Source organism: Natrix helvetica, assembly GCF_964273705.1.
Source record: "Natrix helvetica genome assembly, chromosome: 4".
Taxonomy (NCBI): domain Eukaryota; kingdom Metazoa; phylum Chordata; class Lepidosauria; order Squamata; family Natricidae; genus Natrix; species Natrix helvetica.
Genome location: NC_138550.1, coordinates 129,077,691 through 129,149,779, shown reverse-complemented (window position 1 = coordinate 129,149,779; position 72,089 = coordinate 129,077,691). Strand labels below are relative to the sequence as shown.

The following is a 72,089-nucleotide window of genomic DNA, read 5'->3' as shown; positions in this document are numbered from 1 at the left end:
CTATAAATAAGTATTTATAAATAAGTATTTAAATTAATACCTACATTTATATTTAAAATTAAGTAGAAAATTTGTGGCTACTCCTACATATATATGTCTATGCTACAAACACATATCTAAGTTAAATTTTAGTAATATTAGGGATATAGTGAAGGATACAGTGAAATAACTATAATTTTAAGGTATAGCATTGCTGATATAAACGAACATTGAGATTTTTCCTCTCTGTCCCTCCTCTCTGTCTGTATAATCCCTCCTTCTACTATTTCTAGGTATTATTGAATAACCTATAGATATTATTTAAGTTTCTTACATTGCTTTAGGACTATTGTTTATATATTAATATAGCTAAGTTAAGGAATTATTAATTAAGAAATTAAAAAAGGGGGTAAAAAAAAAGGAAAGATATTGGATGCTAATCTGGGGCAACATATATAAGATACTAAAAGAACAAGATAAAACCTTAAGAGAAATGGCAAATATCACAACAACAGCATTAAGAACCGGGAAAAAGACAATTGTAAATCCAGTGACAAATCCAATGACAAAGGTATTGACTGCCTCTCCAGCACCCTGAGGGTCAACAGAAGAAATGACTACAACAGAAAAATCAAACTCTGGATTGAACACCGAAAATGTGCAGGCAGCACTGTAAACTATTCAAGAAACTATGATTAAACTTCAAGAAGCAGTTGCTAAAAACCATGGTGAAATGAAAACAGATATGAATGAAATGAAATCAGAGATGAATGAAATGAAAAATGAAGTTAAAAATGACATACAGAAATTAGACAACAAAATGGGAATTATACAACAAACACTGGAAAAAAATGAGCAGTCAATAAAAGCAGTAGAAAAAAGAACAGAACAAACTGAGAAGAAGTTAAACTTAGTTGAACGACAAATGAAAACATCAAACAAAAACTTAGAGGATGCTCTCATCCACATGGAAATGGACCATGCAGCATTTTACCTTCGATTTCAGAATGTAATGGTGACAAAAGAGGAAGATTTAAAAATGATAATGTCGGGATTAATAGCAGAGATACTAAAAAAAGATAAACAAGATATTTTAAATGAATTGGACGACATATATAGAGTAAGCACCAATTATGCCAGAAAACACCAACTACATAGGGAAGTACACATCAGATTCGTGAGGAAAAAAGTAAGAGATATAATTTATAAAATAACAAGAGGCGAGCCGATGATGTACAAAGGGAAAGAGATACAAATACTAAAACAAATTCCACGAAGAGTGAGGGAGCAAAGGAGAGAATACCAATTTCTGGCGACAAAATTAATTAAGCGAGACATACTATTTAGGTGGTTAGTACCTGAAGGGATGCTAGTAACCTGGCAGGAGAAAAGGATTAAAATTGACAATTTGGAGAAGGCACAGGAATTATATGAACAAATAATAGACTCGGAAGAGAAACAGAGTAGTAAAGAGGAGTTGGAATATAGAAGCCAGGAGGAAAGACAACAAAGGGTAATGGAAGGAAAACAGGGAGGAAAGAACAACAGAAAGAGGAGGAAGCAAGAATAAAAACAAGAAGCCAAAAAAGGAACTAGAGTTAACAAAAAAACAAAGACAGGTAAAGAATCAGGAGGATGGAAGAAGAAATCCAATTATTATCGGTAAATATTAATGGATTAAATTCGCCAACAAAAAGAAAACGTATCTGGGCAAAATTAACAAAACAAAAGTAGACATAATATGCTTACAGGAAACACACATTGAACAACAGGATACAAAATATCTGGAATGTCCAAACTTAGGAAAATTATATACAGCATCAGCAGAAGAAAAGAGAAAAGGGATAGCAATATACGTTAAAGATGGGATAAAGACAAATTTAATTTATGCAGACCCAAAGGGAAGAATATTAATGATAGAGATGTGGATAAATCAAAAATCAATGTTATTGGTAGCAATATATGCCCCAAACGAAAACCAGAAGAACTTTTATAAAAAATTACATGAAAAAATTATAGAAATTGGAGTGAGAAATATCTGCATAATAGAAGATTATAATGCCATAGTAGACAGCAAAAAAGATTACGTAAGTGACAAAAAAACTAAAAAAACCAAACACTACCAACAACCTGTTTTGAGATGATGGAGGAGTTAAACTTGATAGATATTTGGAGAAAAAGGGAACCAGAAAAAAAACAATTTACTTTTTACTCTAACCCAGACCAATCTTGGTCACGGATCAATATGGCATGGATGAATGGGGAAATTGGGGCAGAAATACATACAATTGAAATGCTACCAAATACTTGGGCAGACCACAATCCCATTAAAATAATTTGGAAAGGGAGAAAAAAAAACTAGACGAAGGTAGAGGTTAAATTTGCAAATATTAAAAGAAAAAGAATTTATTCAAAAATGTAGAAATGAATTGGAGCTATTTCTTAAGGAAAACACAAAAGAACAGACATCAATACAAAATTTATGGGACACTATGAAAGGTTACTCCCGTGGAATTATTATAGCATATTCAGCAAAAAGAAAAATGGGCACAACAGAAGATATTAGAGAAGGAAATTAAAAATTTAGAAATAGAACTACAAAATAAGCCAAAAAATGACAAAACTAGAAAGGATTGGATGTTAGCAAAACATAAATTAAATATATTAGTTCAGGAAGAAATGGTAAATGATCTAAAACTAACAAATCAAAACTTCTTTGAGCAAGCAAATAAACCAGGGAGGTGGCTGTCATACAGATTGAGAAAGGAAAGAGAAAAAGGACTAATATATCAACTTCAAGAGGAGACTGGTGAACTACAACATACAATGGAAGGGAAGAAAAAGATTGCATATAAGTATTTTGAGAAGCTATATAAAGGAGAACAAGTAGATGGAAAACAAATAAAAGAATATTTAAATAGAGAAGAAATTGCACCAATAACAGAAGATATGAAAGAAATGCTATCAAAAAAAATAACAAAAATGGAAACGAAATAAGCGATTCAGAAACAGAAAAATAATAAAACACCAGGCCCAGATGGATTCCCAGCAGAATGGTATAAAATAATAGATGATTTGAATGAATCAATAGAACCCTTGATGTTGGAAATGTACAACGAGGCATTGACGAAAGCAAAAATACCGCATTCATGGAGGGAAGCACACTTACATTAATATATAAAGAAGGTACAGATAAAAAAACAGATTCAAAATTACAGACCAATCTCATTGTTGAATGCCGACTATAAAATATTTGCAATAATAATAGCGGAGAGACTGAAAAGAATATTAAATGAATATATACATCCAGACCAAATTGGATTTCTCCCAACAAGACAAATCAGAAATAATACTAGAATAATAGCAAATATCCTAGAATATTATGAAGTGCATCCAGAGAAACAAATGACACTTGTCTTTCTGGATGCACAGAAGGCATTTGACAATCTAAATTGAGAATTTATGAAACAACAAATTAAAAATATGAACCTAGGAGACCAATTTGAAAGAGTAATAGAAACAATATACTCCACCCAAAGGGCAAATATAATATTAAACGGGGAAAGTTCAGAGTTCTTTAAAATAACAAAGGGAGTAAGGCAGGGTTGCCCATTATCACCTCTGCTCTTTATTCTGATGCTTGAAAGTCTCTTAATAAGAATTAGACAAAATTTGGAGATAAGAGGAACCAAAATTAAAAAAGAGGAGTATAAAATTCAGGCCTTTGCAGATGATCTGGTATTTTTTTAGAAGACCCACTAGAAACAGGAAATAGCCTAATGAGAGAAATAGGAAAATATGGAGATGTAGCAGGATTAAAGATCAATAGAGAAAAGACTAAAATGATAACTAAGAATCTGAAAGAAGAACAAAATAAAGAATTAGAAAGAATAATAGGACTGCAGGTGACAAAGAAAGTTAAATATCTTGGAATATGGCTAACTGCAAAATGCTCAGCTATAAAAGAAAATAATTAAACAAAACTAGTGCAACAAATAAAAAAAGATCTAGAAATTTGGGGGAAATTACAATTATCAATATTAGGGAAAATAGCAACGATAAAAATGAATGTACTACCAACAATTCTATACCTATTTCAAACAATCCCCATAAAATTAGAGAACATTTTTTTTTACCGAATTGAATAAGATTATATTAAAATTTATATGGCAAGGGAAGGAAGCCAGGATAAAATTGAAAGCATTACAGGATGAGAGAAGCGGAGGTGGTATGGGACTCCCTGAGTGGGAACTCTACTACAAAGCAGCAGCATTAACGTGGATTAGAGATTGGATAAATCTAAAAAATAAAAGAATACTAACAATAGAGGGCCACGATTTGCAAACAGGATGGCATTTTTTCTTATGGGAAGAGAGCAAAAAGAAACAAAAATATTTTCATAGATATTATATTAGAGATGCATTGATACAGGTCTGGAATAAAATTAAAGAAAAACATTATATGAAAATACCGACATGGCTTTCTACTATGGAAGCCATGGTACATCCCAATACGCTAGATCTATCAAAAATGGTTAGATATAGTGAAATTTTAGACAGTCAAGGGAATTTGAAAACAAATCAAGAACTAAAGGAGAATAATATAAATATAGATTGGTGGACATATCTCTAACTACAATCAAGATACAAAAAAGACGTAAAAGAATATGGAATATATACAGAATTTCAACAGATAAAATCTTAATTGGCCCCAAAAATAAATTCATAACGAAAATGTATAAATATTTACTAGAAGTAACATAAGAAGAAGAAAAAGTTAAAGGTTGTATGATAGCGTGGGCCAAAAAATTTGGCTATAACATAGATCTTGCAGATTGGGAAAGAATTAGGAACATAAATTACAAATTAACAAGATCAGCAACACTTAAAGAAAATACGTACAAAATGTTTTATTGTTGGCATCTACCACCAACAAGACTGGCCAAAATGTACCCAAATGTGAAACCGACCTGCTGGAAATGCAAAAAAGTACAAGGGACTTTTTATCATATATGGTGGACTTGCCCGGAAACACAAAAATATTGGACAAAAATCTGGAAATGGGTGCAAGAAATTACAGGAGAACAAATAAAATACAAACACGAAATCTTTCTGCTGGGAATAATCAAAGGGAAATATACAAAGAAAATTAAATATTTATTAACACATCTTTTAACTATAGCTAGAATAGCATTTGCCCAATGCTGGAAACAAAACAATACCCCCTCGGATGAATCAGTGTTAAAAAAAAATTTGGACTGCGCAGAGATGGATAAATTAACACTGAAATTAAAGGATAAGGAAGAATCGGAATATTATGAAATTTGGAACAATTGGTATAAATGGCTGCAAAACAAGAAAAATAATTAAGCCGAAAAACAATATATATAAATATTTATAGAACTGTGTATAAAAGTATGTAAATATAGAAGCGGAATGTTATATATATGTACAGATATGATGATATAACAATGTAAACAATGTTGATATAATGATTGTAATGTGTGGTAGAGGGAGAAAAATAATAAAAAATCTACTTCTTACATGTAAAAACAAACACTTTTTTTCCTACCATGATAATTTAGCCAAGAGTTTAAAGGAGAAAAATTGGACTTCCAATGTCAATGAATCAATGTCTTTTGAAAATAATTAAAACTAAACATATAGGGTATTTTTTTACCTGGTAGATTAAAAAGAATATGATCCACCACAGAATACATGTATTTCCCAGTAAGTCTATATATCTTATGGACAAAACAATAGATGTCGATTGCGAAAGCTCCATGGTAATAAACAAAGATCGCTGGTTCTTTTGGTATATTTTCTACTCCAGAAACCTCATAACCTGTTAATGGTGGAACAATGAAATGGCTTCAATATTGTTTCACAAAGGTCTCCTCTAGAAGAAAAGAAGATTGTATAAACCACTTTTTTTCTTAACTTTCTTAGCTTACTTGTGAAGCTAAATATTTAAAATCATATGTCACTTCTGGAACAACAGGCTGTCGCATTGGTCAATCAGAACATCAATATCAATCAGAATCTCCTGAGATTTGGGTATTATTATATTTGTGAGCCTACATATTCCTTCTAATTTCCTATACGACACTTAGATTCATACCAATTAAACTGATATAAAAGCTTATCTTTTATCTTAAATATCTCAATACAATCTTAGGATATTTTGGCCATTGTAAAACATTTTTAAAAGGCAATTTTGGTATTCTGCTTACTTTTATTAACAGACATATAAAATTATTATTAACAGACATGTAAAATATATGATGTCCGAATAATGGGATGGGCAGAGGACAAAGGCTTCCGAATACACCCAGGCTTGGTCCTTATCCCAATGGGGAGAACACTGGGATGTACTATTGTTTCCCAAGATTTGAGATCCATTTTATAGCCCTCTTTCTCCTCTCAGGAACATTCATATTTGCTTTCTGATGTTTTTGTACGACTAAACATGAAAGTTATACATATTTTTCTAATGTTATTTTTAGGAATATAATTATCCCAACATGTACGTGCCTAAATATTTCTGGTAGTCTATGGTTATATATAAAGTTTGTCTTTTTAATTAAAAAAAATATGCCTGAAATTACTCTGCTGACCAAAGGACTTAAGTCAACTCCTTCTTCATCCAGTTTTTCAACCACAGAAATAATGGAGTTTCTTGACTAGTTGCTGAAGCATTTTTACAAAAATGAATTATACATAACTTTATATCCTGTTTTCCATTCAAATTCTGTTAGATTCAGTTGCAGCTCCAAGATGGACATGACTGCTGGTTATGGTTCACCAGAAGAATGACGCCAAGAGTGATAGTAAGTTCCTCATTCCTGTCTAAAGAATGAATTAAGATGTACTTACTGTGCAGTATTTTTCCATGCCACTTAGCTGCCAGTGCCAAAAATTTCTTTGGCTTGTCCCATTCCTTGCTATCGATATCATCTGGCAGATTGCCAACTATTTTCCATACAAAAAGTATTGCATTGTATAGATAAATGAGAGAAAACGTAAGTACAATGGGATAATATAAAATTATCAGAATTACTATCAAAGTTAAGGGATATACGATAAAGCCTGCACATCCTTCCAAAATGCAAGTTGACCAGATGATAAATTCATTTCCTAAGGTATAACATATATTTTCCTCAGTCATGTTTGAAATCAGACTATGTAAATAGAAATCCATTCACAAATAAAGTATTTCTTCCTGGAAAAGAAAAATAAGCATAGAAGTAGACTTTATTCTGAGCTCTGGGAGAACCAGCAGAATATCAGCTCACATTGCATACAAGATAATGACACTTTCAATTAGCCTTTTGGAGAAGGTTGGGTTGAGAGATGGTTAAAAAAAACCAAGGCTTAGTACAATCAATCAGATTATTGATCCTTTTAATCAAACATTACCGGGATTGTTAAGAGATATTTTTTTTAACCAACCAAGAAAGAAAAGGTTTAAATAAGCAGCTAAAGATATCTATTTAGGAGGGATTCTTGATTCTAGAAACAACTCGTTGGTTATTGTGCACACAGGACAATTCTGGACACTTTTTCTTCCTCTGTGATATCCATGCTTTTCCTTAAACTTCAATGCCCTTTTTTGTTTTGTTTTACAATCTAAGAAATTCTCTGATCGGCTGACACAATGCATATTTTCTCTTTGTTTTCTGTAAGCTAACCTGCTGAAAGAACTTCTAGCAGAATAATAATAATAATAATAATAATAATAATAATAATAATAATAATAATAATAATAATAATAATAATAATGAGAAGGAGAAGGAGAAGGAGAAGGAGAAGGAGAAGGAGAAGGAGAAGGAGAAGGAGAAGGAGAAGGAGAAGAAGAAGAATAGAATATTCCATGTACTCTGACAACTGGTATCACTATCAGTCTCTCTTCTTGGCTTTGCCTGTAAATGTATGGAAAATAGCAGTAATATTTCAGATTTGCAGTTATTTGAGGACCATCTTCGTAAAAGCGATAAAATCTTGGAATAATATTCAGTTTTCTGCAAAATGATTCTAAGCGTTTCATCTGATGTCCTAAGTCAGTTAGAAGTGTTCATGAAAATGGGCAATTCAACTGAATTGCCTTCAGAACAAAGGTGCAAATGATATATTAATAACCCCACACCATCCACCTTTCTGCAATAAAAAATATTACTCTCAATTCAGTATCAAAACATTAATGGAGAAGTCCCAAGCTTATCCAGCCCTATCCCATTCAATAAAAGAAGATGATGTTCTCCTGCCTACCAGAATCATTACCTCTTTCAAACAGCTTGTTTGGAAAATCAGTTATCCTCTGATCTAAAACCTTTTTAAATGAACAAATATTATTTTCTCCTCTTTCGGAGGGTGGAGTCAGAACAAACGCAATTCAAATAAATCATGACCTAGAATTAATCATCTTTTTAGCCAATGCCAAATAACATTCATCTTTAACCGAAGAACAAGCACCTTAAGAAATTAGAATTAAAACTTCTCTATCTGTTCTCCTGGTGACTGTGTTTAATCAGCCTCAGGTGTCTCCTGGTTGGTATTCTGCTGAAGCTGACATTCCACTTTGTCCAGCAGAGGCAGATTTATATGAGTCCTGGGCCATGAGCCCCTTTGGGGGCCTATGATCTGATCTATCTAATCTGATGTAGGGAGGGCATTTTGTGGGTCCTATCCACAAAGGTATATCATCTGATGGGACCCAGAAGAAGAGCAGATTTCTCCAGCACTGAACATGAGAGAATATATGTGTCTGTTGTTCAACTGTGTTACATGGGTGTTCTTTGTCAGCACATTTCCATGCATGGTTCGCTTCTCTACACATTGTGCAATTGGGTTTGGAAAGTATTTGCATTGGCCCATCTGCAGCTCTATCCAACCTCCACTTATCCATCAGGCCCTTTCAGGTCTGTGGCAATGGCAGTTGTGCAACTCTAAATTAGCCTAGAGTCAGATTGCCTGAAATTTTGTGGCCCACTAGAAGGTCCTGAAGACGTGGGTTTTCCACCTGGCCTGGACTTTGGGAATGTGTATATAGAAGCTGGAAAGTGGCTGCATTGATAGGCAAACTCAATGCCGCATCCCAAAATTATATGGATTTAAAAACATGTTTCGTTTTAAAATGATATTGTTGTAGTCATTGTGGTAATGTTTGTTTAAAATTTTCTATGCCATTGAAAGTCACAAAGGTGAGATGGGCAGCTAAATAAACTTAGGAAATCCATAAGTAAATAAATAAGGATCAAGAAAAAGAAGATTGTTAGTATAAATAGAAAGAGTCTCTGCTGATGCCCTTTTATCCTTACAAGGGGAAAGAGGTAGAGACAATAGTTGACTGGCATGTCATGGAGAAGCATGGTTGAGTGGAGGAAATAGCTACATATTTGGACAGCTGATATTTTGTTCTATAGTGAAGATATCCTATCTCTGTGATGGCAAACCTATCACCCATGTGCAGCACGCGGAACCATTTACCCTGTCAGCTCCAGCGCGGCCTGACTTCAGCCTTCAGGCTTCATTTTCAGCCGTTTGTCGCCATGCGAAGGCTCCCTGAAGCCTCTGGAAATTGATAAACAACCCAACAAGCAAACAGGAAGTTCAGCAACTGTTCCCGAACCTTCGTTTTGCCCTTAGGGCTGTTTTTCATCCTCCAGAGGCTTCCCTGAAGCCTTCAGAAGTCTCCAGAGAGTAAAAAACAGCCCCATGGGCAACCTGGAAGTCCAGTCCCGAACGGGTCAAAAACGGGGAGAGGTGGGGGTCATGTACACATGCATGGCGGTCCTCACGCGCACATGCGTGGGGGCCTGTACATATAGAATTATGGGTATGGGCATACCCACACAGGACCCCTCTGAAATGTCCCCCCTCCCATTTTCCACGCGATGGCAAAAAGGTTAGCCATCCCTGTCCTGACTGATCTGATCTTTTACCAACTCATTTTGACAGTTACATTGTAGAACTCTAGAGAGGTTGGCATAACAATCAGCAGAAGTAGATGGGTTTCTTTACTGTGTAGGTAGACAGATGGGTTTTTCCATTTGCAGATAAACTGTGGGATTGTCCATTAGCTGGCAGTCCTTCTCTACCAATTATCTCCTCCCACTGGTGACAAATGTGCTTTCCTTCTTTAACCTCATTAACCACTCAATAACTTATCAACCTCATTCCCTGAATAAATTTCCTCTTTCCCCTCCATATGTCATTATTCAAATTGGCAAATTGCTACTAAGTGGAACTCAGAAGCTGCACAAATTCCTTTTCTCAGCAGCCGAGTTGAATAATCTGGCAGGAATCATAAAAATGACGACAAAGGCAAGATAACATTGTATGCTAGTAGTATTTTTTTGCTATTGCAAATTTGGGTGAAGAGTACCCTAATGTGCACAGTTCCTTTTGAGTGTTTTCCCAATATATTCAAAGATTGGATAGGGTAGTGGTTAGAATGCTGCCACTTATGCGGGTGAGTTTAAGACCTAATTAAAGGCCTTGAAAATGTCACCTTTCCATGATTCATATCCATTACAAAACTGGATATGAAGGATATGACAAAGATTGAAAAAGAGAAAAATACAGAAAACTCTAAACTTCCTTAGTTACTATCTACAGCTTAGCAATATTCATAGTCCTATAACCCGATATAAGTGGTCATAGGCAATCTCAAAATATGGCTTATCATCAAACTTCCAAGGCATTCCTTGGAAGCTTCACATCTACCTTATAAAGAGCACAGCTTAGACCACATTGGCCCAAGTGATATGAAAAGTGGCTCTGTCTGCTCTTATGACAATTTCCCAGGCATGCACAGTTCCATTTGCCTTTGTTTCTCTGTTGTGGCAAAAGGGGAAATGAGAAGAAAAGGAGATGGCTAATGAAACACCTTCAGAAAGTTTCAGGTGGGTGCAAGGTGTCCCAAACCAATCACACAGCTCCAGAAGGAAAACAGCAACAAGATTCAACTAATTCTAGCAGGAATAAACATTTATTCTGCAGGGACCAATCCAAAAATTCAGAGTTTCAGTGGGTGTTAAACTCCTGTAGCAACTGATAATGAATAAGGCAATATCTTCCCCTATTCAGAGTTTGAATGGAGTTAGGTTACAGAAAAGAAGCAGTGTTGAATATCAGGGTTTAGCGACTGTGGTCTAGACAACAAATGTCCTGACATTTCTATGGCAACTGTGACTACCATCTTCAGAAGTTGAAATTGGCTATGGTTGGTATCTACACAGGTAAGTTGGTCTGTTCAGATCAATCTAACCTAGTTGCCTGTGATCGCTTACCCAACACTCCGCAACAGTTACTGGATGTGAAAACCAACATAGGTTACACAATGTTGAAAAAGGAATATGTGTAACTTGTCCCTAAGTTCTTAGGAAATGTTTAGGTGTGTCCTTTCTATTACTTTGCTCTTCTTTCTGATAGTATTCATTTAATAGAAAGATAATTTTTTATGGTTGGATGAAATATTCATGTTCTTTTTCCACAATATTATGTTGAAAGTGAATTTTGTTATGAGCACTAAATAATGTTGATCCCTTTTCCCAAGGCTACATCTTGACAAGAGAGTTTGGGCGTGGCTTGAAGAATTGGCCTTTGTATCACTGTTTCTGTAATCAGCATGAAGCCACAGAACAGTAGTTATGCTGTAAGTAAGCCAAAGATTACACTACCATTAGACTCCTAACATTGTGTTCTACAAACAATTTCTAGATCCCAATACATACTTTTACATTTTGTATAATATAATAGGACATCATGGTGGGGCACGGCGTGTTCCAAATACCTACCATATTTTTCAGAGAATAAGATGCATATAGCTCAGCGTCACTCATGTTGGGGAAGCCAGTGGTGGCTCGAGTGCTCTGCCAGAAAAAACTGGGTCCCTAGCTCTGTTTCCAGGTGTGATGGCCTCTTCCAAATATCTGTCCTATTTTTCAGAATATAAGACACTACAGAGTATAAAACGCACCCAGATTTTGAAGAGGTAAATTAATCAAACATTTTTGCTCTACCTGGCCCTCAAGAGCACTCTATACGCCTCCAAACACTCTGCATACCCCCTTTTGTGTGAAAAAGGGTCATGCAGAGAGTTTGAGAGGCCTGCAAAGGGAGAGCAAAAATGTGACGCATGGAGGGGGTTTGAGAGGCGAAAAATGGGCCCGCTTTTTTGCAAAAAAAGGAGCATACAGAAAGTGCGAGATGCCTGTAGATCTCTTCTGGGAGCTGGAGAAGGCAATACATGAGCAAAAAATGTAATGTTTTTGCACAAAATGAGCAAAATCTAGTCCATTCTTTGTGAAAACGGGCCCGGTCGTGCAGAAAGTTTGGAACGGGGATGGTCTGTAGCCAGGGGGGGCTTGGGCAGCTGAACATCCCTCATGTCGGGGATGCCTGTGGTGGCCCATGTGCATTGCCAGAGAAAACAGGGTCCAAAGCTCGATTTCCAGCTGTGATGGTGTCCTGCAACCCTGTGCCAGCAAAAACAGAGCTTGGGGTGGTCCGCATGCATCCCTCAAAAGATTTTTTTTCACTGACAGAATCACTGCGGGCTGGTCTTTTACTGTTTCTAGGTTGGCTCCACAGGCCAGATCTAAGTATCCCGCTGCTGGCTCTAACACCACAATTCTAATTAATAATTGCTGAAACTTTGTAAATCTTTGCAAACTTTTTTGTAATTTTGGAGATAGGGTGCTTGTGGGTGGGGTGGGTATCGCCAGCTTTACATCACTCATGTCAGTGATGCCTGTGGTGTCCCAAGCAGTTTGCCAGAGAAATCGGGATCCTGAGTTCCGTTTTTGGCTGCGATGGCCTTCTGCAACCTTTTGCCAGCAAAAATGAAACTCAGCAGGGGAGAATACACTGCTCTCACAAGCTGTGTTTCCAGCTGTGATGGCCTCCTGCAACCCTCTGCCAGTAAAAATGGAGCTTATGGGGACCCCTAGCAGCCCTTTCAACCTCTGTTTTCACTGGCAGAAGCACTGTGGGCTGGTCCTTTGCTATTCCGAGGGTGGCTCCTTAGGTCAGATCTAAGCATCCTGTGGTCCGACTCCAGCTCCCGGGTCTTGAGTTTGACACCCCTGTTTGAATTAATCATTGCTGCAACTTTGTAAAACTTTGTCAAAAAGATTTAGTAATTTTAGACATTCTTAGCTACACAAACCAGGTTTTGGTATCAAGACTATATAGCTGAGATGCAAATTTTAAATCCTCTTAAATTTAAATAATAAGGCTGTGTATATTAAATATACATACATGACATACATACATAATCTACAAGATCATGGTTGTTATATCACTTTATGTTATATGTCTTGTCTAAGGGCATGCAATATGCTCCCAGGAAGTTTCTGGTGTTTGCCCCATAAAGTTTCCACTCTGGTCTATAGTTTCCTGGGACTGTTTCCTCTCCCCCCACTTTTTTTGAAGATGGAAACCACGTAAGCTCTTTTCCAGTCCTCTGGTAGTTTCTGTGTGCTCCAGGATTTTTGAAAGATGTGGTACAATGGTTCTAAAATCAGCTCCTTTAGAACTCTGGGATGTAATCCATGATGTTCCAGTGATTTGTATTCAGCAAGATACAACAGGTGTTCTCTCTTAATTTTTTTTTGTTTATTTAAGTTTTATTTCTTTATTTTTCTATTGTTCAAATTTTTTATTAGTTTTTAAAAATTTACAAGGAAAAGGGGTTATAGGGTTATAAAACATTTTGACAGCTACATCGTGCGGGGGGGAGAAGCCCCCCACCCAGGTCTTGCAACTTTTACAAACAAAGATAGAAAAATATCAACATTTACATAAGTATTAGCAGTTTTGAGTTGAACACAAAATCATCAGTATGTTTCAATCATTTGTTTTGTATCACTTTCATATAGTTTCTTGTTGCGTGAAGACTGATGCAAAGAACGAGTTAAACAGCTCTTCTTTCTCTCCACTGCCTGTTACTTCCTTGTAAGGAAGTAATTTACAGTATCTTGTCTTAGAGTCAGTTTGTAGCCAAGTGCAGTCTGCCCACCCATTTTTGGAATTAATTACTATTACTATGCCAGATATGCTGTGATTGTGAATTCTGCTTCTTAATTGCATACATTTTTATTTAAATCTACATATTCAGCTATTTCTGTATCTAATTGTTGTGAAATGTGTTATGTCTTCTAGGTATTAATTATCCGACCCACTTTAGGTTATTTGTAAATTTGATAAGCACTCTTCCTCTAAGTCAGGGGTGTAAAACTCAAGACCTGGGAGGAGGATCTGGCCCGCAGGGTTCTTAGATCTGCCCCACAGGACCACCCTGGAAATAGTGAAGGATGGCCTGCAGCACCTATGCCAGTGAAAATGGAATTTGGGAGGGCAGCGCAAAGTTCTGCAAGACACTGTTTTCACTGGCAGACAGTTGCAGGAGACCATTGGAGCCAAAAGGAAAGCTTACAAGGACCCGTTTTATCTGGCAGAGTTCTTGGGCCACCACAGATGTCCCCTGAGACAATTGACGTCAAGCTGGCCACACCCACCCCGGCCCCAAAAGGTCAAAACCAACCCTGATGCGGCCCTTAATGAAATTGAGATTTACATCCCAGATCTAAGTAATTAATACTTGAAAAAAGTACAGGAGTCTCAATTAAATCTTGTATGTTCGTGCTCAAAGTTTCAGTCAACTTTGATGAGTGATGGACAATTTTCAAGTTCCTAGTGCAGCCAGTTAGTCTCTATGCCACCTATATACTATGTTTCCAAAAATAAGACAGGGTATTATTTTCTTTTTACTCACAAAATATGGCTTGGGCTTTATTATGAGGGGAGGGTTTATTGTTTTGGGGTTGTCTGGCAGCTGCTATATTACAAGAGGGCTCCCAAAGAGCCGGGCACAACCTCATGGGCGAATGGCTGTGTTGCTCTGTCGCAGCAGTGCAATACAGTAGCCATGAAGCAGCCACACTCACGAGCAGCCACCCGGCAAACCTCCTTTGCATCCGGGCACAGCACCATTCACTGACCTAGGGGTATCGCCAAGCCAATGAGCGCCTGTTTGCTGCCGTCCGGCTCCCGTGGCTTGGCACCTTCAAAATGCCAGTGGGACACCTGTTGGCAGAGCGTACAACGATAGAGCGTATGTCCAGAGCAGCCACTGCCGGAAGACTTGGTTTGGAAGCACCGAAAAAGTTATGCGGCGGTGGCAGCAGAGGTGCTCTTCTTCTGCAGAGAGCTGGAGCAGGGCATGGTGAGGCTGGGAGTGCAGAGAGAGAGAGAGCGGTACAGTTGCTTGTGCAATCGCCCTCTCTGGCCATGCAGAGCACCATTCACTGGCATTTCAAAGGCGCCAAGCCATGGGACCCAGGCGGCAGCAAATAGGCACTTACGCGGCTTGGCGATGCCCCTCGGTCAGTGAATGACACTTTGCCTGTCTGAAAAGGGGGCTTGCCGTGTGGCTGGTTGTGAGCGTGGTCGCTTCATGGCTGTTGTGTTGCACTGGTATGACAGCGCAACACAGCCATTTGCCCCCTGAGGCTGTGCCCGAGCTGCCCGGCAACCCCCTCTTCAACTGGTCATAGTGCTGCTCACAGACCTAGCGGTATCCTGAAGGCACCAAGCAACGTGATCACCTTTGCATCTCCCCCCGGTTCCTGCGGCTTGGCAAGTTCGGGATACCACTAGGTTGGTGAGCGGCACTCTGCCTGGCCAGAGATGGGGGGGTTTGTCCAGGGGGCTTATTTGAGGGGGAGGGCTTATATTTTTGCCCACCAGAAAAATGTGGCATGTCCCTATTATCAGGACATGTTGTATTTTCGGAAAAACACAGTATTAGTAATCTGCTGGTCAGAATGAAGTACTCTTTCTGCTGCTTTGTACCAACATTAAGATATATTATCTTTACAAAATCCTTACAGTCTACTGTCTGAAAAAAATAAATAAGACAAGTCAGGTTTCTTGTAGTTATGTTGAATGATAAACATTTTCATGATTACAATATGTAGTCTAAAAATTCCAGAGTATGGAAGTCAGAGTGACTGGTTTATATTTCTTGCATTTTCCTTTCTTCCTTTTGAAGATCAGAATAACAGTAGATCTCATCCAGTCATTTGAAGTTCTCTGGGATTTCTTGTAAAACAGTGGTTCTCATGGTTAGGACACTGAATTGGAAGTTAGCAACCCTTCATTCGAGAGAAGGAACATGAAGGTGCCCTCAAATGGGTGCCCCTGGCCAACGGTGATCTCTTTAACTAACTTCTTCAACAAGTGTGACATGACAAGGATGATTCAAACAGAATTCATAAGAGTGTGGAGTGAACTTCATATAATGCTTTGATATTTTCAAATTACATTTATTCTGATGTTGGGGATTTAAACACATTGAAATTAACCAATATTCATTCCCATCACAATCTTTCCTCTTCATATATTTTAATAAAATACCTCAGAGAAAACTACACATATATTATCTAAACATATATATATATATATTCTACAAAGATGATTGTTGTTATATCACTGTTTATCTTTGTTATGTGTCTCAAAGCGTTGCCTAAGAGCATGCAATATGCTTCCTGGGATTTCCTGGTGTTTGTCCCGTAAAGCCTCTATTGCCCTTTGAGTCTGTTGGAGAGATGGAGTGGGGTGCGGTGGTGTGGGGTGCGGAAAAGAAAGAAAAAAGTGATTTCATTAGATTTATGCTTCAGGAATTATAGAGAGAACATTTCAGAACTAAAAATTATTGATTGTTCTATAGAAGATATTTAAGCATACTATGTATGTAAAATTCCAATTTATGACAAAGATCATTTTTCTATTCCTACTGATGCCATACTGTACATAATCAGATAAATCACATTTTTTCTTTGGGTTAAATCATATATGTCACAATATCTGGTTTTTCAGAACGTGCATAAGCAAAAGGAATTTTATGACTTTATAGGCTATGTGACCCTCTAAATATTGCAGCTGAGCTAACCTCTTGCATTCGGTGTCCAGCCCATTTCTTCTATAAGGAAAAGATGCTCCATTCCATCGATCAGAGAAATAAAGAGGCATGATATATGGAAAGGTGCACTAAGGGCTATAAATTCTATAAATGTGACTGAATTGAATCACTTTGTCATTCAACAATCTGGAGCCTCATATCATTAATGCAGTGATATTTACCAGCATTACAAACTGAACATGGAAGTCAGATGCATTATTATACTGAAATCATTTGATTATATGAAAATTCTGCCTACTGATCTTGACATGGTTGCAACCATTCAAAAGAAGTTAGTATGCAATTGGGGTTCTTCTGAACTACAGCATCTGCTCGAATAAGTGATTGACATTGTGCCTAAACAGTCTTCAACAGATATGAAAGCTATACCTATTCTTAGACTAGGTCCTCAGACAGTGACTCCTGCCTTTGTAATTTCCCAAAATGTGTTCATTTATTCTATGTGAAGCTGCCATTGAAGACAAACTAGAAGGTGTAGCTATTTACTGCAGTTCTTAGAGTTTTAGTTGTGATGGCAATTTGATGTATGTTTTCATACAGCTAGCCATGTTGAATAGTTTGAATAAGTGATGTTTAAACAGTGATGGATGGATGATGGATGGATGGATAATAGTCTTACACTCACAGTTAGGTATTTTATTCCCTTGTAATACTTACTTTTTCAGCTAATTTTTCAGCAGATATATTTGGATCATATGGAATTGGTTTTCCAATATGGGTTATAAGTTTAACTGGAAACATTCCATATAATGGAAAAGCGATCCATCGTGTTCGCTCATATAACCATCCCATTGTTCCTGGGGACAAGATTTAGAAAATTTCAGAAACGCATATTAGCATCAGTCTGCAAAGAGTTATGTATTAGTCTTTTTAGAATCCTATATTTAAATACTCGCATTTTAGTAGCAGTATTGGAACAGAGTAAAGTAAAGGTTTTCCAGTTGAAGTGGGGAATGTTTGGCTCCCATGTTTGAGCCCTACAATTTGCAAAGTTAAACTTAAATTTTAAAAGGGTTAGAAAATTAGAATCAGGTTTTCCAGTAAAGCTCTGATGATTGAGCTAAGTATCTTCAAAATTAAAGACAGTAGGCAAAGATGCAGATGCATAGATCTACAGCCTTATAAGTAATAATATTCCTGAGAATACCTAAAGGTTTACTTACTTATATTTCCATATGATACATATGCTTCTCTAATATTTTGTGTAAACACAGGAACAATTGGCTAGAAGAAAGAAAAGAAAGAAATAATGAGACTGTTTCAGTCCCTGTGCATGAAAGGAATGAAATGTATTGTTGGGACATGAACTGAATATATTAAAAAATCACTTTGAGAAAATAATATTCACAATCTATGTTGCTAAGATCATTGCAACTTTTGACTTCCTTTCAGATATTTTCTTCTGAGATTTTTAAACACTGCAGCAGTTGCACTATCTTACTAAATGTAGTTTGAACTCATCTTCTGACATGCTGAACTGTCCTTCATTCTTTCTTCAATCCTGAATCTCATTCATCTAATTGCACTCAGCATCTTTCTTATTAAATGTAGTTTGAACTCAACTTCTGGAATATTTTCAGTGGATTTGGTTGACGATTCCATTGCTCTGGCCTCAGGTTGATACCCCTCACTCTGCAGATGATTTAATCGAACAGCAACTCGTCCAAGTCTCTAAATTCACAATATGTCATGGCCTTTTGAAGCACTGCGAAATACTGGTTGATGGTCTCCCATTCTCTTTGGTTCTGCAAGTTGAATTCGTGCCACTTCATGAACTTAGATCAGTTATGGCAAACATTTTTGGGCTCCTGTGCCAAAAGCGGGGGCAGCGCAAGGGGGTGATACACGGGCGTGCCATACCAGGGGGGAAGGCGTGGCGATGGCGAAGATGGGCAGACCCAGGCTTCCCTCCCTCCCCCCCACCTGAGCAGGCTTCCTGTACAGCTCCAGGCCATGGTTCTGATGAGGAGCGGAGTTGGCTTGGAGAGTGACTTTGTGGTGTCAAACCCCTTGGGGCCACAATAACTCCGATAGGCTGAGAAGGTCATTGGACTACATGAAGCTATTGAATCTCATCATACAGGAGTCCCAGTGCTCTGTGGCTGGATCGTAGGGACCTAGTGGGGCATACCTCATCATTGTGACAGGCCAAGATAACTTTGAATTTGCCGCTCAAAATGGCGACTCGGCGCCCTATGTTGATTGCTCTGACTGGGATGCTGGATCGTGTAGTCAGCTCTTTTTGCTGCTTAGTTATCTTCCAATCCTATCCTCATCCCCAATGTTAGATACGGAAAATGGAGGAGATAGGACCCAGGCTTTAGTGACAAAAACAGCTCTTCATTCAGCAAACTATATACAGAATCAACACTGGCCTGCCTGACAGCTTGCCCTTTTATAGGGAGCTGTCAGTTGTCTCAGCAAATCAGCTTGAAGTATTGTCCCACCAAAATGGAGCAGCTTGGTGGAGCCTATTTTCATTTTCAGTATCTAACAGATATGGTAGATCAAAGACTTTCATCTCAGAATTTATAATCCAAGGGACAAGAAAATGTTGTTTTATTAATTACATATGGAGTGATCAATGGCTCCATCTTATAAAATTTGGTGTTAAATGAGGGATTAGAATGGAGTGATCTCACCACAATGGGACAGAACATCTCAGAAGAATATGAAAATCACTGAAGGCAAATTGCCAAAACTTTTCTTTCACTAGTTCATATGTGGAGGCAGAAATATGCCAATTCAAAGGAGTATACTTATTTTTCTGAAAGACATAGATTCTTCTCAGGAATATGAATGATTTGAATGTCAAAGAAATTGGCTACAAGGATTTCTAAAGTCCTGATATTTCCAAAGCCTTTTTGGTTCATAATCCTGCGAGTTTGGCTTTTAAAAGAAGATATGTATTCCTCAACCAATTAGGCCCTTGCAGTGGCAATTATCTACGGTACCAGTGAAAACTGAGTGTGTAGATGAGGGAGATCGGTAGCATGTGAATAACAAAAAGGAAAGACGAGAAAATAATAATATGAATAGGGAAACACTATATTAATGGAAAATGTCATCAATTTAAAGAAGCCATAAATATTATACGAAAGCGACAGATATAGATAATAGAAGTATGTGTAAAGAAACCAAATTTTTGGAGCATCACAGAGGACAATTTTGCCAATTCCTGGTCTGTCAAATCTGATTGGGGGTGTCATTTCATTTACAAATAGGTAAAGTATAAATATATGATATGAAATGGAAGCATAGCTTTTACAAATACATATTGCAATTAACAGCCACAGTAGTAAAAGGATGTAATGACAAGTAGCTCACCACTTTTGCATTTATAGCTGTATGAGCAAATCCTTTCCGTTTCCCCCATATTAGTTCGTAATGGTTATTTCCATAGTTCTGTTCTCGCAGTCCTCCTGGTGCAACTAGCAACTGGTGCCCTTGTTTCAGAATGTCTACACTCTGTTCTCTTGTAGGATGAACAAAGTAGTGGAGTGCAATCAACCGATTTAGTCCTGCAAAAGAAGATCTAAAAAAATTATTCACAGAAATCGAGTTAGAGGGAGGTCTTGGAGAACTATATTATACTGGTGAGCAGCAGCTGATGGCCATTAATTAGGAAGAGAAGAGAAGAACGAAATGGAAGAGGAGGCTGATGCAACAGCTGTACTGAAATCATTTAGAAGAACGTGGACAACTTTATAAAGACTGAAAGAAAGTAACTTAAAGAACTTAAAGAAAAAGTGGTGAATGAGCTGACTGCATTAATAATATAAATCTATATATAATATCTATAATAGCTGTAAATAAGTATTTATAAAAAAGTATTTAAATTAATATCTATCTATCATCTATCTATCTATCTATCTATCTATCTATCTATCTATCTATATAAATAAGTAAGTAGAAAAATTACATGAAAAAATTAGAGAAATTGGAGTGAGAAATATCTGCATAATAGGATATTACAATGCCATATTAGACAGCAAAAATGATTACGTAAACTTGATAGGTATTTGTAGAAAAAGGGAACCAGAAAAAAAAACAATTTACTTTTTACTCTAACTCACCCCAATCTTGGTCACGGATCGATATGGCATGGATGAATGGGGAAATTGGGGCAGAAATACATACAATTGAAATACTACCAAATACCTGGGCAGACCACAATCCCATTAAAATAATTTCGAAAGGGAGGAAAAAAACTAGACGAAGGTGGACATTAAATTTGCAAAGATTAAAAGAAAAAGAATTTATTCAAAAATGTAGAAATGAATTGGAGCTATTTCTTAAGGAAAACACAAAAGAACAGACTTCAATACAAAATTTATGGGACACTATGAAAACTTACTCTCGTGGAATTATTATAGCATATTCAGCAAAAAGAAAAATGGGCACAACAGAAGATATTAGAGAAGGAAATTAAAAATTTAGAAATAGAACTACAAAATAAGCCACAAAATGACAAAATTAGAAAGGACTGGATGTTAGCAAACCATATATTAAATATATTAGTTCAGGAAGAAATGGTAAAGGATCTAAAACTAACAAAACAAAACTTCTTTGAGCAAGCAAATAAACCAGGGAGGTGGCTGTCATACAGATTGAGAAAGGAAAGAGAAAAAAGACTAATATATCAACTTCAAGAGGAAACTGGTGAACTACAACATACAATGGAAGGGAAGAAAAAGATTGCATATAAGTATTTTGATAAGCTATATAAAGGAGAACAAGTAGATGGAAAACAAATAAAAGAATATTTAAATAGAGAAGAAATCGCACCAATAACAGAAGATATGAAAGAAATGCTGTCAAAAAAAAAAAAAAAAAATGGAAATGAAACAAGCGATTCAGAAACAGAAAAATAATAAAACACCAGGCCCAGATGAATTCCCAGCAGAATGGTATAAAATAATAGATGATTTGAACGAATCAATAGAACCCTTGATGTTGGAAATGTACAACGAGGCATTGACGAAAGCAAAAATACATTCATGGAGGGAAGCACACATTACATTAATATATAAAGAAGGTACAGATAAAAAACAGATTCAAAATTACAGACCAATCTCATTGTTGAATGCCGACTATAAAATATTTACAACAATAATAGCGGAGAGACTGAAAAGAATATTAAATGAGTATATACATCAAGACCAAAACGGATTTCTCCCAACAAGACAAATCAGAAATAATACTAGAATAATAGAAAATATCCTAGAATATTATGAAATGCATCCAGAGAAACAAGTGGCACTTGTCTTTCTGGATGCACAGAAGGCATTTGACAATCTAAATTGGGAATTTATGAAACAACAAATTAAAAATATGAACCTAGGAGACGAATATGAAAGATTAATAGAAACAATATACTCCACCCAAAGGGCAAAGACAATACTAAACGGGGAAAGTACGGAGTTCTTTAAAATAACAAAGGGAGTAAGGCAGGGTTGCACATTATCACTTCTGCTCTTTATTCTGATGCTTGAAAGTCTATTAAGAATTAGACAAAATTCGGAGATAAGAGGAACCAAAATTTAAAAAGTGGAGTATAAAATTCAGGCCTTTGCAGATGATGTGGTATTTATTTTAGAAGACCCACTAGAAACAGGAAATAGCCTAATGAGAGAAATAGGAAAATATGGAGATGTAGCAGGATTAAAGATCAATAGATAAAAGACTAAAATGATAACTAAAAATCTGAAAGAAGAACAAAATAAAGAATTAGAAAGAATAATAGGACTGCAGGTGACAAAGAAAGTTAAATATCTTGGAATATGGCTAACTGTAAAATGCTCAGCTATAAAAGAAAATAATTATACAAAACTAGTGCAACAAATAAAAAAAGATCCAGAAATTTGGGGGAAATTACAATTATCAATATTAGGGAAAATAGCAACGATAAAAATGAATGTACTACCAACAATTCTATACCTATTTCAAACAATCCCCATAAAATTAGAGAACATTTTTTTTTACCGAATTGAATAAGATTATATTAAAATTTATATGGCAAGGGAAGAAAGCCAGGATAAAATTGAAAGCATTACAGGATGTAAGAAGCAGAGGTGGTATGGGACTCTCTGACTGGGAACTCTACTACAAAGCAGCAGCATTAACGTGGATTAGAGATTGGATAAATCTAAAAAATAAAGGAATACTAACAATAGAGAGCCATGATTTGCAAACAGGATGGCATTTTTTCTTATGGGAAGAGTGCAAAAAGAAACAAAAATATTTTCATACATATCATATTAGAGATGCATTGATACATGTCTGGAATAAAATTAAAGAAAATCATTATATGAAAATACCGACATGGCTTTCTACTATGGAAGCCATGGTACATCCCAATACGCTAGATCTATCAAAAATGGTTAGATATAGTGAAATTTTAGACAGTCAAGGGTATTTGAAAACAAATCAAGAACTAAAGGAGAATAATATGAATATATATTGGTGGACATATCTCCAACTACAATAAAGATACAAAAAAGACATAAAAGAATATGGAATATATACAGAATTTCAACAGATAAAATCTTAATTGGCCCCGAAAATAAATTCATAATGAAAATGTATAAATATTTACTGGAAATAACATAAGAAGAAGAAAAAGTTAAAGGTTGTATGATAGCATGGGCCAAAAATTTTGGTTATAGCAGATTGGGAAAGAATTTGGAACATAAATTACAAATTAACAAGATCAGCAACACTTAAAGAAAATACGTACAAAATGTTTTATCGTTGGCATCTACCACCAACAAGACTGGCCAAAATGTACCCAAATGTGAAACCGACCTGCTGGAAATGCAAAAAAGTACAAGGGACTTTTTATCATATATGGTGGACCTGCCCGGAAACACAAAAATATTGGACAAAAATCTGGAAATGGGTGCAAGAAATTACAGGAGAACAAATAAAATACAAACCCGAAATCTTTCTGCTGGGAATAATCAAAGGGAAATATACAAGGAAAACTAAATATTTATTAACACATCTTTTAACTATAGCTAGAATAGCATCTGCCCAATGCTGGAAACAAAATAATACCCCCTCGGACGAATCAGTGATAAAAAAAACTTTGGAATGCGCAGAGATGGATAAATTAACACTGAAATTAAAGGATAAGGAAGAATCGGAATATTATGAAATTGGTATAAATGGCTGCAAAACAAGAAAAATAATTAAGCCGAAAAACAATATATATATAAATATTTATAGAACTGTGTATAACAGTATGTAAATATAGAAGCGGAATGTTATATATATGTACATATATATAACATTCATTAGCCATCATTATATGATGATATAACAATGTAAACAATGTTGATATAATGATTGTAATGTTGGTAAAAGGAGAAAAATAATAAAAAATCTACTGAAAAAAAAATTATTCACTTCTTATATGTAAAAGGAAACACTTTTTTCCCCACCATGATAATTTAGCCAAGAGTTTAAAGGAGAAAAATTGGACTTCCAATGTCACTGAATCAATGTATTTTGAAAATAATTAAAACTAAACATATAGGTTTTTTTTTACCTGGTAGATTAAAAAGAATATGATGCGCCACAGAATGCATGTATTTCCCAGTAAGTCTATATATCTTATGGACTGAAAAATACACGTCGATTGCGAAGGCTCCATGGTAATAAACAAAGATCGCTGGTTCCTTTGGTATATTTTCTACTCCAGAAACCTCATAACCTGTTAATGGTGGAACAATGAAATGGCTTCAATATTGTTTCACAAAGGTCTCCTCTAGAAGAAAAGAAGATTGTATAGATAAACCACTTTTTTCTTAACTTTCTTAGCTTACTTGTGAAGCTAAATATTTAAAATCATATGTCACTTCTGGAACAACAGGCTGTCACATTGGTCAATCAGAACATCAATATCAATCACAATCTCCTGAGATTTGGGTATTATTATATTTGTGAGCCTACATATTCCTTCTAATTTCCTATACGTCACTTAGATTCATACCAATTAAACTGATATAAAAGCTTATCTTTTATCTTAAATATCTCAATACAATCTTAGGATATTTTGGCCATTGTAAAACATTTTTAAAAGGCAATTTTGGTATTCTGCTTACTTTTATTAACAGACATATAAAATTATTATTAACAGACATGTAAAATATATGTTGTCAGAATAATGGGATGGGCAGAGGACAAAGGCTTCCGAATACACCCAGGCTTGGTCCTTATCCCAATGGGGAGAACACTGGGATGTACTATTGTTTCCCAAGATTTGAGATCCATTTTATAGCCCTCTTTCTCCTCTCAGGAACATTCATATTTGCTTTCTGATGTTTTTGTACCACTAAACATGAAAGTTATACATATTTATTTTTCTAATGTTATTTTAGGAATATAATTATCCCAACATGTACGTGCCTAAATATTTCTGGTAGTCTATGGTTATATATAAAGTTTGTCTTTTTAATTAAAAAAAATATGCCTGAAATTACTCTGCTGACCAAAGGACTTAAGTCAACTCCTTCTTCATCCAGTTTTTCAACCACAGAAATAATGGAGTTTCTTGACTAGTTGCTGAAGCATTTTTACAAAAATGAATTATACATAACTTTATATCCTGTTTTCCATTCAAATTCTGTTAGATTCAGTTTCAGCTCCAAGATGGACATGACTGCTGGTTATGGTTCACCAGAAGAATGACGCCAAGAGTGATAGTAAGTTCCTCATTCCTGTCTAAAGAATGAATTAAGATGTACTTACTGTGCAGTATTTTTCCATGCCACTTAGCTGCCAGTGCCAAAAATTTCTTTGGCTTGTCCCATTCCTTGCTATCGATATCATCTGGCAGATTGCCAACTATTTTCCATACAAAAAGTATTGCATTGTATAGATACAGGAGAGAAAACGTAAATACAATGGGATAATATAAAATTATCAGAATTACTATCAAAGTTAAGGGATATACGATAAAGCCTGCACATCCTTCCAAAATGCAAGTTGACCAGATGACAAATTCATTTCCTAAGGTATAATATATATTTTCCTCAGTCATGTTTGAAATCAGACTATATAAATAGAAATCCATTCACAAATAAAGTATTTCTTCCTGGAAAAGAAAAATAAGCATAGAAGTAGACTTTATTCTGAGCTCTGGGAGAACCAGCAGAATATCAGCTCACATTGCATACAAGATAATGACACTTTCAATTAGCCTTTTGGAGAAGGTTGGGTTGAGAGATGGTTAAAAAAACCCAGGCTTAGTACAATCAATCAGATTATTGATCCTTTTAATCAAACATTACCGGGATTGTTAAGAGATATTTTTTTTAACCAACCAAGAAAGAAAAGGTTTAAATAAGCAGCTAAAGATATCTATTTAGGAGGGATTCTTGATTCTAGAAACAACTTGTTGGTCATTGTGCACACAGGACAATTCTGGACACTTTTTCTTCCTCTGTGATATCCATGGTTTTCCTTAAACTTCAATGCCCTTTTTTGTTTTGTTTTACAATCTAAGAAATTCTCTGATCTGCTGACACAATGCATATTTTCTCTTTGTTTTCTGTAAGCTAAACTGCTCAAAGAACTTCTAGCAGAAGTATAATAATAATAATAATAATAATAATAATAATAATAATAATAATAATAATAATAATAATAATAGAAGAAGAAGAAGAAGAAGAAGAAGAAGAAGAAGAAGAAGAAGAAGAAGAAGAAGAAGAAGAAGAAGAAGAAGAAGAAGAAGAAGAAGAAGAAGAAGAAGAAGAAGAAGAATAGAATATTCCATGTACTCTGACAACTGGTATCACTATCAGTCTCTCTTCTTGGCTTTGCCTGTAAATGGATGGAAAATAGCAGTAATATTTCAGATTTGCATTTATTTGAGGACCATCTTCGTAAAAGCCATAAAATCTTGGAATAATATTCAGTTTTCTGCAAAATGATTCTAAGCGTTTCATTTGATGTCCTAAGTCAGTTAGAAGTGTTCATGAAAATGGGCAATTCAACTGAATTGCCTCCAGAACAAAGGTGCAAATGATATATTAATAACCCCACACCATCCACCTTTCTGCAATAAAAAATATTACTCTCAATTCAGTATCAAAACATTAATGGAGAAGTCCCAAGCTTATCCAGCCCTATCCCATTCAATAAAAGAAGATGAAGTTCTCCTGCCTACCAGAATCATTACCTCTTTCAAACAGCTTGTTTGGAAAATCAGTTATCCTCTGATCTAAAACCTTTTTAAATGAACAAATATTATTTTCTCCTCCTTCGGAGGGTGGAGTCAGAGCAAACGCAATTCAAATAAATCATGACCTAGAATTAATCATCTTTTTAGCCAATGCCAAATAACATTCATCTTTAACTGAAGAACAAGCACCTTAAGAAATTAGAATTAAAACTTCTCTTTCTGTTCTCCTATACTATATCGCTCCTGACGGGTTTTTTATTTTTGTAATTTAATTTATTTATTTATTTAGGGGATTTTAAATATTGTGATTTTAATTGTTTTTATCCATCAGCCCACCTCCTCCTTGTACACGTCTATGTTATATGTATGTTTTGTCCAGATATGTATTTTATATGTTTATTGTACGCCGCCCCGAGTCCTTCGGGAGAGGGTGCGGCTAAGAAATAAATATTCATTCATTCATTCATTCATTCCTGGTGACTGTGTTTAATCCACTTTGTTCAGCAGAGACAGATTTATATGAGTCCTCGGCCATGAGTCCCTTTCGGGGCCTATGATCTTATCTATCTAATCTGATGTAGGGAGGGCATTTTGTGGGTCCTATCCACAAAGGTATATCATCTGATGGGACCCAGAAGAAGAACAGATTTCTCCAGCACTGAACATGAGGGAATATATGTGTCTGTTGTTCAACTGTGTTACATTGTCAGCACATTTCCATGCATGGTTAGCTTCTCCACACATCGTTCAATTGGGTTTGGGAAGTATTTGTATTGGCCCATCTGCAGCTCTTTCCAACCTCCACTTATCCATTTGACCCTTTCAGGTCTGTGGCAATGGCAGTTGTGCAACTCTAAATCAGCCTAGAGTCAGATTGACTTTGGGAATGTGTATATGGAAGCTGGAAAGTGGCTGCATTGATAGGCAAACTGAATGCCGCATCCCAAAATTATATGGATTTAAAAAGATGTTTCGTTTTAAAATGATTTTGTTGTAGTCATTGTGGTAATGTTTGTTTAAAATTTTCTATGCCATTGAAAGTCACAAAGGTGAGATGGGCAGCTAAATAAACTTAGGAAATCCATAAGTAAATAAATGAGGATCAAGAAAAAGAAGATTGTTAGTATAAATAGAAACAGTCTCTGCTGATGCCCTGTTATCCTTACAAGGGGAAAGAGGTAGAGACAATAGTTGACTGGGATGTCATGGAGAAGCATGGTTGAGTGGAGGAAATAGCTACATATTTGGACAGCTGATGTTTTGTTCTATAGTGAAGATATCCTATCTCTGTGATGGCAAACCTATCACCCATGTGCCAAAGGCGGCACACGAAACCATTTGCCCTGTCAGCTCCAGCGCGGCCTGACTTCAGCCTTCAGGCTTCATTTTCAGCCGTTTGTCGCCATGTGAAGGCTCCCTGAAGCCTCTGGAAATTGATAAACAACCCAACAAGCAAACGGGAAATTCAGCAACTGTTCCCGAACCTTCGTTTTGCCCTTAGGGCTGTTTTTCATCCTCCAGAGGCTTCCCTGAAGCCTTCAGAAGTCTCCCGAGAGTGAAAAACAGCCCCATGGACAACCTGGAAGTCCAGTCCCGAACGGGTCAAAAACGGGGAGAGGGTGGGTGTCATGTACACATGCATGGCGGTCATCACGCGCACATGCATGGGGGCCTGTACATATAGAATTATGGGTATGGGCATACCCACACAGGACCCCCCTGAAATGTCCCCCCTCCCATTTTCCACGCGATGGCAAAAAGGTTAGCCATCCCTGTCCTGACTGATCTGATCTTTTACCAACTCATTTTGACAGTTCCATTGTAGAACTCTAGAGAGGTTGGCATAACAATCAGCAGAAGTAGATGGGTTTCTTTACTGTGTAGGTAGACAGATGGGTTTTTCCATTTGCAGGTAAACTGTGGGATTGTCCATTAGCTGGCAGTCCTTCTCTACCAATTATCTCCTCCCACTGGTGACAAATGTGCTTTCCTTCTTTAACCTCATTAACCACTCAATAACTTATCAACCTCATTCCCTGAATAAATTTCCTCTTTCCCTTCCATATGTCATTATTCAAATTGGCAAATTGCTACTAAGTGGAACTCAGAAGCTGCACAAATTCCTTTTCTCAGCAGCCGAGTTGAATAATCTGGCAGGAATCATAAAAATGACGACAAAGGCAAGATAACATTGTATACTAGTAGTATTTTTTTGCTATTGCAAATTTGGGTGAAGAGTACCCTAATGTGCACAGAGTTCCTTTTGAGTGTTTTCCCAATATATTCAGTGATTGGATTGGATAGTGGTTAGAATGCTGCCACTTATGCGGGTGAGTTTAAGACCTAATTAAAGGCCTTGAAAATGTCACCTTTCCATGATTCATATCCATTACAAAACTGGATATGAAGGATATGACAAAGATAGAAAAAGAGAAAAATACAGAAAACTCTAAACTTCCTTAGTTACTATCTACAGCTTAGCAATATTCATAGTCCTATAACCCGATATAAGTGGTCATAGGCAATCTCAAAATATGGCTTATCATCAAACTTCCAAGGCATTCCTTGGAAGCTTCACATCTACCTTATAAAGAGCACAGCTTAGACCATATTGGCCCAAGTGATATGAAAAGTGGCTCTGTCTGATCTTATGACAATTTCCCAGCCATACACAGTTCCATTTGCCTTTGTTTCTCTGTTGTGGCAAAAGGGGAAAATGAGAAGAAAAGGAGATGGCTAATGAAACACCTTCAGAAAGTTTCAGGTGGGTGCAAGGTGTCCCAAACCAATCACACAGCTCCAGAAGGAAAACAGTAACAAGATTCAACTAATTCTAGCAGGAATAAACATTTATTCTGCAGTGACCAATCCAAAAATTCAGAGTTTCAGTGGGTGTTAAACTCCTGTAGCAACTGATAATGAATAAGGCAATATCTTCACCGATTCAGAGTTTGAATGGAGTTAGGTTACAGAAAAGAAGCAGTGTTGAATATCAGGGTTTAGCGACTGTGGTCTAGACAACAAATGGCCTGACATTTCTATGGCAACTGTGACTGCCATCTTCAGAAGTTGAAATTGGCTATGGTTGGTATCTACACAGGTAAGTTGGTCTGTTCAGATCAATCTAACCTAGTTGCCTGTGATCGCTTACCCAACACTCCGCAACAGTTACTGGATGTGAAAACCAACATAAGTTACACAATGTTGAAAAAGGAATATGTGTAACTTGTCCCTAAGTTCTTAGTCAATGTTTAGGTGTGTCCTTTCTATTACTTTGCTCTTCTTTCTGATAGTCTTCATTTAATAGAAAGATAATTTTTTATGGTTGGATGAAATATTCATGTTCTTTTTCCACAATATTATGTTGAAAGTGAATTTTGTTATGAGCACTAAATAATGTTGATCCCTTTTCCCAAGGCTACATCTTGACAAGAGAGTTTGGGCGTGGCTTGAAGAATTGGCCTTTGTATCACTGTTTCTGTAATCAGCATGAAGCCACAGAACAGTAGTTATGCTGTAAGTAAGCCAAAGATTACACTACCATTAGACTCCTAACATTGTGTTCTACAAACAATTTCTAGATCCCAATACATACTTTTACATTTTGTATAATATAATAGGACATCATGGTGGGGCACGGCGTGTTCCAAATACCTACCATATTTTTCAGACAATAAGATGCATATAGCTCAGCGTCACTCATGTTGGGGAAGCCAGTGGTGGCTTGAGTGCTCTGCCAGGAAAAACTGGGTCCCTAGCTCTGTTTCCAGCTGTGATGGCCTCTTCCAAATATCTGTCCTATTTTTCAGAATATAAGACACTACAGAGTATAAAAAGCACCCAGATTTTGAAGAGGTAAATTAATCAAACATTTTTGCTCTACCTGGCCCTCAGGAGCACTCTATACGCCTCCAAAGCCTCTGCATACCCCCTTTTGTGTATTCCATTCTTTGTGAAAACAGGCCCGGTCGTGCAGAAAGTTTGGAACGGGGATGGTCTGTAGCCAGGATGGGCTTGGGCAGCTGAATATCCCTCATGTCGGGGATGCCTGTGGTGGACCAAGTGCATTGCCAGAGAAAACAGGGTCCAAAGCTCGATTTCCAGCTGTGATGGCGTCCTGCAACCCTGTGCCAGCAAAAACAGAGCTCGGGGTGGTCCACATGCATCCCTCAAAAGATTTTTTTTCACTGACAGAATCACTGCGGAATGGTCTTTTACTGTTTCTAGGTTGGCGCCACAGGCCAGATCTAAGTATCCCGCTGCTGGCTCCAACACCACAATTCTAATTAATCATTGCTGAAACTTTGTAAAACTTTGCAAACTTTTTTGTAATTTTGGAGATAAGGTGCTTGTGGGTGGGGTGGGTATTGCCAGCTTGACATCACTCATGTCAGTGATGCCTGTGGTGTCCCAAGCAGTTTGCCAGAGAAATCGGGATCCTGAGTTCTGTTTTTGGCTGCGATGGCCTTCTGCAACTTTTTGCCAGCAAAAATGAAACTCAGCAGGGGAGAATACACTGCTCTCACAAGCTGTGTTTCCAGCTGTGATGGCCTCCTGCAACCCTCTGCCAATAAAAAATGGAACTTATGTGGACCCCTAGCAGCCCTTTCAACCTCTGTTTTCACTGGCAGAAGCACTGTGGGTTGGTCCTTTGCTATTCCGAGGGTGGCTCCTTAGGTCAGATCTGAGCATCCTGTGGTCCGACTCCAGCTCCCGGGTCTTGAGTTTGACACCCCTGTTCGAATTAATCATTGCTGCAACTTTGTAAAACTTTGTCAAAAAGATTTAGTAATTTTAGACATTCTTAGCTACACAAACCAGGTTTTGGTATCAAGACTATATAGCTGAGATGCAAATTTTAAATCCTCTTAAATTTAAATAATAAAGTTTTGTATATTAAATATACATACATGACATACATACATAATCTACAAGATCATGGTTGTTATATCACTTTATGTTATATGTCTTGTCTAAGGGCATGCAATATGCTCCCAGGAAATTTCTGGTGTTTGCCCCATAAAGTTTCCATTCTGGTCTATAGTCTCCTGGGACTGTTTCCTCTCCCCCCCCTTTTTTTTGAAGATGGAAACCACGTAAGCTCTTTTCCAGTCCTCTGGTAGTTTCTGTGTGCTCCAGGATTTTTGAAAGATGTGGTACAATGGTTCTAAAATCAGCTCCTTTAGAACTCTGGGATGTAATCCGTGATGTTCCAGTGATTTGTATTCAGCAAGATACAACAGGTGTTCTCTCTTAATTTTTTTTTTGTTTATTTAACTTTTATTTCGTTATTTTTCTATTGTTCAAATTTTTTATTAGTTTTTAAAAATTTACAAGGAAAAGGGGTTATAGGGTTATAAAACATTTTGACAGCTACATCGTGTGGGGGGGAGAAGCCCCCCCCCAGGTCTTGCAACTTTTACAAACAAAGATAGAAAAATATCAACATTTACATAAGTATTAGCAGTTTTGAGTTGAACACAAAATCATCAGTATGTTTCAATCATTTGTTTTGTATCACTTTCATATAGTTTCTTGTTGCGTGAAGACTGATGCAAAGAACGAGTTAAACAGCTCTTCTTTCTCTCCACTGCCTGTTACTTCCTTGTAAGGAAGTAATTTACAGTATCTTGTCTTAGAGTCAGTTTGTAGCCAAGTGCAGTCTGCCCACCCATTTTTGGAATTAATTACTATTACTATGCCAGATATGCTGTGATTGTGAATTCTGCTTCTTAATTGCATACATTTTTATTTAAATCTACATATTCAGCTATTTCTGTATCTAATTGTTGTGAAATGTGTTATGTCTTCTAGGTATTAATTATCCGACCCACTTTAGGTTATTTGTAAATTTGATAAGCACTCTTCCTCTAAGTCAGGGGTGTAAAACTCAAGACCTGGGAGGAGGATCTGGCCCGCAGGGTTCTTAGATCTGCCCCACAGGACCACCCTGGAAATAGTGAAGGATGGCCTGCAGCACCTATGCCAGTGAAAATGGAATTTGGGAGGGCAGCGCAAAGTTCTGCAAGACACTGTTTTCACTGGCAGACAGTTGCAGGAGACCATTGGAGCCAAAAGGAAAGCTTACAAGGACCCGTTTTATCTGGCAGAGTTCTTGGGCCACCACAGATGTCCCCTGAGACAATTGACGTCAAGCTGGCCACACCCACCCCGGCCCCAAAAGGTCAAAACCAACCCTGATGCGGCCCTTAATGAAATTGAGATTTACATCCCAGATCTAAGTAATTAATACTTGAAAAAAGTACAGGAGTCTCAATTAAATCTTGTATGTTCGTACTCAAAGTTTCAGTCAACTTTGATGAGTGATGGACAATTTTCAAGTTGCTAGTGCAGCCAGTTAGTCTCCATGCCACCTATATACTATGTTTCCAAAAATAAGACAGGGTATTATTTTCTTTTTACTCACAAAATATGGCTTGGGCTTTATTATGAGGGGAGGGTTTATTGTTTTGGGGTTGTCTGGCAGCTGCTATATTACAAGAGGGCTCCCAAAGAGCCGGGCACAACCTCATGGGCGAATGGCTGTGTTGCTCTGTCGCAGCAGTGCAATACAGTAGCCATGAAGCAGCCACACTCACGAGCAGCCACCCGGCAAACCTCCTTTGCATCCGGGCACAGCACCATTCACTGACCTAGGGGTATCGCCAAGCCAATGAGCGCCTGTTTGCTGCCGTCCGGCTCCCGTGGGTTGGCACCTTCAAAATGCCAGTGGGACACCTGTTGGCAGAGCGTACAACGATAGAGCGTATGTCCAGAGCAGCCACTGCCGGAAGACTTGGTTTGGAAGCACCGAAAAAGTTATGTGGCGGTGGCAGCAGAGGTGCTCTTCTTCTGCAGAGAGCTGGAGCAGGGCATGGTGAGGCTGGGAGTGCAGAGAGAGAGAGAGCGGTACAGTTGCTCGTGCAATCGCCCTCTCCGGCCATGCAGAGCACCATTCACTGGCATTTCAAAGGCGCCAAGCCACGGGACCCAGGCGGCAGCAAATAGGCACTTACGCGGCTTGGCGATGCCCCTCGGTCAGTGAATGACACTTTGCCTGTCTGAAAAGGGGGCTTGCCGTGTGGCTGGTTGTGAGCGTGGTCGCTTCATGGCTGTTGTGTTGCACTGGTATGACAGCGCAACACAGCCATTTGCCCCCTGAGGCTGTGCCCGAGCTGCCCGGCAACCCCCTCTTCAACTGGTCATAGCGCTGCTCACAGACCTAGCGGTATCTTGAAGGCACCAAGCAACGTGATCACCTTTGCATCTCCCCCCGGTTCCTGCGGCTTGGCAAGTTCGGGATACCACTAGGTTGGTGAGCGGCACTCTGCCTGGCCAGAGATGGGGGGGTTTGTCCAGGGGGCTTATTTGAGGGGGAGGGCTTATATTTTTGCCCACCAGAAAAATGTGGCATGTCCCTATTATCAGGACATGTTGTATTTTCGGAAAAACACAGTATTAGTAATCTGCTGGTCAGAATGAAGTACTCTTTCTGCTGCTTTGTACCAATATTAAGATATATTATCTTTACAAAATTCTTACAGTCTACTGTCTGAAAATAAATAAATAAGACAAGTCAGGTTTCTTGTAGTTATGTTGAATGATAAACATTTTCATGATTACAATATGTAGTCTAAAAATTCCAGAGTATGGAAGTCAGAGTGACTGGTTTATATTTCTTGCATTTTCCTTTCTGCCTTTTGAAGATCGGAATAACAGATCTCATCCAGTCATTTGAAGTTCACTGGGATTTCTTGTAAAACAGTGGTTCTCATGGTTAGGACACTGAATTGGAGGTTAGCAACTCTGCATTCGAGAGAAGGAACATGAAGGTGCCCCCAACTGGGTGCCCTTGGCCAACGGTGATCTCTTTAACTAACTTCTTCAACAAGTGTGACATGACAAGGATGATTCAAACAGAATTCATAAGAGTGCGGTATGATCATCATATAATGCTTTGATATTTTCAAATTACATTTATTCTGATGTTGGGGATTTAAACACATTGAAATTAACCAATATTCATTCCCATCACAATCTTTCCTCTTCATATATTTTAATAAAATACCTCAGAGAAAACTACACATATATTATCTGAAGATATATATATATTTTCTACAAAGATGATTGTTGTTATATCACTGTTTATCTTTGTTATGTGTCTTAAAGCGTTGCCTAAGAGCATGCAATATGCTTCCTGGGATTTCCTGGTGTTTGTCCCGTAAAGCCTCTATTGCCCTTTGAGTCTGTTGGAGAGATGGAGTGATGTGGTGTGGGGTGGGGTGCGGAAAAGAAAGAAAAAAGTGATTTAATTAGATTTATGCTTCAGGAATTATAGAGAGAACATTTCAGAACTAAAAATTATTGATTGTTCTATAGAAGATATTTAAACATACTATGTATGTAAAATTCCAATTTATGACAAAGATTTTTTTTCTATTCCTACTGATGCCATACTGTACATAATCAGATAAATCACATTTTTTCTTTGGGTTAAATCATATATGTCACAATATCTGGTTTTTCAGAACGTACATATCCCAAAGGAATTTTATGACTTTATACGCTATGTGACCCTCTAAATATTGCAGCTGAGCTAACCTCTTGCATTCGGTGTCCAGCCCATTTCTTCTATAAGGAAAAGATGTTCCATTCCATTGATCAGAGAAATAAAGAGGCATGATATATGGAAACGTGCACTAAGGGCTATAAATTCTATAAATGTGACTGAATTGAATCACTTTGTCATTCAACAATCTGGAGCCTCATATCATTAATGCAGTGATATTTACCAGCATTACAAACTGAACATGGAAGTCAGATGCATTATTATACTGAAATCATTTGATTATATGAAAATTCTGCCTACTGATCTTGACATGGTTGCAACCATCCAAAAGAAGTTAGTATGCAATTGGGGTTCTTCTGAACTACAGCATCTGCTCGAATAAGTGATTGACATTGTGCCTAAACAGTCTTCAACAGATATGAAAGCTATACCTATTCTTAGACTAGGTCCTCAGACAGTGACTCCTGCCTTTGTAATTTCCCAAAATGTGTTCATTTATTCTATGTGAAGCTGCCATTGAAGACAACCTAGAAGGTGTAGCTATTTGCTGCAGTTCTTAGAGTTTTACTTGTGATGGCAATTTGATGAATGTTTTCATTTAGGCATACAGCTAGCAATGTTGAATAATTTGAATAAGTGATCTTTAATCAGTGATGGATGGATGATGGATGAATGGATAATAGTCTTACACTCACAGTTAGGTATTTTATTCCCTTGTAATACTTACTTTTTCAGCTAATTTTTCAGCAGATATATTTGGATCATATGGAATTGGTTTTCCAATATGGGTTATAAGTTTAACTGGAAACATTCCATATAATGGAAAAGCGATCCATCGTGTTCGCTCATATAACCATCTCATTGTTCCTGGGTACAAGATTTAGAAAATTTCAGAAACGCATATTAGCATCAGTCTGCAAAGAGTTATGTATTAGTCTTTTTAGAATCCTATATTTAAATACTCGCATTTTAGTAGCAGTATTGGAACATAGTAAAGTAAAGGTTTTCCAGTTGAAGTGGGGAATGTTTGGCTCCCATGTTTGAGCCCTACAATTTGCAAAGTTAAACTTAAATTTTAAAAGGGTTAGAAAATTAGAATCAGGTTTTCCAGCAAAGCTCTGATGATTGAGCTAAGTATCTTCAAAATTAAAGACAGTAGGCAAAGATGCAGATGCATAGATCTACAGCCTTATAAGTAATAATATTCCTGAGAATACCTAAAGGTTTACTTACTTATATTTCCATATGATACATATGCTTCTCTAATATTTTGTGTAAACACAGGAACAATTAGCTAGAAGAAAGAAAAGAAAGAAATAATGAGACTGTTTCAGTCCCTGTACATGAAAGGAATGAAATGTATTGTTGGGACATGAACTGAATATATTAAAAAATCACTTTGAGAAAATAATATTCACAATCTATGTTGCTAAGATCATTGCAACTTTTGACTTCCTTTCAGATATTTTCTTCTGAGATTTTTAAACACTGCAGCAGTTGCTTACTATATGTAGTTTGAACTAATCTTCTGACATGCTGAACTGTCCTTCATTCTTTCTTCAATCCTGAATCTCATTCACCTAATTGCACTCAGCATCTTTCTTATTAAATGTAGTTTGAACTCAACTTCTGGAATATTTTCAGTAGATTTGGTTGACGATTCCATTGCTCTGGCCTCAGGTTGACACCCCTCACTCTACAGATGATTTAATCGAACAGCAACTCGTCCAAGTCTCTAAATTCACAATATGTCATGGCCTTTTGAAGCACTGCGAAATCCTGGTTGATGGTCTCCCATTCTCTTTGGTTCTGCAAGTTGAATTCGTGCCACTTCATGAACTTAGATCTGTTATGGCGAACATTTTTGGGCTCCTGTGCCAAAAGCGGGGGCAGCGCAAGGGGGTGATACACGGGCATGCCATACCAGGGGGGAAGGCGTGGCGATGGCGAAGATGGGCAGACCCAGGCTTCCCTCCCTCCCCCCCACCTGAGCAGGCTTCCTGTACAGCTCCAGGCCATGGTTCTGATGAGGAGCGGTGGTGATGACGATCTTTAAGGTGTTCTGCAGCACTGACCCTGCAACCGTCCGTACCGGACTTGGCTTGGAGAGTGACTTTGTGGTGTCAAACACCTTGGGGCCACAATAACTCCGATAGGCTGAGAAGGTCATTGGACTACATGAAGCTATTGAATCTCATCATACAGGAGTCCCAGTGCTCTGTGGCTGGATCGTAGGGACCTAGTGGGGCATACCTCATCATTGTGACAGGCCAAGGTAACTTTGAATTTGCCGCTCAAAATGGCGACTCGGCGCCCTATGTTGATTGCTCTGACTGGGATGCTGGATCGTGTAGTCAGCTCTTTTTGCTGCTTAGTTATCTTCCAATCCTATCCTCATCCCCAATGTTAGATACGGAAAATGGAGGAGATAGGACCCAGGCTTTAGTGACAACAACAGTTCTTCATTCAGCAAACTATATACAGAATCAACACTGACCTGCCTGACAGCTTGCCCTTTTATAGGGAGCTGTCAGTTGTCTCAGCAAATCAGCTTGAAGTATTGTCCCACCAAAATGGAGCAGCTTGGTGGAGCCTATTTTCATTTTCAGTATCTAACAGATATGGTAGATCAAAGACTTTCATCTCAGAATTTATAATCCAAGGGACAAGAAAATGTTGTTTTATTAATTACATATGGAGTGATCAATGGCTCCATCTTATAAAATTTGGTGTTAAATGAGGGATTAGAATGGAGTGATCTCACCACAATGGGACAGAACATCTCAGAAGAATATGAAAATCACTGAAGGCAAATTGCCAAAACTTTTCTTTCACTAGTTCATATGTGGAGGCAGAAATATGCCAATTCAAAGGAGTATACTTATTTTTCTGAAAGACATAGATTCTTCTCAGGAATATGAATGATTTGAATGTCAAAGAAATTGGCTACAAGGATTTCTAAAGTCCTGATATTTCCAAAGCCTTTTTGGCATTGTTATTTGGCATTTTGGTTCATAATCCTGCGAGTTTGGCTTATAAAAGAAGATAAGTATTCCTCAACCAATTAGGCCCTTGCAGTGGCAATTATCTACGGTACCAGTGAACATTGAGTGTGTAGATGAGGGATATCGGTAGCATGTGAATAACAAAAAGGAAAGAAGAGAAAATAATAATATGAATAGGGAAACACTATATTAATGGAAAATGTCATCAATTTAAAGAAGCCATAAATATTATACGAAAGCGACAGATATGGATAATAGAAGTACGTGTAAAGAAACCAAATTTTTGGAGCATCACAGAGGACAATTTTGCCAATTCCTGGTCTGTCAAATCTGATTGGGGGTGTCATTTCATTTACAAATAGGTAAAGTATAAATATATGGTATGAAATGGAAGCATAGCTTTTACAAATACATATTGCAATTAACAGCCACAGTAGTAAAAGGATGTAATGACAAGTAGCTCACCACTTTTGCATTTATAGCTGTATGAGCAAATCCTTTCCGTTTTCCCCATATTAGTTCGTAATGGTTATTTCCATAGTTCTGTTCTCGCAGTCCTCCTGGTGCAACTATCAACTGGTGCCCTTGCTTCAAAATGTCTACACTCTGTTCTCTTGTAGGATGAACAAAGTAGTGGAGTGCAATCAACCGATTTAGTCCTGCAAAAGAAGATCTAAAAAAATTATTCACAGAAATCGAGTTAGAGGGAGGTCTTGGAGAACTATATTATACTGGTGAGCAGCAGCTGATGGCCATTAATTAGGAAGAGAAGAGAAGAACGAAACGGAAGAGGAGGCTGATGCAACAGCTGTACTGAAATCATTTAGAAGAACGTGGACAAATTTATAAAGACTGAAAGAAAGTAACTTAAAGAACTAAAAGAAAAAGTGGTGAATGAGCTGACTGCATTAATAATATAAATCTATATATAATATCTATAATATCTGTAAATAAGTATTTATAAAAAAGTATTTAAATTAATATCTATCTATCATCTATCTATCTATCTATCTATCTATCTATCTATCTATCTATCTATCTAAATAAGTAAGTAGAAAAATTACATGAAAAAATTAGAGAAATTGGAGTGAGAAATATCTGCATAATAGGAGATTACAATGCCATATTAGACAGCAAAAATGATTACGTAAACTTGATAGGTATTTGTAGAAAAAGGGAACCAGAAAAAAAAAACAATTTACTTTTTACTCTAACCCACCACAATCTTGGTCACGGATCGATATGGCATGGATGAATGGGGAAATTGGGGCAGAAATACATACAATTGAAATACTACCAAATACCTGGGCAGACCACAATCCCATTAAAATAATTTCGAAAGGGAGGAAAAAAACTAGACGAAGGTGGACATTAAATTTGCAAAGATTAAAAGAAAAAGAATTTATTCAAAAATGTAGAAATGAATTGGAGCTATTTCTTAAGGAAAACACAAAAGAACAGACATCAATACAAAATTTATGGGACACTATGAAAGCTTACTCCCGTGGAATTATTATAGCATATTCAGCAAAAAGAAAAATGGGCACAACAGAAGATATTAGAGAAGGAAATTAAAAATTTAGAAATAGAACTACAAAATAAGCCACAAAATGACAAAATTAGAAAGGATTGGATGTTAGCAAAACATATATTAAATATATTAGTTCAGGAAGAAATGGTAAAGGATCTAAAACTAACAAAACAAAACTTCTTTGAGCAAGCAAATAAACCAGGGAGGTGGCTGTCATACAGATTGAGAAAGGAAAGAGAAAAAAGACTAATATATCAACTTCAAGAGGAAACTGGTGAACTACAACATACAATGGAAGGGAAGAAAAAGATTGCATATAAGTATTTTGATAAGCTATATAAAGGAGAACAAGTAGATGGAAAACAAATAAAAGAATATTTAAATAGAGAAGAAATCGCACCAATAACAGAAGATATGAAAGAAATGCTGTCAAAAAAAAAATAACAAAAATGGAAATGAAACAAGCGATTTAGAAACAGAAAAATAATAAAACACCAGGCCCAGATGAATTCCCAGCAGAATGGTATAAAATAATAGACGATTTGAATGAATCAATAGAACCCTTGATGTTGGAAATGTACAACGAGGCATTGACGAAAGCAAAAATACATTCATGGAGGGAAGCACACATTACATTAATATATAAAGAAGGTACAGATAAAAAACAGATTCAAAATTACAGACCAATCTCATTGTTGAATGCAGACTATAAAATATTTACAACAATAATAGCGGAGAGACTGAAAAGAATATTAAATGAGTATATACATTAAGACCAAAACGGATTTCTCCCAACAAGACAAATCAGAAATAATACTAGAATAATAGCAAATATCCTAGAATATTATGAAGTGCATCCAGAGAAACAAGTGGCACTTGTCTTTCTGGATGCATAGAAGGCATTTGATAATCTAAATTGGGAATTTATGAAACAACAAATTAAGAATATCAACCTAGGAGACCAATATGAAAGATTAATAGAAACAATATACTCCACCCAAAGGCCAAAGACAATACTAAACGGGGAAAGTACAGAGTTCTTTAAAATAACAAAGGGAGTAAGGCAGGGTTGCACATTATCACTTCTGCTCTTTATTCTGATGCTTGAAAGTCTATTAAGAATTAGACAAAATTCGGAGATAAGAGGAACCAAAATTTAAAAAGTGGAGTATAAAATTCAGGCCTTTGCAGATGATGTGGTATTTATTTTAGAAGACCCACTAGAAACAGGAAATAGCCTAATGAGAGAAATAGGAAAATATGGAGATGTAGCAGGATTAAAGATCAATAGATAAAAGACTAAAATGATAACTAAACATCTGAAAGAAGAACAAAATAAAGAAATAGAAAGAATAATAGGACTGCAGGTGACAAAGACTGCAAAATGCTCAGCTATAAGAGAAAATAATTAAACAAAACTAGTGCAACAAATAAAGAAAGATCTAGAAATTTGGGGGAAATTACAATTATCAATATTAGGGAAAATAGCAACGATAAAAATGAATGCACTACCGAGAATTCTATACTTATTTCAAACAATCCCCATAAAATTAGAGAATTTTTTTTACCTAATTGAATAAGATTATATTAAAATTTATATGGCAAGGGAAGAAAGCCAGGATAAAATTGAAAGCATTACAGGATGTAAGAATCAGAGGTGGTATGGGACTCTCTGACTGGGAACTCTACTACAAAGCAGCAGCATTAACGTGGATTAGAGATTGGATAAATCTAAAAAATAAAGGAATACTATCAATAGAGAGCCATGATTTGCAAACAGGATGGCATTTTTTCTTATGGGAAGAGTGCAAAAAGAAACAAAAATATTTTCATAGATATCATATTAGAGATGCATTGATACATGTCTGGAATAAAATTAAAGAAAATCATTATATGAAAATACCGACATGGCTTTCTATTATGGAAGCCATGGTACATCCCAATACGCTAGATCTATCAAAAATGGTTAGATATAGTGAAATTTTAGACAGTCAAGGGTATTTGAAAACAAATCAAGAACTAAAGGAGAATAATATGAATATATATTGGTGGACATATCTCCAACTACAATAAAGATACAAAAAATACATAAAAGAATATGGAATATATACAGAATTTCAACAAATAGATAAAATCTTAATTGGCCCCGAAAATAAATTCATAATGAAAATGTATAAATATTTACTGGAAATAACATTAGAAGAAGAAAAAGTTAAAGGTTGTATGATAGCATGGGCCAAAATTTTTGGTTATAGCAGATTGGGAAAGAATTTGGAACATAAATTACAAATTAACAAGATCAGCAACACTTAAAGAAAATACGTACAAAATGTTTTATCGTTGGCATCTACCACCAACAAGACTGGCCAAAATGTACCCAAATGTGAAACCGACCTGCTGGAAATGCAAAAAAGTACAAGGGACTTTTTATCATATATGGTGGACCTGCCCGGAAACACAAAAATATTGGACAAAAATCTGGAAATGGGTGCAAGAAATTACAGGAGAACAAATAAAATACAAACCCGAAATCTTTCTGCTGGGAATAATCAAAGGGAAATATACAAGGAAAACTAAATATTTATTAACACATCTTTTAACTATAGCTAGAATAGCTTCTGCCCAATGCTGGAAACAAAACAATACCCCCTCGGACGAATCAGTGATAAAAAAAACTTTGGAATGCGCAGAGATGGATAAATTAACACTGAAATTAAAGGATAAGGAAGAATCGGAATATTATGAAATTTGGAACAATTGGTATAAACGGCTGCAAAACAAGAAAAATAATTAAGCCGAAAAACAATATATATATAAATATTTATAGAACTGTGTATAAAAGTATGTAAATATAGAAGCGGAATGTTATATATATGTACATATATATAACATTCATTAGCCATCATTGTATGATGATATAACAATGTAAACAATGTTGATATAATGATTGTAATGTGTGGTAGAAGGAGAAAAATAATAAAAAATCTACTGCAAAAAAAATAATTCACTTCTTACATGTAAAAGGAAACACTTTTTTCCCCACCATTGTAATTTAGCCAAGAGTTTAAAGGAGAAAAATTGGACTTCCAATGTCACTGAATCAATGTCTTTTGAAAATAATTAAAACTAAACATATAGTTTTTTTTTTTACCTGGTAGATTAAAAAGAAAATGATGCGCCACAGAATACATGTATTTCCCAGTAAGTCTATATATCTTTTGGACAAAAAAATACACGTCGATTGAGAAGGCTCCATGGTAATAAACAAAGATCGCTGGTTCTTTTGGTATATTTTCTACTCCAGAAACCTCATAACCTGTTAATGGTGGAACAATGAAATGGCTTCAATATTGTTTCACAAAGGTCTCCTCTAGAAGAAAAGAAGATTGTATAGATAAACCACTTTTTTCTTAACTTTCTTAGCTTACTTGTGAAGCTAAATATTTAAAATCATATGTCACTTCTGGAACAACAGGCTGTCGCATTGGTCAATCAGAACATCAATATCAATCACAATTTCCTGAGATTTGGGTATTATTATATTTGTGAGCCTACATATTCCTTCTAATTTCCTATACGACACTTAGATTCATACCAATTAAACTGATATAAAAGCTTATCTTTTATCTTAAATATCTCAATACAATCTTAGGATATTTTGGCCATTGTAAAACATTTTTAAAAGGCAATTTTGGTATTCTGCTTACTTTTATTAACAGACATATAAAATTATTATTAACAGACATGTAAAATATATGTTGTCAGAATAATGGGATGGGCAGAGGACAAAGGCTTCCGAATACACCCAGGCTTGGTCCTTATCCCAATGGGGAGAACACTGGGATGTACTATTGTTTCCCAAGATTTGAGATCCATTTTATAGCCCTCTTTCTCCTCTCAGGAACATTCATATTTGCTTTCTGATGTTTTTGTACCACTAAACATGAAAGTTATACATATTTATTTTTCTAATGTTATTTTAGGAATATAATTATCCCAACATGTACGTGCCTAAATATTTCTGGTAGTCTATGGTTATATATAAAGTTTGTCTTTTTAATTAAAAAAAATATGCCTGAAATTACTCTGCTGACCAAAGGACTTAAGTCAACTCCTTCTTCATCCAGTTTTTCAACCACAGAAATAATGGAGTTTCTTGACTAGTTGCTGAAGCATTTTTACAAAAATGAATTATACATAACTTTATATCCTGTTTTCCATTCAAATTCTGTTAGATTCAGTTTCAGCTCCAAGATGGACATGACTGCTGGTTATGGTTCACCAGAAGAATGACGCCAAGAGTGATAGTAAGTTCCTCATTCCTGTCTAAAGAATGAATTAAGATGTACTTACTGTGCAGTATTTTTCCATGCCACTTAGCTGCCAGTGCCAAAAATTTCTTTGGCTTGTTCCATTCCTTGCTATCGATATCATCTGGCAGATTGCCAACTATTTTCCATACAAAAAGTATTGCATTGTATAGATAAATGAGAGAAAACGTAAGTACAATGGGATAATATAAAATTATCAGAATTACTATCAAAGTTAAGGGATATACGATAAAGCCTGCACATCCTTCCAAAATGCAAGTTGACCAGATGATAAATTCATTTCCTAAGGTATAACATATATTTTCCTCAGTCATGTTTGAAATCAGATTATATAAATAGAAATCCATTCACAAATAAAGTATTTCTTCCTGGAAAAGAAAAATAAACATAGAAGTAGACTTTATTCTGAGCTCTGGGAGAACCAGCAGAATATCAGCTCACATTGCATACAAGATAATGACACTTTCAATTAGCCTTTTGGAGAAGGTTGGGTTGAGAGATGGTTAAAAAAAACCAAGGCTTAGTACAATCAATCAGATTATTGATCCTTTTAATCAAACATTACCGGGATTGTTAAGAGATATTTTTTTTAACCAACCAAGAAAGAAAAGGTTTAAATAAGCAGCCAAAGATATCTATTTAGGAGGGATTCTTGATTCTAGAAACAACTTGTTGGTTATTGTGCACACAGGACAATTCTGGACAGTTTTTCTTCCTCTGTGATATCCATGCTTTTCCTTAAACTTCAATGCCCTTTATTTTTATGAAAAAGAAATCGAGCGCAGATTCTTTGCAAGAACCCCACTTTCCTTTTCCCTGTGCTAGAGCCTGGTCAGTATTGATTGGCATCTCCAAGGCTACAGCTGTTTCATCTGCAGGCTGATTGGGACGAAGAGAGCAAGGGCACTAGTTCTATTTGAAAACGTTAATCTTCTAAAATTTTGGCAAATTAACTTCAAGACCATCATCACCAACAATTTCAAAATGCTCGTCTTGCAGTTCAAACACACAGAAAATATCAGGGGTGAGTAAAGTACACCACATCATTCTCCACAGAACTTCCATTGTGCTCCTTTAAACATAGCAAGTGTTTTTCTTCCACTTAATAAAGTTCTTTAAAAAATGAGCATTGGTTATAAACATGACATTCTACAGCGCTGAAAAAACTTATTGGATAAGAAGTGAAAAGTCTTGAAAGAAAAACCAGGAAGTCCAGTTGCCTCTTGAAAAAGCCCCTTTCTAACTTGACATTCTACACCTTATGGAATTTGAAGACAGAGAGTAGAAATGTGAACGGAATCATCCCTGAGCAGATGCCCAGACAGACACATAAGCGTGGAAAAAAGCACCACTCTTTAGAAGTTCAATCTAAGTGCTGGATAAAGGCTATATTTAAAGATTCCCACAACGTCACTAAGTAATACACAATAAGAGAAAGAATAGCTTGTTTTACAATCTAAGAAATTCTCTCATCTGCTGACACAATGCATATTTTCTCTTTGTTTTCTGTAAGCTCAAAGAACTTCTAGCAGAATTTTGATAATAATAATAATAATAATAATAATAATAATAATAATAATAATAATAATAATAATAATAATAATAATAATAATAATAATAATAATAATAATAATAATAATAATAACTGGTATCACTATCAGTCTCTCTTCTTGGCTTTGCCTGTAAATGGAAGGAAAATAGCAGTAATATTTCAGATTTGCAGTTATTTGAGGACCATCATCAGAAAAGCCATAAAATCTTGGAATAATATTCAGTTTTCTGCAAAATGATTCTAAGCGTTTCATCTGATGCCCTAAGTCAGAAGTGTTCATGAAAATGGGCAATTCAACTGAATTGCCTCCAGAACAAAGGTGCAAATGATATATTAATAACCCCTCACATCCACCTTTCTCCAATAAAAATATTACTCTCAATTCAGTATCAAAACATTAATGGAGAAGTCCCAAGCTTATCCAGCCCTATCCCATTCAATAAAAGAAGTTCTCCTGCCTACCAGAATCATTACCTCTTTCAAACAGCTTGTTTGGAAAATCAGTTATCCTTTGATCTAAAACCTTTTTAAATGAACAAATATTATTTTCTCCTCCTTCGGAAGGTGGAGTCAGAACAAACGCAATTCAAATAAATCATGACCTAGAATTAATCATCTTTTTAGCCAATGCCAAATAACATTCATCTTTAACCGAAGAACAAGCACCTTAAGAAATTAGAATTAAAACTTCTCTATCTGTTCTCCTGGTGACTGTGTTTAATCAACCTCAGGTGTCTCCTGGTTGGTATTCTGCTGAGGCTGACATTCCACTTTGTTCAGCAGAGGCAGATTTATATGAGTCCTGGGCCATGAGCCCCTTTGGGGGCCTATGATCTGATCTATCTAATCTGATGTAGGGAGGGCATTTTGTGGGTCCTATCCACAAAAGTATATCATCTGATGGGACCCAGAAAAGAGCAGATTTCACCAGCACTGAACATGAGGGAATATATGTGTCTGTAGTTCAACTGTGTTCTTTGTCAGCACATTTGCATGCATGGTTCGCTTCTCCACACAACGTGCAATTGGGTTTGGGAAGTATTTGCATTGGCCCATCTGTAGCTCTTTCCAACCTCCACTTATCCATCCGACCCTTTCAGGTCTGTGGCAATGGCAGTTGTGCAACTCTAAATCAGCCTAGAGTCAGATTGGCTGAAATTTTGTGGCCTACTAGAAGGTCCTGAAGTCGTGGGCTTTCCACCTGGCCTGGACTTTGGGAATGTGTATATGGAAGTTGGAAAGTGGCTGCATTGATAGGCAAACTGAATGCCGCATCCCAAAATTATATGGATTTAAAAACATGTTTCGTTTTAAAATGATATTGTTGTAGTCATTGTGGTAATGTTTGTTGAAAATTTTCTATGCCATTGAAAGTCACAAAGGTGAGATGGGCAGCTAAATAAACTTAGGAAATCCATAAGTAAATAAATAAGGATCAAGAAAAAGAAGATTGTTAGTATAAATAGAAAGAGTCTTTGCTGATGCCCTTTTATCCTTACAAGGAGAAAGAGGTAGAGACAATAGTTGACTGGCATGTCATGGAGAAGCATGGTTGAGTGGAGGAAATAGCTACATATTTGGACAGCTGATGTTTTGTTCTATAGTGAAGATATCCTATCTCTGTGATGGCAAACCTATCACCCATGTGCCAAAGGCAGCACACGGAACCATTTGCCCTGTCAGCTCCAGCGCACGCTGACTTCAGCCTTCAGGCTTCATTTTCAGCCGTTTGTCGCCATGTGAAGGCTCCCTGAAGACTCTGGAGGTTTAAAAACAACCCAACAAGCAAACGGGAAGTTCAGCAACTGTTCCCGAACCTTTGTTTTGCTTTTACGGCTGTTTTTCATCCTCCAGAGGCTTCAGGGAAGCCTTCAGAAGCCTCCAGAGACTGAAAAACAGCCCCACGGGGCAACCCCAAATGGATAAAAAATGGGGAGAGGGTGGGGGTCATGTACACATGCATGGGGGAATGTACATATAGAATCATGGGTTCCCAATATATTGTTTTCCCAATATATTCAGTGATTGGATAGGGTAGTGGTTAGAATGCTGCCATTTATGCGGGTGAGTTTAAGACCTGATTAAAGGCCTTGAAAATATCCCCTCCAAAGTGTAATATATTATAAGCCACAGATCTATGGTTTATTCTTGTCACCTTTCCATGATTCATATCCATTACAAAACTGGGTTTTCCTTTAGAAGGATATGACAAAGATCGAAAAAGAGGAAAATGCATTCACAGAAAACTCTAAACTTCCTTAGTTACTATCTACAGCTTAGCAATATTCATAGTCCTATAACCCGATATAAGCGGTCATAGGCAATCTCAAAACATGGCTTATCATCAAACTTCCAAGGCTTTCCTTGGAAGCTTCACATCTACCTTATAAAGAGCACAGCTTAGACCACATTGGCCCAAGTGATACGAAAAGTGGCTCTGTCTGCTCATATGACAATTTCCAGCCATACACAGTTCCATTTGCCTTTGTTTCTCTGTTGTGGCAAAAGGGGAAATGAGAAGAAAAGGAGATTGCTAATGAAACACCTTCAGAAAGTTTCAGGTGGGTGCAAGGTGTCCCAAACCAATCACACAGCTCCAGAAGGAAAACAGCAACAAGATTCAACTAATTCTAGCAGGAATAAACATTTATTCTGCAGGGACCAATCCAAAAATTCAGAGTTTCAATGGGTGTTAAACTCCTGTAGCAACTGATAATGAATAAGGCAATATCTTCACCGATTCAGAGTTTGAATGGAGTTAGGTTACAGAAAAGAAGCAGTGTTGAATATCAGGGTTTAGCGACTGTGGCCTAGACAACAAATGTCCTGACATTTCTATGGCAACTGTGACTATCATCTTCAGAAGTTGAAATTGGCTATGGTTGGTATCTACACAGGCAAGTTGGTCTGTTCAGATCAATCTAACTTAGTTTCCTGTGATCACTTACCCAACACGCCGCAACAGTTACTGGATGTGAAAACCAACATAGGTTACACAACGTTGAAAAAGGAATATGTGTAACTTGTCCCTGATTTCTTAGTAAATGTTTAGGTGTGTCCTTTCTATTACTTTGCTCTTCTTTCTGATAGTCTTCATTTAATAGAAAGATATTTTTTTTCGTTGGATGAAATATTCATGTTCTTTTTCCACAATATTATGTTGAAAGTGAATTTTGTTATGAGCACTAAATAATGTCGATCCCTTTTCCCAAGGCTACATCTTGGCCAAGACAGTTTGGGCGTGGCTTGAAGAATTGGCCTTTGTATCACTGTTTCTGTAATCAGCATGAAGCCACAGAACAGTAGTTCTGCTGTAAGTAAGCCAAAGATTACACTACCATTAGACTCCTCACATTGTGTTCTACAAACAATTTCTAGAACCCAATACATACTTTTACATGTTGTATAATGTAATAGGACATCATAGTGGGCACGGCATGTTCCAAATACCTACCATATTTTTCAGACAATAAGACACATATAGCTCAACGTCACTCATGTTGGGGAAGCCAGTGGTGGCTCGAGTGCTCTGCCAGAAAAAACTGGATCCCAAGCTCTGTTTCCAGCTGTGATGGCCTGTTCCAAATATCTGTCCTATTTTTCAGACTATAAGACACTACAGAGTATAAAACGCACCCAGATTTTGAAGAGGTAAATTAAAAAAACATTTTTGCTCTCCCTGGCCCTCAGGAGCACCCTATATGCCTCCAAACCCTCTGCATACCCCCTTTTGTGTGAAAAAGGGACATGCAGAGACTTTGAGAGGCCTGCAAAGAGAGAGCAAAAATGTGACGCATGGAGGGGGTTTGAGAGGCGAAAAATGGGCCCGCTTTTTTGCAAAAAAAGGAGCATGCAGAGAGTGCGAGATGCCTGTAGATCTCTTCTGGGAGCTGGAGAAGGCAATACATGAGCAAAAAATGTAATGTTTTTGCACAAAATGAGCAAAATCTAGTCCATTCTTTGTGAAAACGGGCCCGGTCATGCAGAAAGTTTGGAACGGGGATGGTCTTGGGCAGCTGAACATCCCTCATGTCGGGTATGCCTGTGGTGGCCCAAGTGCATTGCCAGAGAAAACAGGGTCCAAAGCTCGATTTCCAGCTGTGATGGCGTCCTACAACCCTGTGCCAGGAAAAACAGAGCTCGGGGTGGACCGCATGCATCCCTCAAAAGATTTTTTTTCACTAACAGAATCACTGCTGGTCTTTTACTGTTTCTAGGTTGGTTCTGCAGGCCAGATCTAAGTATCCCGCTGCTGGCTCCAACACCTCAATTATAATTAATCATTGCTGAAACTTTGTAAAACTTTGCAAACTTTTTTGTAATTTTGGAGATAGGGTGCTTGTGGGTGGGGTGGGTATTGCCAGCTTGACATCACTAATGTCAGCAATGCCTGTGGTGTCCCAAGCAGTTTGCCAGAGAAATCGGGGTCCTGAGTTCTGTTTTTAGCTGCGATGGCCTTTTGCCACCTGGCAAACCTCCTTTACACCCGGGCACAGTGCCATTCACTGACCTAGGGGTATCGCCAAGCCACGTGAGTGCCTGTTTGCTGCCGTCTGGCTCCCGTGGCTTGGCACCTTCAAAATGCCAGTGGGACACCTGTTGGCAGAGCATACAATGAGCGTATGTCCAGAGCAGCCACTGCCGGAAGACTCAGTTTGGAAGCACCAAAAAAGTTATGCGGCGGCGGCAGCAGAGGTGCTCTTCTTCTGCAGAGAGCTGGACCAGGGCATGGTGAGACTGGGAGGCGCAGAGAGAGAGAGCGGTACAGTCGCTTGCACAATCTCCCTCTCCAGCCATGCAGAGCACCATTCACTGGCATTTCGAAGGTGCCAAGCCACGGGAGCCAGTCGGCAGCAAATAGGCACTTACGCAGCTTGGCGATGCCTCTCGGTCAGTGAATGACACTGTGCCTGTCTGAAACGGGGGCTTGCCGGGTGGCTGCTTGTGAGCATGGTCACTTCATGGCTGTTGTGTTGCACTGGTATGACAGCGCAACACAGCAATTCGCCCCCTGAGGCTGTGCCCGAGCTGCCCGGCAACCCCCTCTTAAACTGGCCATAGCACTGCTCACAGACCTAGCGGTATCCCGAAGGCACCAAGCAACGTGATCACCTTTGCATCTCCCCCCGGTTCCTGTGGCTTGGCAAGTTCGGGATACCACTAGGTTGGCGAGCGGCACTCTGCCTGGCCAGAGATGGGGGGGTTGGGGTTGTCCAGGTGGCTTATTTGCGGGGGAGGGCTTATATTTTCGCCCACCAGAAAAATGTGGCATGGTCTTATTATCAGGACATGTTGTATTTTCGGGGAAACACAGTATTAGTAATCTGCTAGTCAGAATGAAATATTCTTTCTGCTGCTTTGTACCAATATCAAGATATATTATCTTTACAAAATTCTTACAGTCTACTGTCTGAAAAAAATAAAGAAGACAAGTCAGGTTTCTTGTAGTTATGTTGAATGATAAACATTTTCATGATTACAATATGTAGTCTAAAAATTCCAGAGTATGGAAGTCAGAGTGACTGGTTTATATTTCTTGCATTTTCCTTTTCTTCCTTTTTGAAGATCGGAATAACAGTAGATCTCATCCAGTCATTTGAAGTTCACTGGGATTTCTTGTAAAACAGTGGTTCTCATGGTTAGGACACTGGATTGGAGGTTAGCAAACCTGCATTCGAGAGAAGGTACATGAAGGTGCCCCCAACTGGGTGCCCCTGGCCAACGGTGATCTCTTTAACTAACTTCTTCAACAAGTGTGACATGACAAGGATGATTCAAACAGAATTCATAAGAGTGCGGAATGATCATCATATAATGCTTTGATATTTTCAAATTACATTTATTCTGATTTGGGGGATTTAAACACATTGAAATTAACCAATATTCTTCCCCATCTCAATCTTCCCTCTTCAGTTATTTTAACAAAATGCCTCAGATAAAACTACACATATATTATCTGAACATACATATATATTTTCTACAAAGATGATTGTTGTTATATCACTGTTTATCTTTGTTACGTGTCTCAAAGCGTTGCCTAAGAGCATGCAATATGCTTCCTGGGATTTCCTGGTGTTTGTCCCGTAAAGCCTCTATTGCCCTTTGAGTCTGTTGGAGAGATGGAGTGGGGTGGGGTGGGGTGGGGTGCAGAAAAGAAAGAAAAAAGTGATTTCATTAGATTTATGCTTCAGGAATTATAGAGAGAACATTTCAGAACTAAAAATTATTGACTGTTCTATAGAAGATATTTAAACATACTATGTATGTAAAATTCCAATTTATGACAAAGATTTTTTTTTCTATTCCTACTGATGCCATACTGTACATAATCAGATAAATCACATTTTTTCTTTGGGTTAAATCATATATGTCACAATATCTGGTTTTTCAGAACGTGCATAAGCAAAAGGAATTTTATGACTTTATAGGCTATGTGACCCTCTAAATATTGCAGGTGACCTAACCTCTTGCATTCCGTGTCCAGCCCATTTCTCCTATAAGGAAAAGATGCTCCATTCTATTGATCAGAGAAATAAAGAGGCAGGATATATGGAAAGGTGCTCTAAGGGCTATAAATTCTATACGTGTGAGTGAATTGAATCCCTTTGTCATTCAACAATCTGGAGCCTCATATCATTAATGCAGTGATATTTACCAGCATTACAAACTGAACATGGAAGTCAGATGCATTATTATACTGAAATCATTTCATTATTTGAAAATTCTGCCTACTGATCTTGACATGGTTGCAGTCATCCAAAAGAGGTTAGTATGCAATTGGGGTTCTTCTGAACTATTCAAATTGTGCCTAAACAGTCTTCAACAGATATGAAAGCTAAACCTATTCTTGGACTAGGTCTTCAGACAGTGACTCCTGCCTTTGTCATTTCTCAAAATGTGTTCACTTATTCTATGTGAAGCTGCCATTGAAGACAACCTAGAAGGTGTAGCTATTTGCTGCAGTTCTTAGAGTTTTAGTTGTGATGGCAATTTGATGAATGTTTTCATTTAGGCATACAGCTAGCCATGTTGAATAGTTTGAATAAGTGATGTTTAAACAGTGATGGATGGATGGATAATAGTCTTACACTCACAGTTAGGTATTTTATTCCCTTGTAATACTTACTTTTTCAGCTAATTTTTCAGCAGATATATTTGGATCATATGGAATTGGTTTTCCAATATGGGTTATAAGTTTAACTGGAAACATTCCATATAATGGAAAGACGATCCATCGTTTTCGCTCATATAACCATCTCATTGGTTCTGGGTGCAAAAAGATTTAGAAAATTTCAGAAACGCATATTAGCATCAGTCTGCAAAGAGTTATGTATTAATCTTTTTAGAATCCTATATTTAAATACTAGCATTTTTAGTAGCAGTATTGGAACATAGTAAAGTAAAGGTTTTCCAGTTGAAGTGGGGAATGTTTGGCTCCCATGTTTGAGCCCTACAATTTGCAAAGTTAAATTTAAATTTTAAAAGGGTTAGAAAATTAGAATCAGGTTTTCCAGCAAAGCTCTGATGATTGAGCTACAATAACTTTAAAATTAAAGACAGTAGGCACAGATGCAGATGCATAGATCTACAGCCTTATAAGTAATCATATTCCTGAGAATACATAAAGGTTTACTTACTTATATTTCCATATGATACATATGCTTCTCTAATATTTTGTGTAAACACAGGAACGATTGGCTAGAAGAAAGAAAAGAAAGAAATAATGAGACTGTTTCAGTCCCTGTGCATGAAAGGAATGAAATGTATTGTTGGGACATGAACTGGATATATTAAAAAATCACTTTGAGAAAATAATATTCACAATCTATGTTGCTAAGATCATTGCAACTTTTGACTTCCTTTCAGATATTTTCTTCTGAGATTTTTAAACACTGCAACAGTTGCACTATCTTACTATATGTAGTTTGAACTCATCTTCTGACATGCTGAACTGTCCTTCATTCTTCCTTCAATCCTGAATCTCATTCATCTAATTGTAGTCAGCATCTTTCTTATTAAATGTAGTTTGAACTCAACTTCTGGAATATTTTCAGTGGACTTGGTTGACGATTCCATTGCTCTGGCCGCAGGTTGATACCCCTCACTCTGCAGATGATTTGATCGAACAGCAACTCGTCCAAGTCTCTAAATTCGCAGTATGTCATGGCCTTTTGAAGCACTGCGACGTATTGTTTGATGGTCTCCCATTCTCTTTGGTTCTGCAAGTTGAATTCGTGCCACCTCATGAACTTAGATCAGTGATGGCAAACCTTTTTGGGCTCCTGTGCCAAAAGCGGGGGGAGTGCAAGGGGGTCATACGCGGGCGTGCCATACCAGGGGGAAGGTGTGGCGATGGCGAGGATGGGCGGACCCAGGCTTCCCTCCCTCCCCCACCTGAGCAGGCTTCTTGTACAGTCCAGCCCATGGTTCTGATGAGGAGCGGTGGTGATGAGGAACTTTAAGGTGTTCTGCAGCACTGACCATGCAACCATCTGACTGGAGTTGGCTTGGAGAGTGACTTTGTGGTGTCAAACACCTTGGGGCCACAATAACTCCGATAGGCTGAGAAGGTCATTGGACTACATGAAGCTATTGAATCTCATCATACAGGAGTCCCAGTGCTCTGTGGCTGGGTCGTAGGGACCTAGTGGGGCATACCTCATCATTGTGACAGGCCAAGGTAACATTGAATTTACCGCTCAATATGGCGACTCGGCGCCCAATGTTGATTGCTCTGACTGGGATGCTGGATCGCATTGTCAGCTTTTGTTGCTCCTTCCAATCCTATCCTCATCCCCAATGTTAGATAGGGTGAATGGAGGAGATAGGATTCAGGCTTTAGTGACAACAACAGCTCTTTATTCAGCAAACTATGTACAGAATCAACACTGGCCTGCCTGACAGCTTGCCCTTTTATAAGGAGCTGTCAGATGTCTCAGCCAATCAGCTTGAAGTATTGTCCCACCAAAATGGAGCAGCTTGGTGGAGCCTATTTTCATTCTATTTTCATTCTTATCTAACAGATGTGGTAGATCAAAGAACTTTCATCTCAGAATTTATAATCCAAGGTACAAGAAAATGTTGTTTTATAAATGACATATGGAGTGATCAATGGCTCCATCTTATAAAATTTGGTGTTAAATGAGGGATTAGAATGGAGTGATCTCACCACAATGGGACAGAACATCTCAGAAGAATATGAAAATCACTGAAGGCAAATTGCCAAAACTTTTCTTTGACTAGTTCATATATGGAGCCAGAAATATGGCAATTCAAAGGAGTATACTTATATTTCTGAGAGACATAGATTCTTCTCGGGAATATAAATGATTTGAATGTCAAAGAAATTGGCTACAAGGATTTCTAAAGTCCTGATATTTCCAAAGCCTTTTTGGTTCATAATCCTGCGAGTTTGGCTTATAAAAGAAGATACGTATTCCTCAACCAATTAGGCCCTTGCAGTGGCAATTATCTACGGTACTAGTGAAAATTGAGCGTGTAGATGAGGGATATAGGTAGCATGTGAATAACAAAAAGAAAAAGAAGAGAAAATAATAAGAACAGGGAAACCCTATATTAATGGAAATTGTCATCAATTTAAAGAAGCCATAAATATTATACGAAAGCGACAGATATGGATAATAGAAGTATGTGTAAAGAAACCAAATTTTTGGAGCATCACAGAGGACAGATTTGCCAATTCCTGGTCTGTCAAATCTGATTGGGGGTTACATTTCATTTACAAATTGGTAAAGTATAAATATATGATATGAAATGGAAGAATATCTTTTACAAATACATATTGCAATTAACAGCCACAGTAGTAAAAGGATGTAATGACAAGTAGCTCACCACTTTTGCATTTATAGCTGCATGAGCAAATCCTTTCCGTTTCCTCCATATTAGTTCATAATGGTTATTTCCATAGTTCTGTTCTCGCAGTCCTCCTGGTGCAACTTTCAACTGGTGCCCTTGCTTCAGGATGTCTACACTCTGTTCTCTTGTAGGATGAACAAAGTAGTGGAGTGCAATCAACCGATTTAGTCCTGCAAAAGAAGATCTAAAAAAATTATTCACTTCTTACATGTAAAAGGAAACACTTTTTTCCCCACCATGATAATTTAGCCAAGAGTTTAAAGGAGAAAAATTGGACTTCCAATGTCACTGAATCAATGTCTTTTGAAAATAATTAAAACTAAACATATAGGTGTTTTTTTTTTACCTGGTAGAGTAAAAAGAAAATGATGTGCCACAGAATACATGTATTTCCCAGTAAGTCTATATATCTTTTGGACAAAAAAATACACGTCGATTGAGAAGGCTCCATGGTAATAAACAAAGATCGCTGGTTCTTTTGGTATATTTTCTACTCCAGAAACCTCATAACCTGTTAATGGTGGAACAATGAAATGGCTTCAATATTGTTTCACAAAGGTCTCCTCTAGAAGAAAAGAAGATTGTATAGATAAACCACTTTTTTCTTAACTTTCTTAGCTTACTTGTGAAGCTAAATATTTAAAATCATATGTCACTTCTGGAACAACAGGCTGTCGCATTGGTCAATCAGAACATCAATATCAATCACAATCTCCTGAGATTTAGGTGTTATTGTATTTGTGAGCCTACATATTCCTTCTAATTTCCTATACGTCACTTAGATTCATACCAATTAAACTGGCATAAAAGCTTATCTTTTATCTTAAATATCTCAATACAATCTTAGGATATTTTGGCCATTGTAAAACATTTTTAAAAGACAATTTTGGTATTCTACTTACTTTTATTAACAGACATATAAAATTATTATTAACAGACATGTAAAATATATGATTTCTTTATTGTGCCATGCCAAAACCATGATAAATAATGGGTTAGTATAAAATGTAAAGGCATCAGCTTTTAAACAGTTACTGAAGTGACTGAAACGTTTGGACTTTGCAGGTCAGCTTTCACTTACAATCAGAATTGACACAAAATTTGAATTGTTGAGTGAAGCAATTGTTAAGCAAACACCATGTCATCACGTTCCTCAATGACAATAATCCTAACTCTCCTAGTTTTGATCATTAAGTGACTACAGAAATTGTTAACAGGATTGCTGGAAAGGAACCCTGAGCCTCCTCAGAATAATGGGATGGGCAGAGGACAAAGGCTTCCGAATACACCCAGGAGTACTGGGCTTGGTCCTTACCCCAATGGGGAGAACACTGGTATGTATTATTGTTTCCCAAGATTTAAGATCCATTTTATAGCCCTCTTTCTCTTCTCAGGAACATTAATATTTGGTTTTTGATGTTTTTGTACCACTAAACATGAAAATTATACATATTTATTTTTCTAATGTTATTTTTAGTAATATAATTATGCCAACATGTACGTGCCTAAATATTTGTGGTAGTCTATGGTTATATATAAAGTTTGTCTTTTTAATTAAAAAAATATGCCAGAAATTACTCTCCTGAACAAAGGACTTAAGTCAACCACAGAAATAATGGAGTTTCTGACTAGTTGCTGGAGCATTTTTACAAAAATGAATTATACATAAATTGACACTTTATATCCTGTTTTCCATTCAAATTCTATTAGATTCAGTTGCAGCTCCAAGATGGACATGACTGCTCATTATAGTTGACCAGAAGAATGATGCCAAGAGTGATAGTAAGTTCCTCATTCCTGTCTAAAGAATGAATTAAGATATACTTACTGTGCAGTATTTTTCCATGCCACTTAGCTGCCAGTGCCAAAAATTTCTTTGGCTTGTCCCATTCCTTGCTATTGATATCATCTGGCAGATTGCCAACTATTTTCCATACAAAAAGTATTGCATGGTATAGATACAGGAGAGAAAACGTAAATACAATGGGATAATATAAAATTATCAGAACTACTATCAAAGTTAAGGGATATACGATAAAGCCTGCACATCCTTCCAAAATGCAAGTTGACCAGATGACAAATTCATTTCCTAAGGTATAATATATATTTTCCTCAGTCATGTTTGAAATCAGACTATATAAATAGAAATCCATTCACAAATAAAGTATTTCTTCCTGGAAAAGAAAAATGAACATAGAAGTAGACTTTATTATGAGCTCTGGGAGAAGCAGCAGAATATCAGCTGACATCTTTTAAAAATGAGCATTGGTTATAAACATGACATTCTACCGAGCTGAAAAAGCTTCTTGGATAAGAAGTGAAAAGTCTTGAAAGAAAAACCAGAAAGTCCAGTTGCCCCCTGAAAAAGCCCCTTTTTGACTTGACATTCTACACCTTATGGAATTTGAAGGGAGGGAGGAGAAATGTGAATGGAATCATCCCTGAGCAGATACCCAGACAGACACGTAAGCATGGAAAAAAGCACCACTCTTTAGAAGTTCAATATAAGTGCTTGATAAAGGCTACATTTAAATATTTCCACAACGTCGCAGAGTAATACACAATAAGAGAAAGAATAGCTTGTTCCTCAAACTAAGAAATTCTCTGATCTACTGACACAATATTTTCTCTTTGTTTTCTGTAAGCTCAAAGAACTTCCAGCAGAAGTTTGATAATAATCATAGTAATAGAATATTCCATGTACTCTGACAACTGGTGTCACTATCTGTCTATCTTCTTGGCTTTGCCTGTAAATGGAAGGAAAATAGTAGTAATATTTCAGATTTGCAGATATTTGAAGAGCATCTTCAGAAAAGCTATAAAATCTTGGAATAATATTCAGTTTTCTGCAAAATGATTCTAAGCGTTTCATCTGATGCCCTAAGTCAGTTAGAAGTGTTCATGAAAAGGGGCAATTCAACTGAATTGCCTTCAGAACAAAGGTGCAAATGATATATTAATAACCCCTCACATCCACCTTTCTCCAATAAAAATATTACTCTCAATTCAGTATCAAAACATTAATGGAGAAGTTCCAAGCTTATCCAGTCCTATCCCATTCAATAAAAGAAGATGAAGTTCTCCTGCCTACCAGAATCATTACCTCTTTCAAACAGCTTGTTTGGAAAATCAGTTGTCCTCTGATCTAAAACCTTTTTAAATGAACAAATATTATTTTCTCCCCCTCGGAGTCAGAACTAACTCAATTCAAATAAATCATGACCTAGAATTAATCATCCTTTTAGCCATTGCCAAATAACATTCATCTTTAACTGAAGAACAAGCACCTTAAGAAATTAGAATTAAAACTTCTCTATCTGTTCTCCTGGTGACTGTGTTTAATCAGTCTCAGGTGTCTCCTGGTTGGTATTCTGCTGAGGCTGACATTCCACTTTGTTCAGCAGAGGCAGATTTATATGAGTCCTGGGCCATGAGCCCCTTTGGGGGCCTATGATCTGATCTATCTAATCTCATGTAGGGAGGGCATTTTGTGGGTCCTATCTGTTAGATATTAGCATATATCGTAATAAGTCTCCCCTCTGGTCCGCTGCTACAGCGGGAAACAGGTATCGTTCTGATTGGTCGAGGGGCGTACCCGATCTCTATAAAAGGGGAACCCTCCGACCACAGAGCAAGCTGGATCACTACTACTATTAATAAATGAGCTGTTAAGTTACTTCGTGTCCGAAGTCTGTCTCTCGTTGCCCAGATCTAACATTGGCGACGAAGGTGGGATTGAGAGACAGATAGGACGAAGAACGTTACCTCCAGAATCTCCGGATTTGATCCAGCCCAGGAATTCGGCAGAAATTCCGGCAGCCATCTCAGATCACCGCAGCGCGGCAAATTCAAACAGAGAAGATGGCGATGCATGCTCCCCCCGCTCCTTTCGACCCAGCAAACGACGAATGGGAAGCTTTCATGATTCGTTTCGAGTGTTTCCTCGAAGCGAACGAATACACGGGGATCACCGATGCGAGGAAGAAAAACATCTTCCTCGGCTACTGCGGAAAGGAAGTCTTCAATACGGCCAGAGACCTCACCGCGCCTACTCCAATACAGGCAGTATCGTGGATGACGTTGCAACAGACCCTGCAAACTCATTACGCGCCAAAACCTTCCCGCCATGTCTGCCGCAAGGAATTCAACATGAGGAACCAGAAGGCGGGAGAATCCATCAATCAATATGTTGCAGCTTTACGAAAAGCAGCAACTCACTGCGAGTAGAGGGATCTGGAAGAGCACATCTTAGAGCAGCTCATCTGTGGGTTAAGAGACATTTCTTTACAAAAGAAGCTGTTGGCAAACCCGAATTTAACCCTACAGACAGCGCTAAACGAAGCAAGAGCGTCAGAGTCAGCGGAGAAATCATCGGTGACCATACAACGAGGGGCCAACGTAAACCAGCCAGCACCAAGACAAACCAGAGTACACTACGAGGACACAAGCCCCGACTACGAGAATCCCGAGTTCGAGGACAGTCACCTGATGCAGAGCAGTCACTTGAGGCCTGGGGGGAGACCCGGATTCCGTTTGCCGCCCTGCGCAAGCTGCGGAGGGAATCACCCCAGGTCTACTTGTAGGTTCAGGAACGTTGTTTGTTCGCACTGCAACAAACTTGGGCACATCGCACGAGTGTGCCGGAGCGGAGTCCCTGCCTCACGGCAGCCACCCATGTACCGCCAACAGAAGCCCAACCCAGGGGCTTGGCGAAATCAAAAAGGGCGCCCAGAGAGAAATCCACAAGTGTTTACCCAGAGAGAAAATTTCCAAAGAGCTGAACGAGCGTATCCCCAGAGAGATTACTCACAAGGAGTTGAGCGAGCGTATCCCCAGAGAGAATACACACAAAGAGCTGAAAGAGCGTTCTATCAAGACGCTCAACGAGAGTATTTTCAGGATGTTGACGATGAGATAGAGTTGACCCAGAGAGATGAGTTGCGAACGTATCTCACCACAATACATCAGGTCCGCCCTAAGCGGCCAAAAAGGCTGAAAGTCACAGTCCTCTTGGAGGGCTCACCCTGCGAGCTAGAAGTTGACACAGGATCGACCCTGACGATCATTTCATGGGCATCCATGAAACAGGCTATCCCTAGCCTCAGAAAGAGCCAACTACGCGCTCCAGACGTCCTGCTATGAGACTACCAGGGGAACCAAGTCCCCATCGTGGGCCAAGGCACATTCCATATCCGTTTCAAGGACATCGAAGCCCAGCTGCCCGTGACCATCGCCAGCGCACCATTACAGAACCTTCTGGGGCTTGATTGGTTTGAAGCCCTGGGATTAGAAGTCACCGGAATCAACGCCGTGAGAAACAGCAGCGCTGAACAGATTTTTAAGGAGTTCGAGGATGTGTTCAGCCCCGGTCTTGGTAAGTATGTGGGTAAACCAATATCATTCAATTTAGACCCCAAAGTGGCGCCAATCCGACTTAAACCGAGACGAGTGCCTTTTGCACTCCGCCCAAAAATAGATAAGGAAATAGATAAGTTAGTGGAGCAAGGAATCCTTGAGCCGGTAGATCACGCGCGCTGGGAAACACCCATCGTGACCCCAGTCAAACCAGACGGATCAGTCCGCATCTGCGCGGACTATAAATGCACAATTAATGTCGCGCTACAACAGAGCGCATATCCTGTGCCTGTAGTACAGCACTTATTGCACTCGTTGGGGCCAGGAAAGGTATTTGCTAAATTAGACATGGCACAAGCTTACCAGCAACTGCCAGTTGATAGCGCCACAGCAGAGGCCCAAACTATAGTGACGCATAGAGGAGCATTCAAATGCAACCGGCTACAATTCGGCGTGAGCATTGCCCCAGGATTGTTCCAGAGCGTCATGGAACGACTTTTGCAAGGGATACCGGGAGTCGTCCCCTATTTTGACGACATCTTGGTGTCCGCTGCAAACGAGGAGCAATTAAATAAAAGAGTCAGATCTGTTTTGGCCAGAATCAGAGAAAAGGGTCTCCGCCTTAAAAAGGAAAAATGCCAAATTAACGTGCCTAGCGTAGAATTCCTGGGTTATAGAATCGATGGTCAGGGAATACACCCCACTTCAAAGAAAATCAAGGCGATCCAGGACGCCCCCACACCACGAAACCAGGCCGAGTTGCAGGCTTTCCTCGGATTACTTAACTTCTACAGCGTTTTTCTGAGGCAGAAGGCGACCGTTGCTGAGCCACTACACCGTCTACTCCAGAGGAACGCACCATGGAAATGGGGACGATCCGAAGCTGCAGCTTTTGCCGGGGTAAAGCGCCTGCTCACCACTGACTCACTGCTTGTCCAATACAGCCAGACCCTACCGCTGGTATTGACCTGCGACGCATCACCCTTCGGAGTTGGAGCAGTCCTCAGCCACAGGATGCCCGACGGAAAAGAAGCACCCATCGCCTTCTACTCCAGAACTCTTTCATCGGCCGAAAGGAATTACAGCCAAATGGACAGGGAAGCGCTGGCTGCTGTAGCTGGAGTAAAACGTTTCCACGAATACCTCTACGGCCGCGATTTTGAACTGATCACAGATCACAAACCGCTGTTGGGACTTTTGGCAGGAAACCGCCCCACTCCAGTCTCCCTTTCTCCACGCATGACCAGGTGGACTGTTTTCCTGGCTGCGTACTCCTACAAGTTAATTCATCGACCGGGCTCCACTCTCGGGCACGCAGACGCACTCAGCCGTTGCCCATTACCCGACATTCTGCCAGACCCCACTCCAGAAGTACCGGTATTGCTCATTGACTGTTTGGACTCTGGACCGGTTTCTTCATACGACGTTGCAAGGTTCTCCTCTAAAGACAGTTTAATAAAGCAAGTTCAAACTTGGGTTTGGAGGGGGTGGCCGAAGGGAAATGTGGGCCCGGAATTCAAAATGTTTTGGTCAAAACGGGATGAACTCTCAGTGTTACAAGGTTGTTTGTTGTGGGGGGATCGAGTTGTTATTCCGTATGTTTTACGTAGGAATGTATTAGATGCTTTACATGTGGGTCATCCGGGGATTGTTAGAATGAAGGCGTTAGCAAGAAGCTACGTGTGGTGGCCAAACATGGACAAAGAAATAGAGGAGTGGGTGGCCACTTGCGACCCCTGCCAGGAATCTAGACCAGCACCCCTGGAAGCGCCCGCCACAGAATGGGAGAAACCTAAAGCACCCTGGTCGCGAATACACATCGATTTCGCAGGGCCATTCCAAGGTCAGACTTTCCTTATAGTTGTGGATGCATACTCCAAATGGCTAGAAGTAGTCCTAATGACTTCAACCACGGCAGAGGCAGTCATTAAGGTTCTACGGCGACTTTTCGCCACCCATGGCCTGCCCGACCTCCTAGTCTCCGATAACGGGCCCCAATTCACGGCCATGCAATTCGAAACGTTTTTAGCAGGTCAGGGAATTCGGCATGCCCTCGTCGCACCATTCCATCCGGCATCAAATGGACAGGCGGAGAGAATGGTGCGATTCGCAAAAGAGGCCCTCGCTAGGATGGGTCCAGGTGATTGGCAAACACGCATTGACCATTACCTCCTAATTCAGCATATTACCCCAAGCGCAACGACGGGTAAGAGCCCCGCTGAACTACTCATGGGCCGCCGCCTACGGTCTCACCTGGACCGTCTTCACCCAAATTACTCTGCCACAGCGCCCCCAGACTCCACAAGCAAAATTCGGTCTTTTAGCATAGGGGATTCGGTATACGCCCACAACTATGCAGGGGGAACATTGTGGATCCCAGCAACGGTCATTGGCATCACGGGTCCACGATCGTATCTGTTGGAACTGGAAGATGGGCGGAACTGGAAAAGGCACATCGACCAACTGCGGGGTCGCCTAGCACACTCAGACCTTCGAAACGAAGACGAGAGTTTCCTGCCTACAGAAAGTCAGCCACGCGAGAGCCCCATCATAGAAAACTACGACACCTGCGAACCAAGCTTGGAACAAGAAAACACGCACGAAGCAGAGCAAACCCCGAACAACGCAGCCGAGCAGACTCCAGAACGCCCTAGCAACGAAGGCACACAACCTCCCGAGCGTGAAACAGGGAAAGCACCCGATCCTGCAACCATTTCTAACCAACCCGAACTACGACGCTCCTCCCGAGCAAGACAAACACCCACATACCTAAAAGACTATGTTACCTACCGCAACGTTCCATCTAGGAGGGGAGGGGTGTTAGATATTAGCATATATCGTAATAAGTCTCCCCTCTGGTCCGCTGCTACAGCGGGAAACAGGTATCGTTCTGATTGGTCGAGGGGCGTACCCGATCCCTATAAAAGGGGAACCCTCCGACCACAGAGCAAGCTGGATCACTACTACTATTAATAAATGAGCTGTTAAGTTACTTCGTGTCCGCAGTCTGTCTCTCGTTGCCCAGATCTAACATTATCCACAAAAGTATATCATCTGATGGGACCCAGAAAAGAGCAGATTTCTCCAGCACTGAATATGAGGGACTATATGTGTCTGTAGTTCAACTGTGTTCTTTGTCAGCACATTTCCATGCATGGTTTGCTTCTCCACACAACGTGCAATTAGGTTTGGGAAGTATTTGCATTGGCCCATCTGCAGCTCTTTCCAACCTCCACTTATCCATCCGACCCTTTCAGGTCTGTGGCAATGGCAGTTGTGCCACTCTAAATCAGCCTAGAGTCAGATTGGCTGAAATTTTGTGGCCTACTAGAAGGTCCTGAAGTCGTGGGCTTTCCACCTGGCCTGGACTTTGGGAATGTTTATATGGAAGCTGAAGAGTGGCTGCATTGATAGGCAAACTGAATGCCCCATCCCAAAATTATATGGATTTAAAGAGATGTTTGTTTTTAAATGATTTTGTTGTAATCATTGTGGTAATGTTTGTTTAAAATTTTCTATGCCATTGAAAGTCGCAAAGGTGAGATGGGCAGCTAAATAAACTTAGGAAATCCATAAGTAAATAAATAAGGATCAAGAAAAAGAAGATTGTTAGTATAAATAGAAAGTGTCTCCGCTGATGCCCTTTTATCCTTGCAAGGGGAAAGAGGTAGAGACAATAGATGACTGGCATGTCATCGAGAAATATGGTTGAGTGGAGGAAATAGCTACATGTTTGGACAGTTGATGTTTTGTTTTATGGTGAAGATATCCTATCTCTGTGATGGCGAACCTATCACCCATGTGCCAAAGGCAGCATGCGGAACCCTTTGCCTTTCAGCTCCAGTACGCCCTGACTTCAGCCTTCAGCCTTCATTTTCAGCCATTTGTCGCTATGCGAAGGCTCCATGAAGCCTCTGGAGGTTGAAAAACAACCCAACAAGCAAACAGGAAGTTCAGCAACTGTTCCCAAACTTTCATATTGCCTTTAGGGCTGTTTTTTATCTTCCAGAGGCTTCAGGGAAGCCTTAAGAAGCCTCCACAGAGTGAAAAACAGCCCCATGGGCAACCTGGAAGTCCATCCCCGAATGGGTCAAAAGCGGGGAGAGGGTGGGGGTGATGTACACATGCATGTGATTTATCATGCACACATGCATGAGTGCCTGTGCACATAGAATTATGGGAGACAGTCCAATCAGGCCTCCGGCAGTAAAAAAGAAAGAAAAAAAGAAATCTTCAATTGACTATGCCTTAAATCAGCCGCTTACTCTCTCAGCAGTCTTCATTTTAAATTAAATCTCCACGTTTAGGATGTTCTCTCTCCAATAAAAAAAAATTAAAACTCTCACCAAAATGACACGCTTCTCTCCTGTTCTTGCATTGCGGAGCTGTCAGCAGTTTCAGCAACCTTATGGCTGCCTCGTAGCCAATGACAAAAGGGGCTTTTCCGGGATCACCAGAGACTTTGTGGGTGTCTCTGGGATCGATGGGATGTACCCCTTCTTGTCACCGTCTCTATGGGACGGTTTAGGTCCAGGTTGGACCATCCAGTGACTGGAATTTGGCAGCGATCTTGGAGCCCCAAGAAAGTCTGTCGTTTCACCGGGATGGCAGTGGATAGTGGTTAGAATGCTCCACTTATGCGGGTGACTTTAAGACCTGATTAAAGGCCTTGAAAATGTCCCCTCCCAAAGTGTAATATGTTATAAGCCACAGATCTGTGGTTTATTCTTGTCACCTTTCCATGATTCATATCCATTACAAAACTGGGTTTCCCTTTAAAATGATATGACAGAGAGAGAGAAAGAGAAAAAATACATTTACAGAAAGCTCTAAACTTCCTTACTTACTATCTACAGCTTAGCAATATTCATAGTCCTATAACCTGATATAAGTGGTCATAGGCAATCTCAAAAAATGGCTTATCATCAAACTTCCACGGCTTTCCTTGGAAGCTTCATATCTACCTTATAAAGAGCACACCTTAGACCACATTGGCCCAAGTGATATGAAAAGTGGCTCTGTCTGCTCTTATGACAATTTCCAGGCATAGTCAGTTCCATTCGCCTCTGTTCCTCTGTTGGGGCAAAAGGAGAAATGAGAAGAAAAGGAGATGGCTAATGAAACACCTTTAGAAAGTTTCAGGTGGGTGCAAGGTGTCCCAAACCAATCACACAGTTCCAGAAGGAAAACAGCAACAAGATCCAACTAATTCTAGCAGGAATAAACATTTATTCTGCAGGGACCAATCCAAACATTCAGAGGTCCAGAGGGTGTTAAACTCCTGTAGCAACTGATAATGAATAAGGCAATATCTTCACCGATGCAGAGTTTGAATGGAGTTAGGTTACAGAAAAGAAGCAGTGTTGAATATCAGGGTTTAGCGACTGTGGTCTAGACCAGTGTTTTTCAACCACTGTTCCGCGGCACACTAGTGTGCCACGAGATGTTGCCTGGTGTGCCGTGGGAAAATCTTGAATCTTGAAGGGAAGAGGGAAGAGGGAAGAGGGAAGAGGGAAGCCACTGGGAAAACTACGAATCCCAGCATGCCGCGGCCTCCCCCCCCCCCAGCCTGCCTGGCCGTCTTGGCACAGGGGAGCGATCCAGCAGCAGCGGGGAGAGGGTGGCGTCAGGGCGGCGGGAGGGGCAGGGAGGGACCGCGGCCAAGCGCCTCCGCCTTTTCGCCCAGGTAAGAGGCTTGCGGGGCTGACGACGGGAGGCGGGATCCGGAGGCTGGGCTGCCACCACTGCGAGGGCTGCTGTGGACGGAGCTCTGGTAAGCCAGGGCAGGCCCGCGACCGTGCCTGAGGATGCCTTCGCTGTGGGCTGGAGTGCCCCGCGGGGGCTGGGGGCGGCGCTGCTCCGTGGCGGTGGAGGGAGCCAGCGGCGGTCGAGCGGCCCGGAGCCCCCGCCGGAGCTGGGCGGCCGATAAGCAGGTGAGCCCAGCGCCAGGCAAACCGCACCCCCTCACGCGCCCAGGTAACTGTCCCTGGCCGCCCCGCCCCCCATTTTGTATATATAGACTTTATATATAGTCAATATAGGCACAGAGTTAAATTTTTTAACATTTTCTAATGGTGGTGTGCCTCGTGATTTTTTTCATGAAACAAGTGTGCCTTTGCCCAAAAAAGGTTGAAAAACACTGGTCTAGACAACAAATGTCCTGACATTTCTATGGCAACTGTGACTACCATCTTCAGAAGTTGAAAATGGCTATGGTTGGTATCTACACAGGTAAGTTGGTTTGTTCAGATCAATATAACTTACTTGCCTGTGATCACTTACCCAACACTCTGCAACAGTTACTGGGTGTGAAAACCAACATAGGTTACACAATGTTGAAAAAGGAATATGTGTCACTTGTCCCTCATTTCTTAATAAATGTTTAGTTGTGGCCTTTCTATTAATTTGATCTTCTTTCTGATAGTCTTTATTTAATAGGGAGATAATTTATTTGGCTGGATAAAATAGTCATATTCTTCTTTCACAATATTTTGTTGAAAGTGAATTTTGTTATGTAGCACTAAATAATGTTGATACCTTTTCCCAAGGCTACATCTTGCCAAGACAGTTTGGGCATGGTTTGAAGAATTGGCCTTTGTACCACTGTTTCTGTAATCAGCATGAAGCCACAGAACAGAAGTTATGCTGTAAGTAATCCAAGGATTACACTATCATGTAGATTCCTCAGATTGTGTTCTACAAACAATTTCTAGATCCCAATACATACTTTTACATTTTGTGGGACACGGCATGTTCCAAATATCCATCGTATTTTTTAGAATATAAGACACATCAGAGTACAAAACGCACCCAGATTTTGAAGTTAAATTAAAAAAAGGTTTTTGCTCTCCCTGGCCCGCAGGAGCACTCTATACGCCTCCAAACCCTCTGCATGCCCCCTTTTGTGTGAAAAAGGGACATGCAGAGAGTTTGAGAGGCCTGCAAAGGGAGAGCAAAAATATGACACGTAGGGGCGGGGGGGTTGAGAGGCAAAAAACGGGCCTGTTTTTTACAAAAAAAGGGACATGCAGAGAGTGTGAGAGCCCTTTAGAGTTATCCTGGGGGCTGGAGAGGGAAATACATGAGCAAAAATGTAATGTTTTTGCAGAAAATGAGCAAACTCCAGTCCATTTTTTGTGAAAACGGGCCCGGTCGTGCAAAAAGTTTGGAATGGGGATAGGGGGCATGACCAGCTGAACATCCTTCATGTCGAGGATGCCTGTGGTGGCCCAAGTGCTCTGCCAGAGAAAACAAGGTCCAAAGCTCTATTTCCAGATGTGATGGTGTCCTGTAACCCTCTGCCAGCAAAAACGGAGCTCAGGGTGGACCATGTGCATCCCTCAAAAGATAAAAACCATACTCCAGTTTCATACAGTGTTTTGATTGGTTCCAAAGCTTTTGTGCTCCCTCACCACAGTCTTCACCTACAATTTATATAGAATTTCATATTATCAATGTAATATATATGCATACAATTATTATCATTATTAAACATTTATTTGACTACAACCATTATTACTTCCTTTTATATGAGATATTCTAAGTTTATAATAAATTTACATTATGGCATTTCATCATATGATCCCCAAACCATCCAGTAATATTACATCCTTATATTGTATTCTATATGAAATTGTTTATTTTTGGTTACAAAACTTTTATTCATCCTCTCCATAGTTCTCACTTACAATTTATATAAAATTTCATATTATCAATCATGTGTGTGTGTGTGTGTGTGTGTGTGTGTGTATGTATGTATGTATATATGTATATATGTATATGTATATGTGTATATATATATATGTGTGTGTGTGTGTGTGTGTGTGTGTATGTGTGTGTATGTATGTGTATATATATATATATGTATGTATGTATGTATGTATGTATGTATGTATGTATGTATGTATATGTATATGTATATGTATTTGTGTTACAACCCCTGGTATGACTAAATATGGGAGGAAGGTCACTACTCCCTCTTTCTGTCCTTCGGCTTATCACAAAGACCATGCAGGCAGAAAACCATATTTTTATTTTTACTGTTGCCTTTTTATATTTGTGTTGTAATTGTACTGATAAATAAATAAAGGGAGACTAGTATAGAACCATTTCAAGCTATTTAGCTCTCATCTCAACATATATATATGTTGTATTTGTGCTGATAAATAAATAAAGGGAGACTAGTATAGAACCATTTCGAGCTATTTAGCTCTCATCAGCTAGCCATACCCTTACTGGGATTTGAACCTGGGCTGTATTACACACTAGGCAAGAGTCTTAGCCACTATGCCACAGGCTTCTCCTCCTTTATCAGCTGAGCCAGGGAAATATGTGTTTGTGTTACAACCCCTGGTATGCCCAAATATGGGAGGGAGCTCACTCCTCCCTCTTTCTGTCCTTCGGCTCATCACAGAAAACCATCCAGGCAGAAACCCATATTTTTATTTTTAATGTTGCCTTTTTATATTTGTGTTGTATTTGTGCTGATAAATAAATAAAGGGAGACTAGTATAGATCCATTTCGAGCTATTTAGCTCTCATCAGCTAGCCAAACCCTTACTGGGATTTGAACCTGGGCTGTATTACACACTAGGCAAGAGTCTTAGCCACTATGCCACAGGGTTCTCCTCCTTTATCAGCTGAGCCAAGGAAATAAGTATGTGTTTGTGTTACAACCCCTGGTATGCCCAAATATGGGAGGGAGCTCACTCCTCCCTCTTTCTGTCCTTCGGCTTATCACAGAAAACCATCCAGGCAGAAACCCATATTTTTATTTTTAATGTTGCCTTTTTATATTTGTGTTGTATTTGTGCTGATAAATAAATAAAGGGAGACTAGTATAGATCCATTTCGAGCTATTTAGCTCTCATCAGCTAGCCATACCCTTACTGGGATTTGAACCTGGGCTGTATTACACACTAGGCAAGAGTCTTAGCCACTATGCCACAGGCTTCTCCTCCTTTATCAGCTGAGCCAGGGAAATAAGTATGTGTTTGTGTTACAACCCCTGGTATGCCCAAATATGGGAGGGAGTTCACTCCTCCCTCTTTCTGTCCTTCGGCTCATCACAGAAAACCATCCAAGCAGAAACCCATATTTTTATTTTTAATGTTGCCTTTTTATATTTGTGTTGTATTTGTGCTGATAAATAAATAAAGGGAGACTAGTATAGATCCATTTCGAGCTATTTAGCTCTCATCAGCTAGCCAAACCCTTACTGGGATTTGAACCTGGGCTGTATTACACACTAGGCAAGAGTCTTAGCCACTTTAAACATATAAATAAAATAGATCGAAATAGATCTATATTAGTCTCCCTTTATTTATCAGTACAAATACAACACAAATATAAAAAGGCAACATTAAAAATAAAAATATGGGTTTCTGCCTGGATGGTTTTCTGTGATGATATAACAATTCCTGTTAAGGCAGGGGAAATGGTTGAAGATGATGGATTCAAACTTGATAATGAAGAGCTGACAAAAGCAGTAGCACCAGAAGAGGGGTACAAGTGCTTAGGAGTTTTGGAAGCTTCTGACTTGTTGTACAACTAAGTCAAGGAAGCTACTTCAACAAAATACATGAAGCGAGTCCAGACAATATTGAGATCAAAGCTAAGTGGAGGAAACATCATAAAAGCAATTAACACTGGGCAATGCCTGTATACTCAGCTGAAATAATTGACTGGATGTGATGTTGATTGGCCAAGATCTCAGGTGGCAGAGGACTCTTACAGGTAAAACAAACTGTGGAAGAGGAAGAACATGGCTTAAATGACTACATAAAAAAGCAAAAAAGCCTCTGCTGAAGAAGGGAAAGTTTTTGAAAACAATGAGGTTGAAAGCAGAATATCAAAAGGAAACAATTGAGCATTGGGTTTTTAACTGGAAAAAAGCCTACGCACAGTCAATAGCTAAAGGAAAGGTAGATACAAACATGCAGCTAGTTAAGATCAGGAGTGCTGAAGAAAAAACCTGAAGGCTTCATTTTGGCTCCCCAAAAAGAAGTCTTGCAAACCAATTCCATGAAAGCCAAAATTCCAGAAGAGGAAGAAATCAATGGCTGTGTCATTGTAATAGGAGCCCTTGGAGCAATACTCAAAGGGCTGCCTAGATAATGGAAATTTTGAACTTAGTAAACCTGAATATCCTAGACTTTACAAAAATTACCCTTCTCAGAACTGCCTATATACTCAGACACCACATTAATAGCTCTTAGGTCCTTAGTTAGGACTTGAATAGTTAAGTTTTTACCAGTCCCAGACTGGAAATCAAATTGAATATTAAATCTATAATAATAATAATCACAATAATCACAATAATTGCAACAACAACAATAATTTTAAAAGCAGATGGTTTTACCATGCCCTATACTGACTATATTTTGGGATAAAGTAGTAATTAGTATAAATATAATTGTACAACAAAAGTTAACATTTTCATCCAATAATACACTCTTGAACTGCATTCCTATGATAATGTGAATGGAGAAAGAAGATTTCCTGGCATGTCATTTTGTAGTTGCTTGCACCTTTCTGTACATTTGCAAACAGCTTAAAGATAAGTAAATGACATGAAAATGAAATACAGCATTTACAAATTCATATTCCAATGTAAAAGACTACTAGGAAAATATGTAATGGCTCACCACTTTTGCATCTAGAGCTAAATGAGGAAATTATTTCCATTTTCCCCATATTAGTTTATAGTTGATATTT

General features: G+C 38.5%; 4 protein-coding genes across 4 annotated transcripts in view; all 4 read right to left on the bottom strand.

The window, feature by feature from the left end:
- Positions 1–7,179, bottom strand: part of LOC309390513 (DGAT1/2-independent enzyme synthesizing storage lipids-like) — a gene marked incomplete at its 5' end in the record, with an annotated part of 11,700 nt that extends 4,521 nt beyond the window's left edge. Inside the window, 2 exons of the mRNA XM_081949901.1 lie at positions 5,659–5,823; positions 6,855–7,179. Coding sequence (XP_081806027.1) covers positions 5,659–5,823; positions 6,855–7,179 — 490 coding nt within the window. The remainder of the gene's footprint in view (positions 1–5,658; positions 5,824–6,854) is intronic.
- Positions 7,180–16,472: 9,293 nt separating this feature from the next.
- On the bottom strand, positions 16,473–26,044 carry LOC309390515 (DGAT1/2-independent enzyme synthesizing storage lipids-like; the record flags this gene model as incomplete). Its single annotated transcript, XM_081949906.1, has 6 exons — positions 16,473–16,580; positions 17,623–17,762; positions 18,129–18,189; positions 20,293–20,486; positions 24,518–24,682; positions 25,720–26,044. 6 exons carry the CDS (start codon positions 26,042–26,044, stop codon positions 16,473–16,475), a joined length of 993 nt encoding a protein of 330 aa, XP_081806032.1.
- A 9,248-nt stretch (positions 26,045–35,292) lies between these two features.
- Positions 35,293–44,937, bottom strand: LOC309392128 (DGAT1/2-independent enzyme synthesizing storage lipids-like; the record flags this gene model as incomplete). Its single annotated transcript, XM_081953121.1, has 6 exons — positions 35,293–35,400; positions 36,451–36,590; positions 36,957–37,017; positions 39,194–39,387; positions 43,411–43,575; positions 44,613–44,937. 6 exons carry the CDS (start codon positions 44,935–44,937, stop codon positions 35,293–35,295), a joined length of 993 nt encoding a protein of 330 aa, XP_081809247.1.
- Positions 44,938–52,131: 7,194 nt separating this feature from the next.
- On the bottom strand, positions 52,132–58,171 carry LOC309392094 (DGAT1/2-independent enzyme synthesizing storage lipids-like; the record flags this gene model as incomplete). Its single annotated transcript, XM_081953070.1, has 6 exons — positions 52,132–52,250; positions 53,269–53,408; positions 53,780–53,840; positions 55,995–56,188; positions 56,365–56,529; positions 57,847–58,171. 6 exons carry the CDS (start codon positions 58,169–58,171, stop codon positions 52,143–52,145), a joined length of 993 nt encoding a protein of 330 aa, XP_081809196.1. The 3' UTR covers positions 52,132–52,142.
- Between the last annotated feature and the right edge of the window lie 13,918 nt (positions 58,172–72,089).